Source organism: Calypte anna, chromosome Z (assembly GCF_003957555.1).
Source record: "Calypte anna isolate BGI_N300 chromosome Z, bCalAnn1_v1.p, whole genome shotgun sequence".
NCBI classification, from domain to species: domain Eukaryota; kingdom Metazoa; phylum Chordata; class Aves; order Apodiformes; family Trochilidae; genus Calypte; species Calypte anna.
The window spans coordinates 4,300,155-4,368,843 of record NC_044274.1 but is presented as its reverse complement, the minus strand read 5'-3'; the positions used below and the strand labels follow the sequence as shown (position 1 = coordinate 4,368,843).

General features: G+C 48.1%; 2 protein-coding genes across 2 annotated transcripts; one reads left to right on the top strand and one right to left on the bottom strand.

Moving 5' to 3' along the window:
* Positions 1-9,838: 9,838 nt before the first annotated feature.
* On the bottom strand, positions 9,839-11,476 carry LOC115599866 (extensin-like). The gene is made up of 2 exons (XM_030466837.1): positions 10,374-11,476; positions 9,839-10,280 (listed from the first exon to the last, which is right to left on the bottom strand). Exons 1-2 carry the CDS (start codon positions 11,474-11,476, stop codon positions 9,839-9,841), a joined length of 1,545 nt encoding a protein of 514 aa, XP_030322697.1.
* On the top strand, positions 11,408-60,405 carry RNF165 (ring finger protein 165). Its single transcript, XM_030467445.1, has 8 exons — positions 11,408-11,535; positions 48,186-48,495; positions 51,178-51,303; positions 55,867-55,990; positions 57,000-57,104; positions 57,624-57,719; positions 58,886-58,992; positions 60,193-60,405. Exons 1-8 carry the CDS (start codon positions 11,475-11,477, stop codon positions 60,308-60,310), a joined length of 1,047 nt encoding a protein of 348 aa, XP_030323305.1. The 5' UTR covers positions 11,408-11,474; the 3' UTR covers positions 60,311-60,405.
* The last annotated feature ends 8,284 nt before the right edge of the window (positions 60,406-68,689 follow it).

The following is a 68,689-nucleotide window of genomic DNA, read 5'->3' as shown; positions in this document are numbered from 1 at the left end:
TTTTCAGCCCTGGTGGGTCCTGCTGTCTGCATGAAGAGCCACAGCAAAGGTCTCCTCAATGCCACAATGGGTTGGCAGCCACCTTGGCTGGGCTTTCCTTCTTCTCTTGGCCAGCAGCACATCTACCAAAGGAAAAATCCCCCTCCTCGTCTTGCAGCAAGAGAGGAGGGCACCCTAAAAAACCCACTGTGCACTTAGATGAAGTGGTGACGTGGGTTAATGAATAGGTTTGGGCACAGCATTGGTTCTTCTGAGCATTTGGAGTTGGCTCTTGAAGGTGAGGGGCTGCATTTCCTCATCTTTCTGCCTATTGCCCTCCTGGGGAGGGATGGTGGCATCTCCACAGTCTGGAGTGGCAACAAGGATGGGACTTGCAGGAAGTGGGACATAATTGAGGGCAGCAGATGGGTGGCACCTTAATTGCTCCTCCAGCTTTTCCTCTTGCTTCTGGAGCACATCCTCAACCCTCTGGGCAGAAAGGTCACCTCTGGCATGGTGGAGAGAGGCAGCCAAAACCTTGGTGTCTGAACACATCTCTGATTTTCTCAGCAAAGGTGGGAGATGGGCCCTGCCTATGAGATGAATCCCATGGAACTAAAATCATAGGTCTGGGTATTCTGTCAAATAAATTTTTTTTCTGGGTCTTTTCTTGGCCTGTTTGTGTCGTGTTTCCAACCCCAAGCTGGAAATGAGGCTTGGCAGGCAATGATAGGAGCTCACCTTTGGTCTATGGAAGGACCACAGCTCTTCAGAGAACTGCTTTCAGCTCCAGACAGGTAAGAGCTGGAGGTCATCTGGACAGAATCTTGGTGGGCAATCACAGACTTTTAGAAACACCCTCATTTTTCAAGTTTTGCCTGACCAGGCTCCCAAACACCTTTCATTAAAAAAGTCCCTGAAACAATGAAAAATCCAATCACTGGGAGTAACCACGTGTCCACTGACCACACCTGGCCTGGGATAAAATCCAGGCATGAAAGCCAGGAGCACAAGAGGGAAGCAGTGAGTGCATGGCACAACCTTCCCCAGGTGCTCAGGGCTTTGTGAGGTTTGCTCAGACAAGCTCAGGATGTGCTAAATAACCCAATACTCAACCCATCCCCTTAACACCTGACACAATCATTTCTGGTCCCTGTTGGCTCCGGGAGAGGTGTGAAGCTGCTCAAGCATTACTTAGTCTGGAGCAAGTAAGCAGATGCCTTCCTTTGAATAATTGAAAACCCTGTGTTTCCCTGTGCTGATGAACTCACCTGCCATGGGTGTGCTGTAGATATATTCTTGATGATGAGCCTCAGACAGCCCCAGCACAAACCTTGGATGCCTCCTCTGCAATCTAAGCCCATGCCACCACTTCAGGCCCCGATAGATGATGTGTAGGGCATCTTTAGGGGACCAGGGATCTCCCTCCACTCCTGCAGGAGATGCAAACTTGGGCTCAAGTGTTGTTCTTCATTCAGTTGGGTTTCTTTTTTTTCCATCTCATTTTCATCAGTCAGGGTGGGCTTTTTTCCCCCTGCAGAGAGTTGGATAGCCCTGGGGGCAACCCAGAGCAGATCCAAGCCATTAGGAGACAGTGGTGGGAAGGTGAGGAGCAGGCTGGAGGTTTTAAAACACCCAGAGCAAGAGACAAAACACAGTGGGTAAATCCTGATGAGAAGAGGGGTAACTTCAAAGGCAGCTCACAGCATGTCTGAGACAAGACTCAGTAGAAAACTGTTTAGCTCATCTCTTCCACTGCAAACAGAGGATCAGCCCCTATCAGGTGCACAACCTGGGTGTCCTCCACACCTCCTGAGAGCATTTGAGGACTTTCTCTGTGGCTGGGGTGCTGCTAAAACCTGAGTCTCAGGACATTATGTAAACCCCATCACACTTGCAGCAGCAGGAACACTGGCTCCTTGCACAATTTGTGCAGTTTGTCCTGCTGCCTGTTAAGAGGAGGAATTAGGCCAATTTTTAAAGCATGGAGCATACTTTCCAGAAGGGTTTGAGCTCCCTGCCAGCTAGAAAAGCCCTAGAATGCTTTGTACCCCAGCGAGCAGCAGCACCACATGGTACAGCCAAGTTTTTGGAAGGGTAATGCTGAGCTCCCCTCTTCTCTGATGTGAGGCCAATGAGAGGTCTTTGCCCTGGACCAGTGTCCTGTGGAGGTTTCAGAAGGCAAACAAGAGTGTATGTACACACAAAGCAAAACTTCCTTGTAAATTAAAATTATGGGGTTGGGCTAAAGGACGTAAATCAGGATCTCCAGTACACTGTGTGCTGGAGCAACTGCTCATGAATTGGCTTGTACCAGACCTAGAGCAGTAACCAAAGCAGTATTTTAAAGCAGAATGTACCCTGGAGAAGAGAAGGCTGCAGGGAGACCTTAGAGCACCTTCCAGTGCCTGAAGGGGCTCCAGGAAAGCTGGGGAGGGACTTGGGACAAGGGCAGGGAGGGATGGGATAATTAGGAAGAGTTTCAAACTGAAAAAGGGGAGATTGAGATGAGACATGAGGAAGAAATAGTTTGTTGTGAGGGTGCTGAGCCCCTGTGCCAGGTTTCCCAGAGAAGCTGTGGCTGCCCCATCCCTGGCAGTGTCTCAGGTCAGGTTGGATGGGGCTTGGAGCAAGCTGGGCTGGTGGGAGTTGTGGCACCCAAACCTGTCTGTGATTCTAGGATTAAACAGGGGTTGATGTTACCTCCCCTACCCATAGCTCCCTTTCTCACAGCATCCCAGGGATGTCCCTGCTGGAGGGGGAACATCAAACACACCTGGTGGGGAAAGTGTCAGGATCCCACCCCATGGAGAGTGGGACTGGGATGCTGTGGAGTGAAGCAATGACTTCACTCACTGCCCCTCATCCATTGCTAAGCCAAACCTCCTCTCCTGTCTCAGGGATCCTTCTCAGGCTTTGTGTTTTTATGACATAAGAACATTTTTCTCTCTTTCTTTATCAAGTTTCTATTTTTCTCCTTGCCTGGTCCAGCTGCTCCACACTGTTTTCCAGCAGCAAGGCACAACGTGACCTTCTGGCTTATCTGGGAGTTGTTTTTCACCAGAGAGCAGAGTGAATTTTGGGTCTGTTTTCCCACACTGAGGTAGGGCATCCTGCTGCAGCGCCCAGCTTCTGTGATGGCACAGGTGCACCCGAAAACGCTCAGAAAAACTCTCTAAAATGCTTCAGAATTAGCTTTACACCTACATCCTCCCCTTCCCCTGCCCCAGGGTGGAATCCCCTGAATCTCTTGTGCTCCAGGCTCAACCCAACCCACTCCCAACCCCACAGAAAGCCTGGAGTGGGGAGATGTGGGTGGAGGTGAGGGCTCTCAGTAGGACCCCTCATGAACTCCATGAGATTTTATTGTAGTAATATATTATATATATATTATATTATTATATAATATAATATATTGTAATATTGTAATAATTGTATTGAGATTTTTATTGTAATCTGGGCATTTTAGCTCATAACTCCTGGGAGGGAGCAGGCCATGGGAAGGCACTAGATGGCACCAAAGCTGGAGGATAAAGACTCCAAGCTGACATCGTACCCTTCTCTGCGTCCCTCAGGGTAGGGGAAAGTGCCCCCTAAAACAGGGAAAGGGGATTGGGAATGTGGAAACAACAATTTTATTTTTGTCTTCCCAACCACGCTGGACTGGCTTGCTTCACCCAGACCCTGCCCAGTATCCATCCCACAGTGGGGAAATCTGCCCCAGGAACATAAAAGAAATCAAAGCATCTGGATGTAATGCCAGAATTAAATCACCCAGATGTGATTCCAATGTAATTAATCATTGACAAGTCCAAAAGGGGGTTGTTTCTCTGGATTTCCAGTCTGTGATCTGGGAATGCAGATGGGATGATCGCCCTTGCCATATTTTTGATTAGTGCAAAACCACCTTGAGATCAGGGAGTAAATCTCATAAATTAAATATTGGAGAGGATGAAAATAAGGAAATAGGGAAAAAAAAAAAAAACCAAAAAAAAGCCCCACAAAACAGCAACAACAGGACACATAAAAACAAAAAAGGAAAGGAAAGGAAAGGAAAGGAAAGGAAAGGAAAGGAAAGGAAAGGAAAGGAAAGGAAAGGAAAGGAAAGGAAAGGAAAGGAAAGGAAAGGAAAGGAAAGGAAAGGAAAGGAAAGGAAAGGAAAGGAAAGGAAAGGAAAGGAAAGGAAAGGAAAGGAAAGGAAAGGAAAGGAAAGGAAAGGAAAGGAAAGGAAAGGAAAGGAAAGGAAAGGAAAGGAAAGGAAAGGAAAGGAAAGGAAAGGAAAGGAAGAAATAAGGAAAACACAGCAAAACCTCTACTTTCCAAAAATATGGGTAGGATGGATGTGGAAAGATGAGTGAAGGATGTGAAATATCCTAAAGGCCAACCCTTGCCCAATCCATAGGGAGGTGCAGGGCTGAGGTGGAGGATGTGGGGTTAAAAGTGTAATTGGAAGGAGGCATTTAACCAGCCCCAGCATCCCACTCCAAACATGCAGCCCAGAAGCATTGTCAGCTCCTGCTTTTTAACAGCCATCACATGCCAGAAAAATGACTTTTATTTTTCAGGCTACCATACCCAAGCAGGTGGAGAAGTAAATTCCTCACAGAAAAATAATTCAGTTTTAGCAAAATGAAAAAAGAGAAATGGGAGGAGCACTGACCTCTCCCTCCCCCCCCCCCTTCCCTTCCCAGCTCAAGAAATTGTGATTCCTCCTAAAAGTGCTCTGGAGGGCACTGGGTCCCTCCAAGCAGCTGTGAGCTCCCAAAAATCCCCAGTCCTATTGGGGGGATGAAGGAAAAGCTGCTTCCTGCTTTTCTCCAGAGAAAGTCCTGGGCCACGAATCTGAAATCTGCTCTGGTAAAAACAGTGCAGAGCGTTTTCTTTCTTATTTCTCAAATGGCTGATCTTTGACTGTGAGGTATTTACCTGTTTTCTCATTTTTCTCCCCACAAAAACCAGAAAACTGAAATGCTGAGATGTTTCATTTTAAGGCTGATACGTAATGTTTTTTTTTCTCTACATTGCCTCTCTGGGTTTGGTGGTTTTTTTGGTTTTTTTTTTTTGTTTTTTGAGAAAATAATGAAAGTGGGAGAAAAAAATACTGGGGAAGAGAAAATAAAAGAGCAGGAGAAGCATAGATTAAACATCAGTGCAAATAAATCTCAAACCCTCTGATGAATCAGGAGCTTGAGTGCTTCGGTCTCTGTTGCTGTCTCTCCCAGTCACAGTGTGATGCTACAGAGTTTACTGGAGAGGTTTCTCCTCCCTTTTCACCCTTTCTTTGCCCATTCTTCATTTTGCCTTTCGTTTTCCCACATTCACTTTTCCCTCCAGGTTCAGTTCTTCAGTGCTGGCTTCCCAAGCCTTTTATCTCCCCTCATCTAAGACCTGAGACACTCAAAACCTGTTGTTAATGTGGTTTGTAAGACCCACCACCCTTCCTACCATCCTGCCCTGGAAGCACCAACAAAGATCCAGCCATGCCCACAACATCCTTGCTGTATCACCACTGACATTAAGATGTGCTTCCAAGGAAATCATTATTCAAAACGTAGCTGAAAATCAGAAAATAATCCAAGGCTCAGGCCACCATCTTGCAAAGAGCTGTGCTTCCTTCCTACCAGGTGCCAGGCATCAGATCTTTCCATGCCATTAATCCCACTGCTCCCCATCCTGCCACAAAATTCCCTCTGGAGATGGAAGATGCCAGAAGTGGTCCTTCATTCAGGGTTTATCCACTGTCTTGCCAAAGGCTGTCCAAAAAAAAAAAACCAACAAAAAAACAAACCTTAAAGTTTGAAGGATTCTGTCTCCTGGTTTTTGAACCCGTTGATCCCATTCCAACTTCCCAAAGGATTTCACAGATCTTGGCATCCACATTTCTGAGGGCTCTGAGGTGTGCAGAGGGACAGGAGCTGAGAGTTATAGCCACACCCAGACCTGCCTAAACTTCCCCCTGTGTCACAGTTTTATTTCTTGAATATCCTCTGGGTGTTCCTGGCTAAGGGGAAAAAACCTTCCCTGGGATGAGATATGATGAGTTCAACTTCAAAAGCATCTGCTCCATCAGTGCCACGCACGAAATCCAGCAGGCTGGAGAACACCACACTCATGAAGATGAATTTCATGGGGTTAATTTTGAAGGAGGGCTTGTGGCAAAATTAGGAGGGTGGCCCAAAAAGGGGGAAAGTGCTAGGACCCAACCCTGATGGAGTAGCAGTATCAGACACCAGCCAGGCAGGCTGGCAGCAAAGTCTTGTGGTTTGGGGTTTGTTTTTTTTTTGTTTTTTTTTTTTTTTTTGTTTGGGTTTTTGTTGTTTTGTTTTTTGTTTTGTTTTGGTTTTTTGGTTTTTTTTAATTGGTTGGAAACAGTAGTGCTGAGGTACTAATAGGCTGACTCTTGTTCTTACCTCTGCTGTCAGAGTGGTTCCAAAGAATGTTTATCAATATGGTGATAGGTGCTTTATATATAAAAATGTAAACATATATATATATATAAATTATATATATAAATATATATACAAAAAAAATATAAAAAAATAAAAATTATATATATATAATCCACACTTGGGTGACACCAGCAGGCACTGGCCACGCAGACAGGAGGATGCTGAGGGCTAATTTTAAACATCAACCTGTGCCCCTGGCATCTGCTTGACATGCAAAACCCCAGCCATGGATCGGGTGTCCTGGGGCTGGGGGGAGGCTCACAGGGATGGAAAGCAGCAGTGAGGGCTGAGACTAATGAAACACCCACAACAACTGCTGTGGGGGAGCTGGGAGCAGCTGTGAGGGCAACCGGAGCTGGTGGTGGGGTGGCCCCAGGCCAGCAGTGGTCCCAGGGGACCACGGGGGTGACATCAGTGCTCCTTGCAGAGTCCACGGGCATCCTGGGAGTCACAGAATGTTTAGGTTGGAAGAGACGTCCAAGATCACCCAGTCCAACCTTTGACTAACATCACAGTCAACTACTACACCATGTCTTTAGGGACCAGGTCCAAATGCCTTTTAGATGTCTCCAGGGGTGGTGACTCCACCGTCGTCCTAGGCAGGACATCCCAATGCCTGACAACCCCTCTCAGTGAAAAAATATTTCCAAATATCCATCCCAAACTTCCCCTGGTGCAGCTTCCATCCATTCCCTATGCTCCTATCACAGTTCACTATGGAGAAGAGGCTTTTTCCCTCCTCATTCCAACCTCCCTTGGGGTAGCTGATGAGAGACCACCTTTAGGGTTTCCTCTCAGGAGTCCCCCAGCCGTGCCCTGCAGCCACCAGGGTGGGGATGGGTGAAAGAGGAGGTGGAGGTCTCTCCTTCTTGGATTCACTGCTGGCTTTGGCTACCTTACATCTTCCAGGCCTTTTAGGGTTTGGAGATGTGTCCCTTTTAGGGACACGGTGTAGCACTGGGCTTAGCAGAGGTAGGTTACTGGCTGGACTGGGTGATCTGAAAGGTCTTTTCCAACCCCAAAACATCCTGTGATCCTAGGATTTGCAGGAAGTGTTTGACACAGGGAGCTCAAGCAGATCACACCTCGCTGCCAGGAACAGTTTCCCACCACTGGCAGAATTGGGTGGAAAGCAGTAATTTTTCCATGTTGTGCCACAAATGAGGGAGTGGGGGAAGCATTTTGTTATGTCATAAGCTTGGGAAAATAAAAAAAAAAACAAGGCAGGATTGCTCCTTCCTTGGAAATCTCCATGCTGGTGGGGATGGTGTTGTGGGACTTGAAAATATGGAGTGTTACAGACCAGGTCTGTCCAAGCAGGGGGACAGTAGGGGACAAGATCCAATCTTCCCACAGGAGACATCCTTTGGGGTCAGCACAAGGAGAGCAAGGCAGGGTGGAAAAATCTAAATTAGGATGCAGTGGGATGGGCACTGGGAGGCACTGGGCATCTGGGGCTTTTCCTGCTCCCAGTAGCAGAAGTGTGAAATCTGACCCCCCACTAAAAGCTGGGTTTTTTGGGGGTTTTTTGTGGGTTTTTTTGTGAATGTCACAGCGCTGAGCATGGCAGTGAGGGTGCCAGCATCAGGGAGGGAGGGAGGTCCAGGTTGCTGAGCCCTTTTTAAAATTCTGATCAGGAAGAACAAAACAAGACAAGACAAACAAAATGCCACCAAACAACCCCAAATTTGATGCAATAATCCAGGGGGACAAATCCATCCCACACACAGGCAAGGAGGCTGCCCAGAGCTTAGCCCTGCCAGATGCACGGCCATGAGGAATGAAGCTCAGCAGGGATTATGGGGGCTCCCTTGGTGGGGAAGCCAGTGGGGAAGGGACAGACAGCACAAACATCCCCCAGGCTGCCCAGGAGGAACAGGGCACCAACAGAAAAAACAATATCCAGGACCCCATACCCACCCCCACGTCATTAAAATGGTTTTAAATAACCAGGGATGAGCTTCTGATGTTTTTTGTTGTTGTTTTTGTTGTTGTTGTTTGGTTTGGCTTTTTTTTTTTTTTTTTTTTTAGATGGGAAGCCATGAAGGTTCTTAGCCTCACAAGGAGGGTGACCTAAGCCCCATGGGGTTTCCATGTGCTCTCTGTGTCCCTTTGGCCCAGACACATTTTTGCCCAGAGGGCTGGAGCAGCTCTGGAGCCAGGCTGAGAGAGTTGGGGTTGTTGAGGCTGGAGAAGAGAAGGCTGCAGGGAGACCTTAGACCACCTTCCAGTGCCTGAAGGGGCTCCAGGAAAGCTGGGGAGGGACTTGGGACAAGGGCAGGGAGGGATGGGATGAGGGAGAACAGTTTTAAACTGGAAGAGGGGGGATTGAGGTTGGAGATGAGGAAGAAATTGTTGAATTTGAGGGTGCTGAGCCCCTGTGCCAGGTTTCCCAGAGAAGCTGTGGCTGCTCCATCCCTGGCAGTGTCTCAGGTCAGGTTGGATGAGGCTTGGAGCAACCTGGGCTGCTGGAAGGTGTCCCTGACCATGGCAGGAGCTGTGTTGGAACTGGGTCCCTTCCAGCCCAAATCAGTCTGGGATTCTGTGATTTTAGGCAAGTAAAGTCCCAATGAGTCCGTTCTGTCAGTGATTGGGGGATCGATAGGATGGGCAACACTGTCCCCACTGGGGACAGGGACAGGAACAAAAGTCTCCATGTTCCTGCAGGCAGTACCACCTTCTGCTTCAGGCCTGACTTGAAGCATGTCCAGAGGTGTCACGGGTGGGAATGTCAGCACTGGAGGGATTTATGGAGCAGAGCACTGGGCTGTAACCGAGGGTGCCACGTGTGCTGTCTTAGGGGGTGTGTGTTTCGGATCACAGTTTGATAGAATGGTTTGGGTTGGAAGGGACCTCAAAGCTCATCCATTCCCAGCCCCTTTCCATGGTCAGGGACACCTCCCAGCAGCCCAGGTTGCTCCAAGCCCCATTCAACCTGACCTGAGACACTGCCAGGGATGGGGCAGCCACAGCTTCTCTGGGAAACCTGGCACAGGGGCTCAGCACCCTCAAAGGGAAGAGTTTATTCCTAATGTTTCTCATCTTAAACTCCCCTCTTCCAGTTTGAAACCCTTCCCCCTCATCCCATCCCTCTCTGCCCTTGTCCCACGTCCCTCCCCAGCTTTCCTAGAGCCCCTTCAGGCACCAGAAGGTTCTCCAAGACCCCACCCACGTAGCCTTCTTCTCCCTTCCCATGCTCTCTGCAGACCCCAGACCCTCTCCCCAGACCCCTCTCTTCCCCACACCCCTCCCTCTCCCATCCTCTTCCTTTCCCTCCTCCCTCCCTCTCTCCACACCCACGCTCTCACACGGGCGCGCCCCACGGCAGGCCCCGCCCCCTCCTCCTTGGCCCCTCCCTCACGGACCGGGGAGGGGCGTAGCAGGGGTGGGCGTGTCCCGCGTGGGCGTGCCTAGGGTATGGGCGTGGCGTGGCGACAGCATCCCCCGGGGGGTGTGGCGTGGAGTAGAGGGATGGGTGAATCCCGCGGGGTGATGGGCGTGTCCAGGGGTGGGCGTGGCGGGCATATCCCGCGTGGGGGCGTGGCGTGGGAGTTGGATAATCCCTCGGGGGGCGTGGCATGGAGTGGAGGGATTAGTGAATCCCGTTGAGTAATGGGCGTGTCAAGGGGATGGGCCTGGCGGGGGGTGAGTGTATCCCACGGGGGCGTGGCGTGGATTGAGGGGTGGGCGTGTTCCACGGCATGATAGGCGTGTCCGGGGGTGGGCGCGGCTTGGCGAGGGGTGGGTGAATCCCGCAGTGGGGCGTGGAGTGGAGTGGGAGGGTGGGCGAACCCCCCCTGATTGATGGGCGTGTCCAGGGGGTGGGCGTGGAGTGGGGGGGGCGGGCAAATCCTACAAAATGATGTCCGTGGCGTGGAGTGGGGGGAGATTCAGGAGTGATAAATAGAGAGATAAATTATTAATAAATAGATAAATTATCCCTGCGGGTTAATAGGCGTGACCAGGGAGTGGGTGTGCGTGGTGCGGCAGGAGTATCCCGCGGGGGGGGCGTGGCGTGAAGGGGTTGTGGGCGCGTCCCGCGGGGTAGTGGGCGTGTCCAAGGGGTGGTGGACGAGTCCCGCAGGGGGGGGCTGGCGTGGAGTGGGGGGGTGGGCGCATCCCGCGGGGTGATGGGCGTGTCCAGAGTGTGGGCGCGGTGTGTCAGGGGTGGGTGCATCCCGCAGGAGAGCGTGGGGTGCGAGTGGACGAGCCCCGTGGGGGGCGTGGCGTGGAATGGAGGGATGGGCGTGTTCCGCGGCATGATAGGAGTGTCCAGCGGTGGGCGTGGCGTGAGTATCCCACGGGGGGGGGCGTGACGTGGAGTTGGGGGTGGGCGCTTCCCACGGCGTGGTGGGCGAGTCCAGGGGTGGGCGAAAACTGCAGGGGGGGCGTGGCGTAGGGGATTGGGCGTGGCGTGGATGGGTGCATCCCGCGGTGGGGTGTCGGGGGGTGGGCGCGACCCGCGGGGTAGTGGGCGTGTTCAGAGGTGGGCTCGGCGTGGGTGCATCCCGCAGGGGGGGCGCGGCGTGGTCGCGGGCGAATCCTGCGGGGGGGCGTGGCGCGGTTCCGCGGCATGATAGGCGTGTCCAGGGGGGGGTGGGCGTGGCGTGGCGGGGGGTGGGCGCTTCCCGCGGGGGGTCGTGGAATGGGGGGGGAAAGGGGGGGCGCGTTCCGGGGGGTAGTGGGAGTGTCCAGGGGGGGTGGGTGGGCGCGGCGTGGCGGGGGGTGGGTGGGTGCATCCCGCGGGGGGGCGTGTCGTGTCGTGGGGGAGTCGTGTTGGTGGTGGGCGTGGTGAAGGGGGGGAGGGGGCGTGGCGTGGCGGCTGCCGTCGGCGGCGCGCGTCTTTGTGTTCCGGCGGAGCGGGCGGGCGTCAGTCGCCGCCGCGTCGGTGCGAGGGTCCGGCGGGGAGAGGAGCGGGGCCGGGGCGGGCCGGGCCGGGCCGGGCTGGGCCGGGCCGCCACCACCACAACCACCACCACCACAACCACCAGAGCTACCGCCACAGCAACCACAGCGACCACAGCCACCACAAAGGCCGCAGGCAGCATGGTCCTGGTGCACGTCGGTTACCTGGTGCTGCCCGTCTTCGGCTCCGTCCGCAACAGAGGTACCGCCATGGCTTGGGTGGGGGGTTGGGTTGGGGGTACCACCACGCCGCCGCCGCCACGGGACCGGGGAAGGGTGGGCTCGACCCTGGGTCCCCGGTAGGAAAAGGATGTGGGGGGACGGAGGGACGGGAGGGACGACGGGGACGTTTCCTTCCCCACCACCCCTCTACCCCACGGTTCGCATCCCTCAGGAGGGCTCCGCGCCCCCTTAGCCCCTCCGTCCCCTGCGGGGACCCTCGAGGGGGTGCCCCCCGGGTCCTTCTCAGACTTCACCCCCCTCTCGGGGCTGTCCCGGCGCCCGTCGCTTGCCCGGCTCCCTCCTGCACCTCCTGTCTGTGCTTCGGTAGATCCATTTTCCTTTTTCTTATTGTTTAAATTTGATTTCTATTTTTTAATTTGAACACCCCCCTCCCTCACCCACCCACCCACTTCCCCTCCCCGTGTAGCCTTTAGCCACCAGGCCATTTCAGCGTAGCTGTAGACGATAACAGCCATTTTTTGTACCTTCATCCTGTTTTAGCTGAGTACATTGCACTGTAAATTTCTGTTAAGTGGATTCATTTTGCTGTGGTCATTTGGTCTCCTGGGGGTCTTTCACGGGGTGGGGTGGGGTGGGGTGAGATGAGGGCAAACGCCTCCAAATTACGGTCAAACAGCACCCTCCCGAAATAAATAAATAAATAAATAAATAAAAACAAACCAAAAAATGGGGAGGGAAAATCCAGGGAGAAAAAGCAAATTGCCTTAATTCAAAGAGAGAAAGAAAAAAAAAAAAAAAAAAAAAAAAAGAAGAAAAAAAAAAAAAGAAAAGGGGGAAGGAGTTGGGGATTCTGATCTGTGGTTAAACAGGGGTTAAAATCCAGCTCTCGAAAGCAAAAGGGTGTAGCACCCCTGTCCCCGCCGCCGGAGGGGACACCCCCCTGCCCGCAGCTGTCCCATGCTTCACCATCACCATCCACAAGTGTCCCGTCCCCTCGGCACAACCCCCCGCTACCCCCCTTATCTCCCCCCGGCCGCAATACACACACACCCAACCCCGTAACATTTGGCTGCGAAAAGGAAGACGACTGGCAAAATGGTTTTCCATTAAACAGGGATAACATTTTTTTCTGCTGTGCTGAATTTACTTCCTTGTTCTTATTTTGTGGGTAATTTTCTGTATCGAATATCCTTTGGCTGTGTATCTTTCACCTTTTTCTTGTACTAAAACTTTAAAGCATGGTCTGTATTTTTTTACATTACCTAGTTTTCTGATGTAAATCTCTTTTATCTGTAGAGACATACCCTGCTGAAATGTAATGTGCTGTAGCCTATACATCTGCTCAGTGTACGCTGCTTTTGTTCTGTTGCCCTTCCATAGCATGGTGGGCCTTGCCTTTTTGTATTGTGTGCATGATGACATTGTTACACACGATTCCACTAATACTAATATACGATCTCTCAATAAAGAAACTAGTTTTCCTATATTAACCTAGTGTGCTTTTTCTATTGCTGTTTTCCCATTTATTGTCGTATCCTGCTGTTTTAGATTTTTTCCTTGCTTTCCCTCATCGTGAGGTTTGAGTGAGTGGATTTTTTTCCCGTAGCTCAGATACAGGGGGGGAGGGGGGAGACTTTTTAAATAAATTTTTTTTTATTATCATTGTTTTTTCCTCCCCCAATCCCATACCTCCCCTCAGCACTACTCTGTGTGTACGTACTCCCTGGACGCACAGTCCCTGTCACCCTTGTGCTGATGCAGAATTCTGTTTTACTGCAGAATAACCAAAATAAAAACCTCCAAAAAGGATAAATTCAAACCCTCCTATCAATCAATCAAAAAAAAAAAAAAAAAAAAGTACCTGGTGAAGGGTCTGCTGCTTATTTCATTCTAGTTACAACATTACACATTCCTTACCAAACTGGTACTAAAATGAGAGGGTTGACCTCTGTATGGATGTGGGGAGTAATTTCTTGATTTATTTTTATTTAAAAAAAAAAACAAACCCACAAAAAAACTTTGCTTAACAAGGGGTAAATGAAACTTGGGAAAAAAATCCCTCCGATCTCTTAGCTATATATTTAAACGTGTACATATATGCGAGTGCCCTGCCCACCATCTGCCAGTCGAGAAGTTGCCATGCCTGGGTCCCGCAGCGACTGGCACGCTATAAATATCCTCACCAGACCCCTGCAAGGCTTCGGCTCCTAAAACCGTCCCAGCTGCTAATGTTGTAACTACGTTTTCCTGCTTGAAGCCTTCAGGCCCTCCATCTTCTGAAAAAAACCAAAAAAACCCCAAAAAACAAAACCCAACACGATTTGGTCGGGGAAAAAAAAAAAAAAAAAAAGAAAAAAAGAAAAAAAAGAAAAAAAGGCAAACCGTGGGGTTGGGAGAAAAAGTCACCTGGAAGCAGGGAGGGATGGATAGAGAATTGCGGCCAGCGAGCAGGGTTTTTTTCTGTGTGTTTTTTTTTTTTTTTTTTTTTGCTGCAGCTGCAAAGCTGGTAGTAATCCCGGTCACCTCTCCTGGTTGCTACACCTAGAGCTCCTTCCCCAAGTCTGCAAAATGGTCTTGTAAAAACCTCCCGATTTTTTGGCTTGGATGCCGCCAGGAGCTGAGGGAAGTCAGGGCTTCCCAGAGCAGGAGATGAGGCTGGGCTCGGGGTTGGGGGGGGTAGCATCATCTCTCAGTTGTATTTCCACAGAGAAGGAGCAGGGGGGTGGGAGGCACAGGACGGGTTATTTGTCTTTCATGAGAGAGGAAGACAAATTCAGCAGCTCGGTGGTTACCACTGCTAAAATTTCCAGACGAGCTGCTTACAAACAAAACAAAAGCAAGTGGCTCCGGCAGCCCCCGCCCTGCCTTACCCCCGCATCCCTCGGAGAGACGCATCATTTTGCGAGGCCGTGCCTTCCCACCTCCCTGCTAGCTTTATCCTGACTTTGGTTGTTTTGGTTTCCTTTTCTTTCTTTCCTTTTTTTTTTTTTTTTTCCTTTTTAAATTTTTTTTTAAACATCTCTTTATGATTTTCTTCTCCATATTTCCTTTTCCGTGTATCTCGGTGACTGTTTGGCCATCCTGTCCCCCCCCTCCCTGTGCCAGCACAAGCGATGCCCCCCTCTCACATCCCACCCCCTACCCCCCCGCTCCCGAATGTAGTGTATGCTGTGGTGGCCCTTTGTTCTCCTCGCTCCATCCTCGCCCCGGGCCAGCGCTGAGCTCCGTGGTGCCTGACACATCTCCCCGTACGCATCCGAGGAGGAGGGAGGCTGTGCTTCTCGCTTGCATGAAGGGGAGACGTGCATGCCTGTCGGGGCTGATCGTCTTCCAAATGTGACTTTTTATTTTTTCCCCTTATTTTACTTTTTCCTTATTTTTTTTAGCTGCTTTTTTTTTTTTTTTTTTTTTTTTTTAATTCAGCCCCCTCCCACCACGCCCCTCTGCCACTCACTCCACGTGAGGCAGCGATGTTAACAAACAAACAAAACCAAATGAATTAACCCTCTTCCTCTGCCCCACCCTGAAACCCCGACACAAATAAACCCCTTTTCCCCCACACCCCCCACTGAATGCACCCCGTTCTATGGACACCTGCCAGCAGCTGCCCCTTTGTTAGGACCAGCTGGTTCACTGCAGACAGGGTAGCAACTTCCCCCCCCTCCCTCCCTTCCCCAGCCCAAGATCTTCCTCTCCAAATTAGTGCTAATACAGAGCAAAACTGGTCAGTATACTCCGAGGGTACCTTGGTAATCTAATCATAGAGAAAGCTGCTGGGTTAATGGCAGCTCGTGCAAAGCAATTTATCATCTGCATCATATTTTTGACGTGTCTTGTTAGAAGCACATTCTTACCAGGGGAAACGTTCTCCCCCCCCTCCTCCCTTCTCTGCCTCTCAGACTTATTAGTGGGTAACCACCAGGCTTTCATAGCTCATAATCCATCGAATGCATCCTCAGTTTAATGACTTCATTCCTGTGACACTCTTGAGTCTTGAAAAGCCACCTGGTGCAACGAAAACAGGTTTTACTTTGTTTATTTTGTTTTTAATTTTAGCGTTGTGGGGCTGTGAGGAAATCCAAGTCGAGTCGTGTGCTGGTGCTGCTGCTGTGGGTGGTAGAGGGCACACATAGTGTGTAGTTTCTGTAAATCCTATACAGCTCCCCAGCACCAACCTGTATTCCTGGGCTGCTTTAAATAACTTCTTCCCCTAGCAGGGAGACAGATAAACTGGCTCTGAGGTCTGTTTGTGTGAGGAGTGTGTAAAGGTCTTGCACACATCTCTGTGTCTTTAATGACACCAAGTGGGAGCTGGACCCGTCCGTGTTCTCACATGGGGTTTTTGGGGTGGTGTCACTGTTTCCATAATTTTTTTTAAGAAAAAAAAGGCAAACAAAAATAGTGGTCACGTTTTTGCTCATATTGGGACCCATCAGCAAAGCCTGATGAAAGCTGATGTGGATTTACCTTGCTGTGCCCCCTTGGAAATATATTAATTAAGAACTGGTGAGCTGCTGCCCGAGTGAGGCAGCAAAGGCAGCTGTAGAGCTGGGAAAGGTTTGGGAAGTGTTTGCCACAAAACCTGAGAGCTGCCAGGGCTGGGGCTGGGGAAGTGAGGCAGTGGGGATGTGGTGGGCATGCAGCCTGGTGTCACTCAGTGTGTCCTGGGTGAAATGTAGGGTACCAAACCAGGGGGAATGAGACCTGTAGGCACTAGGATGCTGCTATAACCACCTCTGTCCTTGCTCCTCTCCTCATGGTCTGTCTTGTGCCAAGTTCTCCTCTGTGAGCCTCCTGGAAGGACTGTCCTAGAGTAAGTCTCAGCTTCCTTTTCCTTCTTGTTGTTGTTGCTTTAAACCCTGCTTGTGGTTTGAGGAGCACCCTGCTAGCTGGAAAGGGAGGATGAAGCACTGCTGGGACAGGCATGGGAGCCCTCTCCTCCCAAACCTGTTGGAGAAACACTCTCCCCCACCCCCTTCAAAGTGCCACAGAAAGCATGTGTGACACCCAAGACTGGATTGTCCCTCTCCACCCAACAGATGGATGATGGTCACAGCTGCTGGGGTAATGCAGGGGTGGAAGGAGAGGGTAGGATGGCTCTTTTGGGGGGGTCTGAGGGGTATGACACCAGGTAGCAAGGGCATGGGCATCCCCTCCAGTTGTTGTCATGCTGGTTCAAGACCAAATAGCACTCTAGGACTGCCTCTTGTCAGAATTGGAATGTCCTTATCTCTAGCTGTGTCCAAAGAGGGAGATGTACTGCAGCCTTTCCTCACCCATCAGCTCCCACCTTAACCTGGGAAGGCTCCTGTTGGAGAGTCTACTGTTGGAGAGTGTTGAATCAATGTGCCAGAAATCCCAGGGCAGACTTTGCAGGGGGTCTTCTCCTGTATTTGTATCACCTTTGGTACCTGTGACCTGCAAGACCAGAGTTGGTTTTGCAGTTGGGAGAGATGTTATGGCACCACCAAATGTCTCGTGGCCCTTGGGCATCTCGTGATATTTTGGTGTTCCTACATAAACCTGCAGCCTTCTGGAGCTGGGGAATGGCACAAGGCTTTTGGGCTAAAGGATGGTATATTAAGTGAAGCTTAAAATTGATGCTTGCAGCAAAATCAGTGCTCAAAACTTAAAAGCTACAACATTTGGGAGGGTTTCAGCTGAGCTGGTGGCTTGAGGAGGAGAAGGATGATGTGTGGCTGTAGTAGGGTCTGGGCAGGGACTTGGAGGTGGGCACTGAGAGTGGGAAAAAATTATAATTTTCTCCTTTTTAGTGTGTCTGGGTTTTGTTTTGTTTTATTTTGTTGTTTTGTTTTGTTTTGTTTTGTCTTGTTTTTGTGGAGATTGAGTGGGTCAGTTGGCAGTGAGGTTAGGGGGTTCCCAAGTTGTGCTTGCCATAGCTGCCCATGGAAGACTCACCATGTAATACTTTAGTGGTCTTGTTTTTCTCCTAAACATTCTTAGGTTTCTCTTAGGGAGAAAATCAGGTCTTTTGGGAGCAGCTAAATTCTCCCTCTACAGTAGTAATTGTAGTAGTAGTAGTAATAGTAATAGTAATAATAATAAACCAAAACACTTTCCAGCCAGAGAAGCAGATCCTGGTCATTGTAGGGACCAGACAGAGTTTGGCAGAGCTCAGCAGAGCCAGGACACTGGGAAAGGGCACCCATGTCCACTCCATGCCTTCCAAGCCACCTGGGCTTAACCCTTCCTACTCCTTTTCTACTCATTTCTGCAGTCTCCCAGGATCTTTTTTCACCCATTTTCCTGCCTGATGTTTCTTTACATTTCCCAGCCTCATCTGTGTTGGTCTGGTTGGCATGTGATGTCCTGCATCCCTTTTGGTAAGTGTCCTTAGCCACTCTTGTTTTTCTCTTCCCTCCCTTTAAAGTCTGTAAGATGTGCCTGCAGGGCAGTTGCACTCCTGTTTTTTTAGCTTTCATGTAAAGATTTTTACTTTGGATTGAGTAGACAAGCTCAGCAGAATCAGGGGCAAAGTAGATGCTGGATGCAGTGAAGATGCAGGCTATGGGGAGAAGCCTTAAGGTGCAGGTTGCTACCTGTGGTCTGGGACCCTTCAAAGTGAGGAACGACCTATGGGGAGATGTTTGGATTGGGATTTTAGGTAGCTCAGAGAAGTACCTGGGTGTCTCCATCTCTCACATCATATCCCTGTGCTCCTGGCTGCTGGCAGCAGCTGCCTGCCTGGAGGTGACTCCTCGAAGTGTGGGTGACCCTCAGCTTAGCTGGAGTCACCATCCATTGCTGGTTTTCCCTGTGGTGATGCTGTGGAGCTGTGTTGCTCCACCACCTCCTTCCCCAAATGGTAAAAGGAGCAACCATTTCCCTGAATGAGGAGAAATCCAGGCCATGGGTTCTGAGGCCAAAGCTTCTGAGACTTTTTTTGAAGGACTCTGAGGAGGACTCTGGTGGAACTGGACGGCTCACCAGGTGTTCAGGCACCCATTGCTGGGGCTGAGTTAGGAGCTGCTCTGAAAAAGATGCTCTTATCACCTTCTCCAGACTCAAGGGTGTCACTAAAAGCCAAAAGTCCTTTGGGCATCCATCCTGCTGCAGCTGCTCCCCATGCTGGGCTCCTCCAGTGGGAATGTCCCCATAGCAGATGTAATGTGCCCTCCCAGGGGGTGCTTCATGTTGTGTCTGGCTTTTCACATTCTCATCTGACTCTTCTTTCAGTCTTGCTGTTAGCTCAAGATCTCCAAAGGGAATTTGGGTTGTTTAGAAGTTGTAGGTATGTGAGGAGAGGAGGCACCATTCATGAGAACTTGCTTGACCGACCTGTTTCCATGGTATGTTTACTTGAAAACCAGGCATCTAGAGACAAAAGGAAGCTTTATTATCTTTTTATTTATTTTTTTTTAAGAAGAGGTCCCAGTTCTTATTCAATCTGCAGCATTGGGTGGTATCTCATGTGCCTGTGCTCCTTGGGACAGTGGAGGATGAGGATGTTTGTCTGGTCCATTCTCATCATCAGCTGTTGGCAGCTGTGGCTTAAGCATCCTCCTGTGAGCCCCAAACCTCAGTGAGGAGCATCTGGAGTCAGAAATGAGCTGTGGACTCCTGGTGGACTCCCCTGGACAGGGGATCAGACACCCAGTTGGAAAGGTCTGAACTTGTTTATATCTGCAAAAATCTGAATGTTGGTGTCCTCAACTTTTAAAAGATTTGTTTGGCATTTTTCTAGGGTGAGTAAGATGAGGATCTACTCTAAGGTGGTTTGTTGTTGTTTTTAATTAAAAAAAAAAAAAAAAAAGATGTAATTGCCATTAAACTGACCAGAGTTAGAAGGTATTTTGTTTGCATGAGGGTTGGGTGGTGCAGTTTAATTTGCAAGATGACCAGAGTGTTCTCAGCCCTGGTGTGGTGTTTGCTGGCAAACTTGAGTAGGAGGTTTTGAAATCTCAGGAAGTGTCTGGAGGTAACAGGGATGATAATGCTTCAGGGGAGGTGTCTGTCAAGCCTGGCAGTTTCCACAACCTCCAGGTGGAAAAAAACCACAGCCTCTTGATTTGCCCAGCAGGAAAGGAGCTGTAAATCTCATGCAGATTATCACGCTTCTTGTTGTGATTTGCTAATTCCACGTTTCTCTTTCTTGCAGCCTGGCCTTTAATATTAATATCTTTAATTTCATTTATAAATTCACTTATCAGCTTTTATTAGTCATCTTGCTAATGATCCCGGGCAAGAAATTTGTCATTTGACGTCAAAAGGCAGATTAAGGGACCTGGAGAGCCTTGGGAAACAGCTTCATGCTGCACTAGCACTATAGTGGCTGGCATACGAGGCTTATACTATGGATAATTTGCATCTGCTGCTCAGGGGATGAGAGATTATTTTACATATTTAGCAGAAAACAGGAGTATTTCTCAATGGTGAATGGTGTTACATTTCCTGCAAGCTCTGCAGTGTTGTGAATCACTGGGGCTATAAACATCTCCTTGTCAGTGTGCCTGGTTTCACATTACCAGGGTGGTAAACCCTGGAGGGTTGAATCCTGACAGCTTCCCCCTCAGGAGGAGTTGAGGGGTTTTACTGCATTGGTGGCTGATTGAAATTAAGGTATTTCCTCTGGAGCTGCAAAGGGACCAGGAATGGGTGAAGTTTTACTTGGTCAAACTTGAGCATCTTTGGTGTCTGCTCTGCCAGGTGGGAGGTGAGAGTGTTGGTAGTGTTTGGTGATGGGCATCTAAGGTGTGAGAACAGAAAGGAAAAACAGCTTAAACATGGTGTTTGTTTAAAGAGTGGAAAAGGGCAAGTTTGGGCTGGAAACAAATGAGATGTAGCATCCCAAGGCACTGGTCTGCTCAGATCTGTCACAGTGGGGCTTTATAGATGTTAGGAGCAACCAGTGTGTTGGAAGAAACCTTATCTTGCCCAGCAATTATTTGTGATATCCCACAAATCTCCCAGGGCTGAGATAAGGAACGAGGAAGCTTTCTGCACAGAGATAGCATGACCTGGGTGGGCTTGGGGTTTTAAGGTTTTGTTTTTTTTTTTAATAGTGAATGTCTCAGTTGCAGGCAATCCTGTAGAAAAGAACCCACTCCAGCCCTGTCCACCTGCAAAGCCCATCAGCAGCCTTCACCTCCCTCCTCTGGGCAGGGCTTCCTTTGAGATCAATGGGCCCGAGGCAAGTCTCCATGAGGCTGAACAGAGAAAATTTTATTCTTTTTGTACCACCAAGCTGGCTTTGCTCAGCCCTCATTGGCACGAGTGGGCAACATCTGGATGAACCTGAGATAATGGTTGCATCCTGTGTGAGGTGCAGCTCTGGGGGAGTGAAGAGGTGGATACAAACCTGCTTTTGGGCTGCAGAGTTACTTACAACACTCAGGGTCTCAATAACCAGTGCCTGAATCTTGCTTGGGTGGGAAATGATGGTGTGGCTGAACCTGAGTGGGCAGGGAGGGGGAAGCTGAATGCTGGGGGGATGTGGGGTCCCTCAGCTTCCCATCTCCAAAAGCTGAAGGGTGAACTGCAGCCCAGGGAATGAAACACCTTCCTGAAATACTTTCCTGAAACACCTTCTTGTAATACCTTCCTGAAACACCTTCCTGAAACACCTTCACCAAAGCAGCAGCAAAACCCATCACCCATCCTTCCTCTGCTGCTCACCTCTCTGCCTGACTCCGTCCTGTGTTAAATTAATGAGCAGGGGCCAAACTCTTGCCTCTGAGGTTGGTCCTTGAGGCTATGAGATGAAAAAAAAAATGCCATTTTCTTTGCAAAGTGGAAAACTATTGGCACAGGAGTTGGGGCATGGAGTGAAGGACGTTAGGTGCCTGTGGCCATGGGAGGATGCAGGAGTGAGTGATGGGTGTTGGACCAGCAGCTCAGATGATGGGACTTCTATTGATCTGAGTTGCTGGGGACCAGAGCTAGGTGAGAAGAGAGAGATTGGGTTTTGATAACGATGAGGATTATTATTTTCCAGTTCAGTGGCTGAAAATGTATTTTCCTGGGTTTATCTTGTTGAGTTTTTCAGCAGAATGAGAGGGGAGGGGGTCAGTGGTGGGAAGGCTTTTGAATGGTTCATCTGAAGTGAAATGGACCACAAACCCAGTAATGAAATGCTATCTTATGGCAAAAAAAACCCCAAATGACACAGCATCAACTGGAGGTAGGGAATAAAAGAGATTCATCATAATCTTTTAGTTGAGTTTTTAATACAGAAATGTTTTTTTTCATCCCAGGAGAGGGATTCCATGTTTTGTACTCACTTGGAAAACATCCCATTGGTCAGCAACAGACTGCCCCAGTCCTCTGTGTTCCTGTGCTGTGAAAACACACTTTCACCTCAGTGTGTGCAGGAACTGGATTTATACAATCATCAAAAAGTGCTTTAATGCCTGAGCTGTGTCTTGGAGAAGCAAAAGCTGTGTTCCCAGTGTGGGAGGTCATTGCCTCCTTTCAAAACAAGGGAGGTCATGTCACCCTCTGCCTCTCCTTCCTTCTTACTTCTCTTGGCAGCAAGGAGGAGTCTCAAGGCTTATGAGGACCAGGGGCAGTCTCCAAAATAAAGATGAGAGCTGAGATCACAAACGGGATGTGCAGCCACTGCTGTGCTCCTCACTGGACTTATCTGCCTGAGTTACTTCAGCCTGCAGGTACAAATAACACCTTCTCTTTGGCCATGTTTGAATAAGAAAATCCATCTGGTAGATTTGATTACCAACTTGCTGGTGGAAATGCTGGGGTTTTTTGGGTTTTTTTGCCAAAGGAGACCACAGAACCACCCTGGAGATCAGGGTGTATCATCTTGGCCTGGGTTGTCTGCAAAGAGAGTCCTAAATTGCCAGTTCCAGATGGCACATGATGCCATCCAGGGTGCAGGATTATCCTGGGGAAGCCAAATAGTACCAGGAGGCATTTATGAGCTTACAGAAATAGGACATGGACCCAGGAGAAGGGAAGCAATGTAAACTACAATGTCTCTTGGACAGAAAGCTGTTCCCCTTGAAAGGAGTTGAGATGCTGTTAGGGAAACTGAAGCTTGTTATGTGTCCAGGGTGACTCTGTTCTTGTGACAAGCAATGCTGAGCCCCATTAACAAAATCAAGGGCCAGACCTCAGCAATTTACAGGAAATTCACAGCACTTTCAGGGCATGTGACACTGGCTTGAGAATTCATCCAGATGGTGTGAGACCAGCAGTGATGAACCCTTGCCCTTGTCCTAGGATTCCTTATCCACAGCCCAGCATCTCTCTTTAGACCTTTCTCTATTAGAAACTAAGGAATGAAAGGAGGTCATTTCATCCTGGACTTGCCTTGATGATGGCAGACCCAGGCTTAGACTATCTCTTCAAAGACAGATTTCTTGCTCTTCTGTAAATGCATTATGTAGCTGGTTATATGCCAGGCAAGAAGTCCTCCTTACCAGCACTGCTGTTGGTATTATCTTCACTTGATTTCTTCTTTGCCTCTCTTTTTCTCCCCATGTTTTTAAACATCTGCCACGTTTTCCCCTGTGGATGTGATAGGTCTCTCCTAGGTTCCTTACATTAACTTATTCCCCTGGAATCAAGGTTTTCCTCAGGGCTGGTGCTGGCTCCAGGGCTCACACCTACATGGGAACACTTGAGATACTCAAGCACGTTGGTCTGGTGTGTGTTGGTCAACGAGAGGGTAAGGCACTTGTGTCCATGAGAAAGTGTGTCCAGGAGACAGGGGACCTCCTTGGAAGCTCTGTGTGGATTGAAGGGATGAGGATGCTGAAGAACAAGTGTTGTCTTCTGGCCTCTTCGTTGGGAGGTGGCTGTGACTGCTGCTGTAGTCACTGGTGTTGGGAGCACAGTGATGGGGGGAAGCCCCTCTCATAACTGGAGCTTTAAAGCATGGTCACATTGGTCACTTGGGTCAGGGAAAGGAGCATCATGGTGTGGTGCCTGGTGGGCTCCATGTACACATCCCTCATCCAGCTTCCCTGCTAGAAAATATTGCTTTTTGAAGGGGTTGTTTTTGACAGATGCTTTGACAGAAAATACCTTGTGCAAAAGCTCTGCTGCTTCTCTTTCACCACGTTCAGCAGAGAGAACTGGTGCCCCTCCTCTCCCCAACCTCATTTTTTTTGGTTCATCAGCACAACTGCCAGCAGATTTTTAGCTGCACGATGGGAATGGGGAATCAGCAGGAGCTCCTTCCCAATTCCCCTGGGAAACAGGAGCATGGACACACTTTGCAGAGAGACAACTCACTAGCAACATCCCTTGGGGATGGGGGTATGAGGTGGCATCCAGGACAGTGCAAGAGCCAGAGGGCATCCAAGAGGTGGTGGAGCCCTCCTGCCAGCTAGGGATGGGCAGGAAGATGGTTCAGGGGAGGAGGGATGTACCAGGGCATCCCCCAAACCCTCTGGGAGCTGCCAGCTCTGCTGAGGATTTTGGGGAGCCCTCTTTGAAAGCAGTTTGCTGGGGGTAAGCTGAACAGAGTGAGTGGGGGGGGTGTCTGCAGAGCTGGTACCCTGCCCCCTGTGCTGAAACTGCTCTCCAGCCCATGCATAGGCCCAGCTCCTGGCTGCTTCTGTATTTATTTACTATTTTATTTTATTTTATTTTATTTATTTTATTCAGCACAAAGGGCAAGTCTGTTTCTCATGGTGCAGTGACGCACACACCTTTGCATCTCGCCAGGGAGCTGGGGCTTTGAGAAAACCAACAAATATAATGAGAGTTTGTGACTGCAAAAAATAATAATAATAATAGTAATAATAATAATAATAATAGAGTAAGAACAAACAGACAAAAGGGATAAAAGCCCAGAACACAACAGTAATGTGAAAATGAAAAGTGCTTGCCAAGGTTCAGGCACTATAAAGGCCACAGAAAAAGTGCATTTTTTTTTCCTGAGGGGGCTGCTCCCCACATCTGCTGGGCTTTGGGGTTATCTGCAGAACAACCCATAAGCTGTGAGAGTGTCCACGTGCGTACCACCTTCCATAGTGAGAAGGGTGGCTTTTACCTCCCTTGTCCTGCTCTCTCCAAAGAGCAAGGCTTAAAATTCTGGGCAAATTTGTATCTGCAGTCAAGGTTTTAGCTGGGATCCAGTGTGGCAGTGCTGGGTGATGGAGGAGGAGGGAGGACAGCATAGAGTGGGAAGCCCAGGGCAGTGGGTGATGGGCCAGAAAGTCAGGGAAAAACAGAAACACAGAGAGATCCCACACCATGGGTTGGAGATGCTCATTAGTGCAGTATGAGGAGAGGCTGAGAGAGTTGGGGTTGTTCAGGCTGGAGAAGAGAAGGCTGCAGGGAGACCTTAGAGCACCTTCCAGTGCCTGAAGGGGCTCCAGGAAAGCTGGGGAGGGACTTGGGACAAGGGCAGGGAGGGATGGGATGAGGGGGAAGGGTTTCAAGATGAAGGAAGGGAGATTGAGGTTGGAGATGAGGAAGAAATTCTTTGTTGTGAGGGTGCTGAGCCCCTGTGCCAGGTTTCCCAGAGAAGCTGTGGCTGCCCCATCCCTGGCAGTGTCTCAGGTCAGGTTGGATGGGGCTTGGAGCAACCTGGGCTGGTGGGAGGTGTCTCTGCCCATGGAAAAGGGTTGGGAATGGATGAGCTTGAAGCTCCCTTCCAACCCAAACCATTCTAAGAACTGTGGGTCTTCACTGCATACAGGTTGGGTAAGGGGTTAGGGGTGTTCATTGACTGTTTTCCACAACATGTAGAGAACAGGAGAGCTTTGCCAAGGAGCTGCTCTGGAGGGGTGGGCACTTTGGTTGAATGAGCCACCACCTGCCATGGAGAAAATGGGGCATTCAGGAGCATGGCAGCTCTGTAACACCAGGGCATCTCTGCATTTAAAATGACAAGCAGGACAGTGCTGGTAGAGCTTTACACTGCTGTCCTGCTACCTCGAGGCACCGAGAGCAGAAATCTGTGTACTCCATTAGAGCAGAAAAGTAAATGGCCCACTGGGTCCCCAGGAGGCAGTTTGCCATCCATGCAACTCTTATTCTTCCTCTCAAAGATAAAAACAATCCCACTGTAAAATGCCATAACCCAAAATTTACCCAGCTTTCCATGTGAGGGTATTCAGGGCTCAGGGACTGCCTGCAGGCATCAGTTTGGGTATAGTTGTTTGCAGATCTGCCAGATCTCAAGGTAACTTCCCAGCCAGCCAGCACCTTCTACTGGGGCTTGGTTTTTGATTTGCATGGTCAAAATGGTTCTTCTGAATGGAAGGGCAGGACTAGACACTTTGTAGTCCATCTTTCCCAAAAACATGGGAGAAATTTTAGAAAAGCAGCGTGCAGGTCTGCTGGTATTCCAGAGAAACCAGGCTTTGATTAACACCACTGAGAAGTCCAGATCCCAACTTTAATTCCTTTTCATTTGTTACTGGGTGCTCTGAGGAGACAACAGATTCTGTGGCTTGAACAGATGTTATTTTTTTTTCCTCAAAGCTGGGTTGACTCAAAAATACACCTTTATCATTGCTGCTTTTCTCTCTGCTACTTGGTATCTGCCAGATCCAACAGCCATTTCATGGGTGTTATCCATGTTGTATTATTTCGACTCAGGCAGAAGTCTTCTCCTAGATTCAGCAGTTGGTGCTGTGAAAAATCTTGTAGTCTTTTTCTGCTTTCTCTAAAGGTTCTGCTACACTGTGAGCTGCCAACACAGCCAGAAAATGCACATCTAGGGTTATTTTCATTCCAGTCTTCAAGTGAAGTCTGTGCTACTCATGGTGAAGGGCTGTATGCTGCACCACTGTCTGCACATGTGTGCATCCCCAAGCACAGCCTTGTGAGGGTGGAGGAGACTTTTTTTCCCCATGCTGGCAGTGCTCCCAGAGCTGTGATGTGCAGGCATGTACCCAGCTGTCCCAGAAGATGCTATTAAAAAAAAAAACACAACAAAAACCCAAAACAAACCCCAAAGTGTCTCCCGCTGGCTGACTGTACAGTTATTGAGTGTCTCAGGGTCTTGGTCTTCTAAGTCTGGGACATATTCAAGGATGGAGATGGCAGCAACCCATGGGTGCCTGCTCTCTGGGCAGTGGTACCTGGGGGTACAGCTGGTCCCAGGGCTGGATGGGCAGTCAGATGGTGTGGGCAGGTATGCAGATGTGTTCTCCCTTTCCATAAAATTCAGTGTTGGACACCCCTGCACTGGGGTCACCCCCTGCCCATTCTCCATGGGCAGGAATATCCACTTCCATGACCACTATGGGTCTGGTCCAAGGAAAAGCAGCAGGGCTGTATCCACCATCCAGAGCAGAAACATGTCCCCCAAAAGTGCTGGGCACACTTCTAGTTGTCCAAAGAGCACTTGTGGGTCCAGGTGGGCAGGGAACATAATATGGTGATCCCTAGCTCCATGGGTCCCTGCTTGGACCTTCTGCCCATCCCTGGAGTTGAAAAAGTGCTTTTGGTCTCCTGTCTCCATTCCTCCATCTGCACAATGCAGCAGTGCTCATCTCACAGGCCACTGGGTATAAAATCCAAGGAACAAGTTAAATGCAGATGATGCTACTCCTTTGTAGGTGAAAATCCTGGAAAAATGTAAATGTGAATGGGGATAAGTGGATTTCTTGTTTTCCCTCCTCCTTTCTGTGGTCACTGTTGAGGAACAGGAGGCACAGGTCAGGTACCTGTGCTTTCTTCAGGAAAAAGATTCAGAAATTAAGCAGAAAACTGACAGAGCTGAGATTTTTCAATGAAAAATAAACGCTCCCTTTAAATTATTTTTAATTACAAATAAAAGTTCTTTCTTAGTGTTTTAGACATATATATACAAATGATTCTTTAAAGAACGGTCTTAGAGTGATTTTGTTTAAATCCAGCAAGACATTTTCCCAAAGGTCACCCACTACAGCAGTGGGTGAGTAGTGGCTCAGGCCCCACCTCCCTTGTGAAATCTGCTTAAAAGTAATGGTCTGGGGGAAAACCTGTCTGCTGGCACTATCATCTTACAACTTCCTTATCTAGCTACTCCTATCAGTAGATTTGCTTTCCCCATGTGGCTAATAGATCTTGCCTTTTTGAGCCCAGTAGTGACTTTTTTTGCAGTGCCAGCTGATAACAGGGCTGAGGAGACTGGTGGCCCCTTCTTGATAGCTGGGGGTTTGTCAGAGTAAATCAGGTCTGGAGTCACTGAGAGGGAATTAGTGTGAAATAGCTTGATGTTAATTTTACAGCCACTTTAATAGGCATGACTATACTACGGAGCTGCTCTGCCTCTGTTTTAACTCTGATTTGTACTCCAGTGGAATTAAGGGTTTCCTTGAGGAAAGATGAATTTTACAGAGTAAAAAAACTCTTGGAAAGCTCCTAAACGCCTCAGCAATAGTGATGTGACAGCTCAAAGCCCCAAACCCAGACTCCTTACACTGTGGCAGTGCCTTAAAGTCCTGTTTCATCCTCTTACAGTCATAGAATCACAGAATAATTTGGGTGGGAAGGGTCCTTTCAGGACCATCCAGTCCAAGCCATGCAGTCAGCAGGGACACCAGAACTGGATCAGGTTTTGCAGAGCCCCATCCCACCTGGGATGGTTCCAGGGATGGGGCATCTCCCACCCCTCTGGGAAACCTGGGCCAGGGTCTCACTAGCATAAAACATTTCTTCCTTATCTTCCTCCTCCTCCCAGCCCCTCCCCCAGACCCATTTGCACTTTCAAAATGTCTCTGAAACAATGGCATGGGACATACATCTGGTTCCACCTTGTGAAGCCCCACACAACTTAAACTGTCATCTTGCTTCAGTGAAGCAATTCCTGACTTCATCCCAAGTCAGCTTCTCCGTGTTGTTGCTGCTGTGCTACGTGGAGAGCATCCTCACCCTGATACCCAAAATGAGGCTTTGATAAATACAGATTCTGCAAGAAGCTGCAGCTTGTACTGGTCCAGCACAGGCATGAGCAGGCTGCACCCTTGGGTCTGGGTTAATTCTGCTGAGGGGTAGAAAAAAAGTTTTCTGATCTTTTTTTTAGCAGTAGGTCTTCCTTTGCCCATGGGTGGCACTTAACCATACCAGTTTGTTGTCGATGCAAGGAGAGGAACTGGAGGTGTGGTGGGCCACCAGCCAGAGGGCCATGATGGAAAGTGATGGGGTGGGCACCTTCATTGCTCATTTCTCTGCTTGGCAATTCCCATCTCCACACTTGGGGAGTTATCCCTACTCATGGGGGTTATCCCTACTCATCACCCATGGGTACAGCAACAGGGAGGATCTTGTAGCACCTTTAAAACCTCTGATGCCCTCTTTGCAGTGGGATGAAAAGCCTTTAACTTTGCTCAGAAAGTGAGGGGCAGAAATCCATGGCTGAGGGTGGGGGGGCTAGAAACTGAGGGAAGGCAACCTTGCTGAGATTTGAAACTTGCTTTTGTTGTTTTATTTTGGGTTTTTTTTTGGTTTGTTTTGTTTTGTTTTGTTTTGTTTTAAGGCTTACGGGGCTTGGGGTTGATTTTTTTTTTTTTTTTCTCTTTTTTTTTTTTGTTTGTTTGGTTTTTCCTCTTCTTGTCTCTTGTCTTTCAGCTGAAGCTGGTGCAGGTTTGTCAGAGGCCAGGAAAATTGCATCCATGATTTGTAGAAGATGAATGGACTTTTAGAATCGATCCTGTGGTCCCTGGTGTCAGGAGGGCACCAATCACTTCATGATGCTGCTGCCCAGTCCCATTAGGAGGCAGGGGCAGCATTCATTACAGGGAGGCTGAGCCTCGCTGCTGCTAATGAAATTGAGCTGCCTGACCTTAATGTGTGACTAATATTTAATTTGAAGTTTCTCTGGGCACCAGCGAGGCTGTAGCGGAAACAATGCGGGCCCAGGGACGCAGAGCCTTGGCCTTGAGAAAGGAACAAAATAGATTTAATTTAGTAATCAGTAAAAATCCCTTGCCTGAAGATGTCACGCTTAGAATTTAAAAAGAAAGAAAAAAAAAAAATAAAAAAATTTGACATTTAGAGGTCCACTCCAACCCAAATCATTCTATGGTCCTGGGTCTACCTTCCACCACTTCTGGTGCCCAGGACAGCTTTGTCCTCTGCCCATCTCCTCCTCTGTAAAACAGGATTCTCACCCTGATGGGTAAGTGTCCCCCCCTAGGGCATTTAAGTACAGAAACTGATAGTTTGGGTACGCTGTGATTCACCATGGCATGAAAAGTCTGCCTGGAGGTCCTGCAAAGGAGCCAGAGTCAAACAAATTTCAGATGGTCTCACAAATGAAGCTGAAAGGTCATAACAATATCAAGCAGGAGGTCCTGTATGGCTCCACAAGCCTCTGCTAAATATCAGCCAGAGATTAGCCCACCCTCTCTGAAAGGCCAAGAGCTGTAAAGGCTCCGAGTTCCTTCTGCCTCGTGTTCAAATTCATGATGTTTAAAAATGGCACAAGTCCCCTATGAAGGACAGATGCAACTTCAGGAACAATAAATTCAAGGGAAAATGTCAGGACAGTGAGGAATGCAATTCTTGGATTTTTTTTTTTTGTTGTTGTTGTTGTTTTGTGGCTTTTTTTTTTTTTTTTTTTCTTTTTGTGGTGTGGTGGTGTTTGGTTTTTTGGTTTTTTTTTGGGGGCGGACTTATAGATCTCATGGCTACCACTAATTGATTTGGTGTTTTGCCAAGCATTGCCATCGCAGCTCATCCAGCAGCTGTGAATCAGAGCGTTGTCCATCTGCCAGCCTCCTGTCTTGGTTTCTGGGGGACAGCCTCAGTGGATGGAGAACTGTCTTGAAAGAGGAGTTTCTAGAGGTAGAGGAAAGCCTGAGACAAGTCTGGGGTCGATTAACTGCTTATTTAAGGCCCCTGACAAGGAGAGGATTGTCAGTCTTGCCAAGCTATGGTCTGCTGTGTTGTTGCATCTGCTTGGCCACTTCTGTAAGTCCATTAGATAAATCACCACATCCTGTAATTTCTTTTTAAAAATGTGGCCTTTGAAAAGCTTTATCCAACATCTAAGATGCCCGTGCAGGGGCTGTGCTGGAGACCAGTTTCAGCTGGGAAAAGCAGAGGCAAAGCATCCGTTTAAACCAAGGATTTAGACTCTTGTGGAAGTTGCTCAACAAAGCTGTGGGCTTCTCTCCAGGGCCACCAACCTTCTCCTAATAGTGTTGTGGGAATAACTGGCAAGTTCCTTGGCCTTTGTGCTGGTGTGGATGGGTGGTCTAACTGGGGTCAGTAATCCTCCCTACCCCAGTTTCTGGTGTCTGGCACCAAGTCTTTCACAGCCTCCAGACTGGAGAAGCAGCTGAACCTCACACCCATGAAAACCACTAAAATCCTGAGCGAGAAGCCCCACAGACATGAAATAAATCACTGGCATGAGAGAAATCCCACCCCACAGGTGATGAGCAGTGACAGATCCGTGACACACGTGGGTGGGTGGGTGCATCAGCTAAAAAGAAGTGCCTGGTGTGCAGAAAGACCTGGGGACACATTCTCTCCCCACCACAGCATCCCCCTTTCCTCCCTGCAGCTGACAGCTCACCTGACTCCAGTGGTTCCCACCGTTTGCATTTATGGGGCACTTAAATGGCCCTGCAAGCAACAATTTACAGGTTGTCCTGCAACAACCTGCAAAAGAAAAACCTCTGCTTTATTTTGTTGTTTCTTTCCAGGGGAGCACCCGCATCCCCAGGAGACAAATTCCCTCTGAATGCCAGTTTTGTTTCTCAGCAGCAAGGCTGCCTTTGGAAAAGCAAGATAATGATGGCAACCTGGTGCTGGGATTTGCTGGTCCAGCTGGGCTGAAGGCTGCACGACCTCACCATACCTGCTGTGCTTGCTGGTTATGCAGAATGGCAGCATGTAGGTTCCCGAGGTGGATGTAATAAAAACAACATCCCTGTGAGAGAGGGGAAATGTTTCTGTCTGAGCAGGCTGGGCAAAACCACTGTCAGGAATGGTAAAAATCACACGGGAAGGTCAGCTCAGGTCCCAGCTGGGTGGTTTGCTCCTCTGTGCGATGCATGGAAGCAGTTCTTTGAAGGAAAATGAGAAAGGGAGGTTAACTTGCCTGCCATTGCCTTGGTGATCCTCCTACGGGTGACCTAAGGCCACCTGGCTTGCCTTACCACCTTCTGAGAAACACTTGCTTTTCCCAGAAAGTCCTTGTGTTCCAAGTACACTCAAATCACAATGTGCTCATCATGAAAAAACAAGGGGCTGATGCTCCTACAGGTCTGTGTCCTTCTTATGTTCTGCATCATGATGTTGAGAGGGCTGGAGCAGCCCTGCTCTGGAGCCAGGCTGAGAGAGTTGGGGTTGTTCAGGCTGGAGAAGAGAAGGCTGCAGGGAGACCTTAGAGCACCTTCCAGTGCCTGAAGGGGCTCCAGGAAAGCTGGGGAGGGACTTGGGACAAGGGCAGGAAGGGATGGAATCAGGGGGAATGGTTTCAAACTGAAAAGATGGGAGATTTAAATTAGATATTAGAAAATTCTTTGTTGTGAGGGTGCCAGGTTTCCCAGAGAAGCTGTGGCTGCCCCATCCCTGGCAGTGTCTCAGGTCAGGTTGGATGGGGCTTGGAGCAACCTGGGCTGGTGGGTGTCCCTAACCATGGAAAAATTGGGTGATCTTTAAGGTCCCTTCCAAACTAGGCCAGTCTGGGATTATGAGGACTCTGGACCCACACTGTTTTCCCACCCATTGGTTTAGCTCTGCCTGTACTAAACTGATGGGGAACAGACTGCTAGAGGTTGTGTTTTCCTCCAAGGAGGAAAGCAGACTTTGCTGCCAGGTTCCCTCTCTCCCTCCCCTTGTCCACTTCATCTGCTTGAGCCCCTCCATCCTCCCATAGGGGAGAAGACATGAACCCAACAGTGGCTTATGGTCCTCCCTTGCCACCCAGATTGATTCATTCTGGATTTTTCAGTAGCTTCTGTCTCTTTAACAGTCACACAGATTAGTCTTTCGGCTCTGCAACAGCTTTTCTCGTTGAGGTGGCTGTATTTGTTTCTCCAGACTAGTTTAATTACCGGTGCTCTACTGCCTAAATTTAAAAGAAACCAACCCAAAACGTTCACTGATGTCAAGCACAGGGTGTGCAGACCCACTGCTGCTGTCTGCCCTCAGATAGATTGAAGCCAGCATCCAGGGATCTGCAGCAGGCACGCTTGGCACTAGCCACCCACCTGTGGACCACGCCTGGTACTTTCTCCAGATCCAGGTGTAGAACATGGGTTGTGTCTTCTGTCAATGAGTGTTGGGAAAACCTTCCTGGGGCTGGGGGTAGCTTTGGACACAGTGCTGCAATTATCAACCATCCCCTTCCCCCCCCCAAAAAAAAAAAAAAAAAAAAAATCCTGCAATGGGTTTATTGCAGCAGGAGAGTTCTTCTTAGGGTGCTTCCCCTTGGGTGCCATTGATGTGCCACGTCAGAGTAGTGTCACCTGAGTGGCTTCTTACTGTGACATCCCCTGCATGCTTTTTAATATGGAGGACCTCAAGGACAGATGGCCTGAAGTGCACCTGTATATTTGGGAATTTTTCTTCCAATTCACTGCTCCCACACTCAAGTGAGTCACCTTGACTGCAAATCCACACCACGTGTGGGTTATCCCATTCCTTCTGGAGATTATAGAGGGATGGGACCTCCTGGGACAAGGGCTCTGCAGCACAGTGTCCAGCAGGTGAATTCCTCATACATCTCTTGCAACCAATTCTTCACTGGGTCTGCTAGGATTCAGGGGGGCTGACATGTGGCACAAGTGTGTGAGGAGGCTCTGTGCATGCTGTTGGGTTGCAAGCCCAGTGTTGAGACAGAGAATTTGGTGGGAGGCTGTTTTGGGGGAAAACTTCCAACCCTATAGTGTCACTTTCAATCCTCTGTCCCAATAAATGGGGGTGTAGATTGGATGGGTGGATCCAAACCCCATGGAAAGGACATTTTCCTAAGGCAGCATCTGCAGAGTTCTCCTTGGACCACCTTGCATGATCCACAACCAGCATAAGCTCCATACCAGTGCAGCATCCCCATACCTGGCAGCCCCCACACTACCTCCTGCAAAAAAAAAAAAAAATTAATAATAATATAATCCTAGTCCTGCAGATAACAAAGCTTTTGGATAACAGCACCAGCTGGACAGTATCCCAGCATTTCCCCAGAGACCCTCTGCTGTCTAGAGCTGACACTGTGAACAAAATCACTGCTGTTTCTCTCTGCTCCATCTGAGGTGGAGTTTTGAAGGGTGGGCAAACCCTCAGGGCTGAGGGATTGGGACATTTCCTTGGCTTTTGGCCACTGGAAAGTAGCTGCCTTTGGTAGAGCAAACTCTGGGTTAGGGTTAAGTCTGAAAGTGTTAAAATCCTGAGGGGTAGCTGACAGGGAATCAGTTCTCACCCAGGGGCTGATTAGGTAGTGTGATAACTGCATGAAGCCTGGAGGCGTGGGGTGTCACAGGAGCACAATTAAAAGAGCAATCCTCCCCCAGAACGTTATGGACATTTATTAAAGGGCTTTGGGAAAAAATTGCTGTGTTTTAGCTCTTCAGGCTTAACAAAGATTGAGTAATGTGGCATTGTGAGTCACCTCAGAAATCCTGGGCTGTGAGGCTGGGCAAAGGACATTGATGCCATTAAGCAGCAGTTATTAAAAAGGCAAAATAATTGAGAAACTGCATTGTGGATTGTATGCATATGGGGAAAAAAAGAGAGAAAAAAAAAGCTGCCATTACTTTGTATAAGCTACTTTTCAGAAATTGTCTGTAGGTAGGGGAGAAAAAAAAAAATCCCAAGTTTTTTTTTCCCCATTTCACACATTTAAGCCAGGGGAAAAAAAAAAAAAAAAAAAAAAAAAAAGCCTTATGAGATTTAAGCTATTTATTACCAAATAAAACTGCATCTGGGCCATGGGCTTCTGTGCCAAGTTTTGGCCTCACAAGAGCACAAGCGTTGAGAGTTACGAGCCCCTCGAAAGTGAGGTTGATGATGGAAACATTGGCTTAGTCTTAACTCTCTCAGGGATGCCAGATGCTTGTGGAGCTATTTCAGAAGCCAGCTGCAGGGAAGTGAGATGCTGCCTGTGATACAGAACCATACCTGCAGCATCCTTCCTCGTTGCTCCTGGGCTGCTGGCAGCCCTGTGGGGTGTTCTTAATGGAGTTAGCAGGGACCTGATTTCCTATTAAAGTGAGCCCCTTGCAATCAGATTCCTTTTGACTGCAGCAGGAGGGGAAAGGACCCAGAAGTGTGTGGATTTCCGTGTCAGAAAGGACAGCTGTTGTCACCTTCTCCATCCCACATCCTGAAATTAATTCTTGTCCAAGTGGGGGGATGTCCCAGGCATCCAGCCTGGGCTTTATCAGCCCTGGTGTGCTGAGGAGTGGATTTGGGCTGTGGGTGTCTGGTGCCTGGGTGTTTCAGACTGTGCTAGTTGCAGGCTGGTCTCAGACAGGCTCATTATCAGGTTGATGAGCCCCATCAAGTGGGGCAAAACGCTGTTTTTTTAGGCTGTGTTGACCACTGTTTCATCTCTGATCTGTCTGATGCGGAGGCACAGCTCCCCTGCAGAACATGCATGACACCCTAGGGCTCCTCTCCAAGCTCCTTCCTGGCTTTGGCATCAATTTAAGGGGTTTATTGCTCCCAAGTGACCCCACCCCCTGCTTTTTATATAGCAAACACTTGTGCCTTCAGATGCTGCTGGGGCTCTGGGAGCTCATGGTGTGCTGATTGCCAAAATTTCCTCTCTCTCAGATGGCCTGCCACTTGCAAACAGGACCTGTACGGGCTTTTGTAGGCGGATGAATTTACATTTAGCCCTATAAAATACATATTTCTTGCTGTCTGGGTAGAGTTTTCCCTTTTATGTTATTGCAGCAGGGCTTAGCAGCACTAACTCATGCCAAGACCTCATGCAGAACTGTAAAGTAAGGAGCTATTTCCACATGGAGAAACTGATGTTTTACTTGTGTTTTAGACACAGGTCACTCTCTCCTTGAGTGACACACACCTACAAAGTCTGGGATATTAAGTTTAATAGGCATCAGTCTTCCAGGAGCTTTGATTTTTTTTTTTAGCTACAGATTTCTTATTGATGGAGCATAAAAGGGGAAGCTGGCAAGATGCAGCAAGTCAGGTCCTGCAACATTTGGGGTTTTCCCAGAGCTGAACTCAAGTCAGCTCAGCCTAAGGAGCCACTGAGCTGCCAGAGAATGTCTTTTTGATGTCCCCACATGTGCCAGGTCCCTGTTGGCACCCACTGCATCTCACGTGGCTTCTTCTGCCCTGGTCCTTAGGATGGACCACAGCCCCAGATGCTGCTGCAGTGCTGCAAATAGGATTCCTGAATGGCACCTGCAACCCCAAGTCCTTGAGGTTAGACAAAATGAGAGGTCTGGTGGGGATCATGACCTTGCAGGAGCTCCATGGGTGCAAGCCTTTGTGCAGAGGGATGCTGCCAGATCAGGTGGGCACATGGGCTCAGGATAGGACCTTACAGTGTTGTGCCCCACCATTTGTATCACTTACCTGTCTTCTGTACGCTACCACTTGAAAGAAGTGCCAGTTGCTGGACACCTCCTGCCTTGTGGGGTCAGGAGGTGCAATTTTTGTGTGTTTTTTGAATGCTTTCCCCCCCAAAAATGGAGAGGGACCATAGTTATCATGGGTCGTTGGTACTTCATGTGTTGCAGTGTTGCTTTCCTGGCTCCTCAAGGGTCTTGTGTAGCTTGGAAAATCCTTTGCACAGCATCTGGGGTGTCTCTACACTGCTTAGGATGAAATCCAGAAGGTGACCTGCACACATGGGATCAACCCATCCCTTTGCAAGCAGATGCCCACCCTGTGTTTTGACTCTCACAGCTCTGAACATCTTCAGCATTCATAGTGGCACTAATGACACATCCAGCACTTGCCACCTCCCCTTCTTCTCTCCCTGACTTCTTGCTGCTCTGTCCATGGGTTCAGACAACTGGGTAGCATCTTTCTGCAGATATTAGAAGAAAAAAAACAAAACAAAACTCAGGGTGGTGCTCCACTGTTAAAAAGTTCTGGCTTTTGGGCTGATTTGGGCTTTTGGGCCAGAGAGCCACTAATGAAGGATGGCTGGATAGTTTACTGTTGGTCTTGATCTTAAAGGCCTTTTCCAACCTAAATGATTCTATGATTGCAAAAGACATTCCCTACCTAACCTGATATACTGTCCTCAGGAATGGTGAAACACTCCACTTGTTTCCCAAAACTCACCCCCCAGATCACTGCCAATCACTCTGGAACAATTGCTGGATGGGATCTCCTGCCTCTGGGCTTGAGCTGCAGATGAACAAAATCAAGCAGGAAAACCCAGATGGTGATTACAGCCCCTTTCGAAATAGGGTGGGGGATAAATCAATGCATGCACATCGGAGATGGATGGGAGTTATGCAAGTAGCCCCCCAAAAAAAAGAGGTGAAGAAGGGTTAAGGTTGCTGTTGTGGCAGCATTTGAGTGGAGGGGTTCAGCCTGGGCTGTCACTGAATTAAAAGGCCCTGTGGGTGACACAGCAAAACACTGGATATCCTTGAAACACCTACCTGGGGTATTCCCCTATGATTTTGGCTTTTTGCCTCTTTCTGGATGTCCTACGTAACATATGAGGCTGCACCTTGGATCCTGGGGTCAGTTCTGGGCCCCTGAGGACAAGAAGGACACTGAGGGGTTGGAGTGTGTTCAGAGAAGGGCAAGGAAGCTGGGGAAGGGTCTGGAGCAGAAGTCTGCCCAGGGGCAGCTGAGGGAGCTGGGGGTGTTGATCCTGGAGCAAAGGAGGCTGAGGGGAGACCTTCTGGCTCTCTGCAAGCCCCTGAGAGGAGGTTGGAGCCAGGGGGGGTCGGGCTCTGCTCCCAAGGAAGAAGGGATGGGAGAAGAGGAATTGAGCTGGAGGTTTAGATTGGAGCTTGGGAAGAATTTCTCCCTGGCAAGGGTTGTCAGGGCCTGGCCCAGGCTGCCCAGGGCAGGGCTGGAGTCCCCATCATTCCTGGAGGGATTTCCAAGCCCTGGAGATGTGGTGCTGAGGGCCATGGGGCAGTGGTGGCCTTGGCAGTGATGGGTTAATTATTGGAGCTGATGATATTAAAGATTTTTCCCAACTGAAATGATCCCACAATTCCATTACTGGTAGGAAGGAGCTGCTGCAAGCCCCTTCACCCTTCCCCCCTGGGTGGTGACCATGAGCAGTCAGGGGTGTTTGAACACTTCCAAGTGTCTGGGGAGGGCTTTGGACACTGAGGATGAGAGGAAACATTGGAAACTCAAGTGCTGAATATCCCTTTCCAAACAAAGGGCTGCAGCCAAGCACTGACCACCAAAGCCCCAGGTTCCTGCCTGCAGAGCTCAGCAGCTTCCCACATTCCAAAGAGCAGGAACAGGGAGTCTCTCCCAGTGCCCCTTCCATTGCTCTCTGCAGGCATGGGCAAGTAACAGACCCCTACCATGTCAGGATTTTTTAATAATTTCAGTAATAATACTACTACTAACAACAACAACATCAACAACAAAAATAATAATAACAACCACAATATAAAAATAATAAATTAAAATTAAGAATTGATTTCCCTTAGTAATTTTCTCATTTCTAGGATGGGGACTAAATCACCCTACTCCTCATGTTTAACCACAAAAATATGAGCTCACTTGCCTCCTTTGAACAAAAGGCTCCTGGCCTGCTCCAACTCCCTTTTCAACTTTTTTTTTTCTTTTATTATTTTTTTTTAAGTTGGCCTAACATTCCAAACCCAGAAGAAACTTGAAGCCCAAGCTCCTCCTGGTAAAAAAAAAATTAATCTGATTTTGTTTACTTTTACCCACTGTACAGCTTGTGAAATGGGCTTTAGGTCACACATAGGATCTGGCTGGGATGATGGTGGTGGGGGAGAAGCAAATGACTGAGCAAACCAGGGTGCCTGGGGCCAAAACCCCAGCAGGAGAGTAGTAGAGTAGAGTAGTAGAGTAAACTCTCCATCCTTTCCAACATCTTCAGGTCAAACAGAGATGAAGGAAATGCCAACATTTCCAAAGCTGGGTTTCCTCCAGTGGCCTTTGCTGACAAATGCACAGAGCTGTGCCCAAAACTGTGAGAAATGGGATGGTTTGGGGAGGAAGAGCTGGATTGTGTGGGCAACATCACACACTAGGCTGATGGAGCCACCCATCCATCCAGGCACAAGAGAGCCTGGGGGGAAAGGAAAGAACCTGGTACCACTGAATCTCAGGAAAAATTTTTTTTTCAGCACAGTTTGGGTTGTGGTGTCGTTTTGTTTGGTTGGTTTTTGGTTTGGCTTTATTTTTTTTAATTTGGTGTGACAATCCAAAACCCATAAATATACCCTCGAATGCTGCATGTGAGAATAAAGCTATAATTAAAACAGTGCAAAGTTCAAAAGCAAAAAAGATGTATTTAAGTGTACAAACCCTCCCAAAGTGTTTCTCCTTCCTCCTCAGAAAACATTTCTGAATTCAACAAGTTCCTGTGAAACATCATCTTCATTAATTTTTTTTTTTTTTTTTTTTTTTTTAAATGAAAAAGCTAGTAGGAAGGGGTGGCAGAAAAGAAAAAGCCCCCAGCCAGCACTGTATGCACAGCTGCCTCTCTCCTCTGATGGGTCCTGGCTGCCCAGCCCTCTCCCATCACCAGCTCTCTCTCTTCTCCATCCCCAACAATCAGCATCCCTGATGGAATTATGCCAGTAAATGCTGCTTATTGCCAGATTTGAGTGGGGTTGGTTTTTCTGAGGGGGTTGAATGCTGTCAGACTTTTTATTCAGGTACATCAGGGCTGCATGTGGTTTTTTTTTTTCCCCATCCCATGTTGTGCAGGAGAGGAGATGCTCTGCTTAGTGCTGGGGACCACTGGTCTGTATATGAGCCAGGGTTTTGGCCACACTCGGTCATGCCATGGAGCAGTTAATGACAGGCTTCATTAGAGGGAAAGGATGTTGAGTGGGGATCGTGCAATCATGCAGGGTCAATTTGCAGTTTTGAGACAGAATCCCAAAATGGTTTGGGTGGGGAAGGACCTTAAAGATCATCTAGTTCTGACGCCCCTGCATGGGGAGGGGACACCTGCCAACAGCCCAGATTGGGAGATCTCCATTTATCTGTTTTTTTGGGGTGACAAACTGAGCTGTGTTTTGTTGTTCCTTCTCAGAGGCTCTTAGAGGTGGGGTGAAGTAAGAGCTGTTGGGTGGCAATTGATGATGAGAGACCCCATCTCAGCCTTGCTTCCCTAAAACCCTTTGCAGCCTTTCTCCATCACCTATACAAGAACAGCCAGACAGAGAGGGACCTTGGAGTATGGATTGCCAGGAAGCTGAAGAGGAGCCAGCAGTGTGCCCAGGTGGCCAAGAAGGCCAATGGCATCCTGGGCTGGCTCAGGAACAGCGTGGCCAGCAGGTCCAGGGAAGGGATTCTGCCCCTGTGCTCAGCCCTGGGGAGGCCACAGCTTGAGTCCTGTGTCCAGTTCTGGGCCCCTCAGCCCCTCAGGAAGGAGATTGAGGTGCTGGAGCAGGTCCAAAGGAGGGCAATTGGGCTGGTGAAGGGACTCGAGCACAGACCCTATGAAGAGAGGCTGAGGGAGCTGGGGGTGTTGAGGCTGGAGAAGAGGAGGCTCAGGGGAGACCTCATCACTCTCTACAACTCCCTGAAAGGAGGTTGGAGCCAGGGGGGGGTTGGGCTCTTTTCCCAGGCAACTCTCAGCAAGACAAGAGGGCACAAAGGGTCTCAAGTTGTGCCAGGGGAGGTTTAGGTTGGAGATGAGAAAGAATTTCTTTCTGGAGAGGGTGATCAGACCTTGGAATGGGCTGCCCAGGGAAGTAGTGGATTCTCCGTGTCTGGATCTAGTTCCAAAGAGCCTGGATGTGGCACTGAGTGCCATGGGCTGGGAACCACGGGGGGAGTGGATCAAGGGTTGGACTTGATCTCTGAGGTCCCTTCCAACCCAGTCGATTCTGTGATTCTAGGATTTCCACCACAAACCCAGCCATGCTTCACCAGCCAACACAGGCCAGCCCTTTGCCCACTGCAAGGGCTCCATCCTGACTTGGTCCCTGGTCAAGCAAGTGAAAAATGCTCTTTATCCATTGCTAATGTGTGTGAGGGGCTGCTCCTTACCTGGCCAGGGGCTGATGCTGGGGTCTGCATGGCACTGGAGGTGTGGGATGGCAGGCTGCACCCTGGGCTGGATTTTAGCTGGCTGCCTATTATTTTTGGCACGATTCTTTCCATTTGCTAGATGAAATGAGAAAGCTGTTGGCAGAGGTGCTGAAAGTGAGACAGATTCCATTCCGTCTGATAATTTTTTTGATTTTTATTTTTTTTTCCCCAAAATTCTTTCCTCCTTCTCTTCCACCCTCCCCACCCCAAACTCCTCCTCACCATGCAGTTTGCTATCCTACAACTAGAGTCAGGCAGCATGGTTATTTCCCTCCGTGCAAAGATGATGCATTTTTTTATGCAGCTGAATATGCTGTGGGGTTGTTCTGGTTATGTTTTTGTGTTTTTTTCTTTTCTTTCTTTTTTTCTTTTTTTCTCTTTTTCTTTTTCTTCTTTTCTTTTTTCTTTTTTTTTCTTTTCCTTTTCCTTTCTTTTTTTCTTTTTCTTTTCCTTTCTTTTTTTTTCTTTTCCTTTTCCTTTCTTTTTTTCTTTTTCTTTTCCTTTCTTTTTTTCTTTTCCTTTTCCTTTCCTTTCTTTTCTTTTCCTTTTTTCTTTTCCTTTTCCTTTTTATTTTTCTTTTTCTTTTCCTTTCTTTTTTTTTCTTTTCCTCTTCTTTTTTTTTTTTTTTGTTTCTTTATTTTTGTTTGTTTGTTTGCTTTTTGTTTAGTTTGTTTTTAATTTTCCAGGTGCATTGTCACATCCCGTCTCCCCTCCTCCCCCTCCCCCCCCCCCCGCCCTCTCCTCCCCATTTCCTATCATCAAATCAATTTTACTGATTTAAATAAGGGCATATTCACAAATAATTTGCAAGTAGTTAACACGTGGCTGGCAGCACCAGGCAATTAATAGCTTGTCTGTAAAGGCGGTCCACGCAAAGCTGGAGCCGCTCCCGCACTTTTCAGCCTTTCCTGGCTGCATCACACCCTGGGGATGGATGCTACCTTCCCGCCACTCTCCCATCTCCAAAGGGAATTTTAATGCACGCCCAGGGAAACAAGCTGCAGGCTGTTAAAAAACCCGGTGAGCTCTCTGCGGTGCTGGGAGAGGGACCGCGGCTGGCTCTGGTTCGGGGGCTTTATCTGTCAGGAGAGGAGGAGGGGTTGTGGTGGCTTTAATCAGGGCGAAACGCCCCAGACGTGGCGACACCAGCCCCCCCCCCAAGTCGCGACACCAGCCCCCCAGTCGCGACAGGCGGATCTACCAGGGTTGCGAAATCCGTCGGTGAGCGAAGCCAGGGCTCCCTCCGGAGATTCCCTCTCCCTCTCCACCGCGATGGGGTGGTGGTGTATGGATATCCCCAGCTCCCATTCCCACGGGACTGTGAATGCCTCCGCAATCCCTCCAGGGTCCCTTTCCCCCGGGGGAAAAACCCGCGAGCATCGCAGGCAGTTTTAATAGCCTGAGGCAGATTTTGTTTTCTTGTCGAAAGCTCCCGCAGTCCCTGGGCTGCAGCTGTCAGCTTGAGATACCTTGCCCATTAACAGGACCCCAGCCTCCTCGATCCTATTCCCCTCCACTCATAAATAGTTCTGCTTTCTGGATTTTTTTTTTAAATTTTCTTCCCATAAACGCCCCAGCATCCCCCTCTGACCTGGGGGGCATTGCAGCTCTGAGATGGGTCAGTGTTCAATGAGCACACATAGATCCCTTGAAGCCTTTCTGGGTGAAATAAGGGTGGACAGATAATTTACATGTGTGTGTGCAGAGTGAGATTCTGATGCTGCTGAAGGAGGACTCTGGTGACAGAAACGCTCAGCATCAGACTGATAAATTTCTGTGACTCAGCGTCACATAGCAGTCTGAAAAAAAAATATATATGAACTTGTCATTTCTGGGGTTCACCTGGGGGTGCAAAGGAGTTGGGAGCATTTCTTTTCATGAGAAAGAAAAAAAAAAAAAAAAGAGAGAGAGAGAGAGGAAAAAAAAAGAAAATAAAAAGCTGTGGAAATGAGAAAGCAGCACCCAGGAGGATGCAATGAGTTTTCCTGTGAGTTTCTTCTGGGTTCAGAGCCAGAGTGAGTGAAGGGTGGGAAAGTAAAAGATGTGCCTGTGAGCATCTGAACAGGTTCAACCATCCACATAGCTGCATACAAGTCTGTTGGCTTTCTAAAAACTAATCTATACCTCCTTGGTTAGAGACCGCAGCCTGTAATGGCATCTTCCAGCTAAGTGCTTCTGATGTTGGCTAAGTAGCTGCTAAGCAAGCTTCCCTGAAGGCTTCTTGGCTGAGGAGCATCTTGAGGGTGCAGTGGGGGAGATGAGGCCATGGCTGAGATGTGTGAGAATTCACACACATGTGTGGGGAATTCAGCAGAACCAGCTCCGGGCTGGGTTCTCAGCATCATGGTGTGAAACCCCAGTGTCCATTGTGGTAGCAGAAATGAGCCAGGCTGGCTGGGGCAGCTGCTGCTCTGCACCTGTGTCCTGGAAATGGGACAATTCCCCTGGATCCCTTGTGCTGACCTTGGCCTTTGGAAGTCTTGGAAGAAGCCCAAGGGGAGTGGATGTAGTGGCTACCAGAGCATCACACGAGGCTTGGTGGTATTGCTGGTGGCCAGCCAGATGAACAAGGTGGATGGGGCATCCATGACCACATGGTTCTACACCACTGTACCATGCCAAAGCCTCTTGTAGGTCAGTCCTGGCCCCAGATGTGTCAGAGGGACACGTACCTCCTCTTTCCCACCCTACAGGTAGCTTGCCCAAGACCTGTTTCACATCTCTGCCATCTTTGCATCCATGTGTTGGGCTTAAGACTTCTGCAGGGCATTTTTTTTAGAGCTGGAATAGCCAGGCTCAGCCATTAGCTGCTTTTCTGGCATAGATGAGAACAGGAGGGGTGTAAGGCAACAAAGGCTGTCCAGGATGGGACCTTCTGGTAGTTGACCAGGTTGAGAAAGACAGAAGACCTTACAAATGTGTATGGTCAATGAGGAGCAAATATGGAGAGGGAGAGGAAAGGCAAAGATGGAGGTGAAATACTGCCCTGCTCTGCTGAGAAATACCTCTGTTTAGACTCTCTCACGAAGGCAGATCTCAATGACATCTGCCCTCAGCCCTCAGTTAATGGGAGACTGCACAACCCTGAAGGAAGCTGTCTGCTTTGCTGACACAGATGTGATGCATTGCTCATCTCAGAGCTGCTGATCTGATGTTGCTCTGAGCTGCCATCATCTGCCACAGCAGCAGCATCCTAAAGGAAAGGATGAAGCAACAGGACAAAGGGAAGAATGATTTATGGCCAGTGGGCAACCTAAGAGTGAGACCAGAGAAATCTGTCCTCCACAGCTCCAGAAATGAACATCTGGAGCTACTCATGCTGCTGGGAGAAGCATGTCAGTGAGCCTCACACATCTGAGCAGACCATCTCCTCCTGACCAACAGGATGGACATGGGGACACGTGCTTCCAGGCTAGCCTTGGGTTCAAAGACTCTCAGGGTTTATGAGGGATACTGGGTTCCCCCTCCCTCTTCAGCTGGGGTTGGTTGGCAAGCATTTGCAGCAGAGACCACTGAAGCTGATAAACCTGTTAGGTGCCTTTAGGGTTAGTCATAAAAAAACACCCAAGATTTGGCTGACCCCTCTTCCTGCAAACCTGAGGAAGAAGAATAATCCTGCTGCAGGATGAGGACAAAAGCTCTGGAGCCCATAAGAGTAGGGAAAGGGTCTTTGCATATCCTCTACCAACAGTGCTTTCCTATAGCCATCACTGGAGTAGGCAGCAGGGAACGTGGCTCATGGAGGATGGAGTTAGCAGCTCTGGAGCTTGATATGCACAGTTTCCAACCTCATAGCCTTTGCTGCAGAAATGTCCTCTTAAGCTTAACTAATGAAAATGTCAGCCCTGCCATTGCTCTGGGGAGTGAAAACAAAAGCTGGACTGGGGTATTTGGACTGGCTTTTAGTCATGGATTTTTCTCCACTGTGGCAGACGTTCGTTACTTTTGAAGCCAAAGAAAAAAAACCCCCAAACCCAACAAGAAATTAAATGCATGAATTAAATTTTCTTGAAGCACTTTATGGGCAATGCTTGTTGGTTCCAGCTTAAGTGCGATCTAGAACGAAACTGCGGCCCAGGAAAGAGATGGGTGATGTGCCAGCAGAATAATAATCAATAGACACTGCTAAAGTGAGGTTTTTCCATTAAACTGGAAAGAGCTGAGTGCTTTCAAGCCAGGTTCAGGTGCTGGTCATGGCAATTACCTGGAGTAAGGCTGCCTGGATGGTGTCAGCAGGGTCATACTGGATATACCTTGTGTGTGCAAGATCAACATGGTTGGGAAGCAACCTCCACCAAGGCCCCTTGTAGCTTCATACAATGGACAGAATAGGACAAAACTTGCAAATAGATAACTCAGAAATTAAATGTTCTCTTGTGCAGAGTCATTTGTTTACCACAGCTTTCCAGGGTCCACAAGTACCACACTTGGCAAGGGTTGGCTCTGTGGCCCAAGCTGGTTGGGTTGTGACAGCTGTATCATTTGATGAGTGCTAATAAGGATAGATTTGCTTAAATATTCCCCAAAGTCTTTGCTTTGCTGTCATAATCCTCGTCAGCAATTGGATTAGTTGTAGGGAATGAACAATTACAACACAAGACAGTGAATTATGTGAAGACAAATTGATGGGGTTTGTTTAATCATATGGTCTTGGTCATATCTTGATAGTATTTTCTGTGGAGGGAAATGCCACGTTACAGCAGTAGGTACCTGGAAAAAAATTAGCAGAAAATGCTTGTTTTAATTGACTAGTGCCTAAAAAATAAGGTAAATTAACTCTCTATGCCAAAACGAGATGGGTTTGACTTTTACTTTAGGTTACATTGGCTCTGTGTGAGCTTTGCATGCTTTCCTGTCCAGATAACAGAAATATCCAGGTGTGCCCTTTCTGGTCTACAGCATAAGTCCAAGTTCCTCATAGGGAGTGTTTTCATGTGGGAGGAAACACTCCACTCAAAATCAGTGTCAAGATGATCTGCCCGCCCTCTGCTCTGTAGTTCATCATGGCTCTGGCATCAAAAGGTCTGCAAAAACAGTCTGAGACCTCCCAAGACTTAGCAAAAGGCTGGAAATCCCTGGCTAAGCTTTCACCAGGAACCTAGAGACAAGAAAGATGCAGAAGATGAGAAACAGCCTTTTTCTGCCTTACTTACGTGCTACAAAATTTGCCCCAGTAAATGTGGTGGGATATCACTAAGCTTCATTTTCTTGTGTCTTCCTAAGCCAGTTTTGTCTGAAATACACCTAAACTGCTGCCTGGTAGCTGTACTGGGGTGTGCAGAGGCATTAGCACTTTTACCTACCCTAGCACCTTGTCTTCAGGTGCCATGAAGACCTGGAGGTGTAAAATGTCTCACCTTGTTCTTGCTGTGGCTGTTTTCCTTTGGAAGGATCCATGGCCATTAGAGGCTGAACAATTCACCATGCAGGTGCCCAACAAGCACAGCAGATAGAAGCATCTCCCCATAATTCATGACCCCCATGGTTTCACCCTCATGATGAAAGAAGGGGGTGGCAGTGTCTCAGGTCAGGTTGGATGGGGCTTGGAGCAACCTGGGCTGGTTGGAGGTGTCCCTGTCCATGGAAAGGGGTTGGGAATGGGTGATCTTAAAGGTTCCTTCCAACCCAGCTAGCACTGTGGTGTTGCTCAGTGTGAGATGTGGGCAAGGGCAGCACAGGGCAGCACTTTTCATCACCCAACCTGTTGGAGATGTGTTGGAGCCAAGCTAAAAGCAGCAAATATCACCTACAGTACTGAGGGATGGGGTGCAAGGATGGGTCATGGGCCTGGGTTTGCAGCTTCATCACTGGCCAACAGTAGGTCTGATCACACCTTCTCCAGTTTTAATTAACAGGGTAGCCAAACCTTGCTGTTAGGTGGCAGCAGAAGGAGAAATTGTCACCTTAAGCTCCACTGCTCTTGGCACACGTGTTTGTCACCCACTGCTTCTCTCAGAAGGGTGCTGCTGGGGATTAAGAGATTTAAGAGATTTAAGAGATGCTGTGCGTGATTATTCAAAGTTTTACAAACCATTAGTTTCTGTAAGGTCCCCCCCTGTTGTTTCTTTTGCTGGCATCTGACTTTCTTTGTGCACCTCCTGGTTTCATATGAACAGGGACAGAATGTGCTCAGGTCAGCCTGAGATGCTGCAATGGGTTGTCCCTGCCTGCCAGCAGAAGGGAGATGTGAACTTAAGGAGTCTGGATGAAGAAGGCATCAGGGGAACATCTGGCCTGTCTTTTGTTGCTATTGTTTCTGGTTTAAAAAAAAAAACAAACAAACAACAAAAAAACCCCCAAAAATGGAGTCTTAAGGAAGTTTAGGTGCCCAAAAATCTGGGTAAAAGGGTGGGTGTCCTATCCTGGGGCTGATTCTCAGCAAAGAGGCATCTGACATCTCATCCTTCATATTGAAGCTGCCTCTTTCCCTATTTAAGAGCCAATTTTTTTGTTGTGATGCTGGTAAATGTTCCAGGAATGCAGGAATTAATGCTCCAGATTGGGCCAAGGGCCCATCCAAGCAAGGATCTTGAGGGAGGTGCAAGCCAGTGCCAGATGTTTTGCCAAAAGCCTCCTCTAAGGATATCTTTCACACCTCATTTCTTCCTCATTCCTATCAGTTTCATGCCTGGTCTCAGAGCAGTCCATGTTGTTTCCCTGCCTGCAGCTCACCAGGATGGGTTGTTGGAGGGTCTCAAACCTGACTCTTAGGGGTGGGAAGAGTCTCATTCACATCCTGAAGACATCAAGAGACAGTTTCTTGGGGCAAGGCATTTTTCCTTGGCTATGAGATGTTTTTAGGCAGGCAAAGCAATACCTTGAGTTGCATGGAAACTCAGCAAGCTTTGAAAACTTTGTTGAGCTCATAAACTCTTAAAAATGTACTCTAGAAAACAGATTTTTCTCTCTTATTCCTGTTCTAAAATGTTGAAGCTTTTTCATAGAATCACAGAATGGTTTGGCTGGGAAGGGACCTTTCAAGACCATCCAGTCCAACCCCCCTGCAGAGATCAGGGACACCTGCAACTGGATCAGGTTGCTCAGAGTCCAATCCAACCTGACCTGGAATGGTTCCAGGGATGGGGCATCTCCCACCTCCCTGGGCAACCTGGGGCAGGGTCTCAGCACCCTCATCATAGAACATTTCTTCATTATACCTTGTCTGAATCTCCCCTCTTGGTTTAAAGCCATCACTGCTAGTCCTGATTGTTACGGGCCCTGCTAAATTTTTTTGTGGCTTCACTCTTTCAGGCAGGCAAACAAAACTAAACTGAAGCAGTTTTCATCAGCACACACTTCATTCGGGGGCCAAAAAATCCACTTTGAACCCAAACGCAAGTTTTGTTTCCAATGTTTTTTTGGCGAGGGAAAAACTATTAGTCAAAATCAACATTTTTCCATGGGATCAGTGTTAACCAGCCCCGGTTCTTTTTTTAACCCTTGAGGCAGAGGACAGAAATGTAACAAACCACCAGACTGGGGTGCTCTGTCCACCACTGCCTCCCGTGACGGTCACGCTTTTCTTTTCCAGGTGCTCCTCTTCAAAGGTCTCAGCATCCCCATGATGGTCATGCTCTTCTCTTCCAGGTGCTCCTTTTCAAAGGTCTCAGCATCCCCATGCTACCTCCTGCCGGCATTTCCTGGGCCCCCAGCCTCAGCTCTCCACTGATTTCACCCTGCCTCATGGGGTGCAGCCCCAGCCCGGGCTGACCCCCCACATGGCCCCTGCTCACCACCAGCACAGTGGTCCCCTGCACCAGCCCCTGGCACCCGTGCCAGCCCTGCCCTTCCAGGACGTGGCTGGACCCTCCTTCCTACCTCAGGCCCTTCACCAGCAATACCTCCTCCAGCAGCAGCTCCTTGAGGCACAGCACCGCCGGATCATGCCCCATCCCAGGTAAGGGGTCCTTCTTCCTGAAGGATGCTGCATCAGCCTTGCTTCAGGAAAGGGGTTGTTGCTGCAAAGCCCCAGTTGTGTCTGGTGACCAAGTTGGGTTTTCTCCACAAGTTCATCCCTGTAGCCTTGAAATGCATTGGTGAGAAATTGTAGAATTGCCATAGAATGGTTTGGGATGGAAGGGATCCTTGAGATCACCAAGTTCCCACCCCCTGCCATGGATTTATAACTTCCCACAGGATCACAGAATGGTTTGAGTGGGAAGGGACATTTCAAGGCCATCCAGTCCAAACTCTGAGCAGGGACCAGTGACATCTGCCACTGGATCAGGTTGCTCAAAGCCCCATCCAACCTCACCTGGAATGTTTCCAGGTATGGGGCATCTCCCACCTCTCTGGGCAACCTTTTCCATGGGCAGGGACACTTCTCATCAGCCCAAGTTGCTCCAAGCCCCATCCAACCTGGCCTTCAACACTGCCAGGGATGGGAAGCTGTTGAAGGGAAGCTTTGAGGCTGGTTGCACCTGCAAGGAGTTCCTTTCATGCAAAGATCCAGACTGTGCTCATCCAGTCTGCCTTGAGGTCACCTATTCCTGTTATTTGTAGGAGAATCGTGGTGTCAAAACCTCGGTGTAGTGGTGAACTTGTCCTGCCTGGCAGAGACTGACAGACTGAGTGCACAAGCTACCATCACAGCTGCTGTTTGGAAACCATGTAGGAGATGGCATCCTCTTGTCTCGTTAGGTTTTGCACATGAAGAGTTTGCTCCTCTGGCTCTAGGAAGGATTCACAGATCTATGAGGGAATGGGTCCACTGACATACAGCTCATTCACTCCCAGAAGCCATCCCCAGGCTGGGCTGACGACTGCAGAAAGAATTGCTGTAACTCAGCAGAGGTGGAAATGGATGCCTGACCTTGTTCTTATTGTGTTTCTGGAGAGAGGGGTCTAGATACCATGTAGGAGAGGAGTGCTTTTTTTTTGGAAACATACTGAAGTTATTTGTGGGTTGTATCCATGGATCAAGTCCTTGCAATAAAGCTTCATTTGGAAAGAATGCTACAGACAGAAGACACTTCCTCTCCATACCCTTTCTGTTTGAAAACTCTGTGTTCTTCTTATCCTTGTTTTGTTTTGCATAAGATGGATTTTGGGTGGATTTAATGACTAGTTAATAATCAGGTAACAAATATGTGTGAGGCTGAGGCACTGATGATACAAGAGGTTATCTCTTACTCACAATCTGAATTCAAATAAAAAGCACCCACCACGATTCCACACAGAAGCTGCCTTGGTAAATGCTGTCAGGGTTCAATTTGCAAGTGGGTTGTGGCTTGGAAAAGGGCAGGAACCCCTTGCCTCATCCCACAGATTGTTCCTGAAAGCAGAGGTTTATCAGAGGAGAGTGTCAGAAACCTTACAGGCACAGGGCATGAGGTCCCAGTAATGGGATTCTGGATCATGCCTTTAAAAGTAAAGCCTCTGAGCAGTGGCTGCATGAAAAATTATTTATCTAGCAGTTTCCCGCTTGTTTTAAGTGGTTTTTTTTTTTCCTGTAGATTTACTGCTGGTTTTCTGTAGATTTATGATTTACTTCTGGTTTTCTGTAGATTTATGCTTGGACTCTGCAGCAGGCAAGGGTTGTGGGTCTGTTTGTAGCACAGACCCTGCTTCCATCCTGTGGCTCCCCAAATGTGGACAGTGATCATGCAGCACATGCTTTTCCCCTAAGTATCTCCAATGGGCAGCAATCACAAGAAGAGACTCAGATCCTCAGAAAAACCTTGCTATATTTTCTACCACTTTCATTTTCCTGCCTGAAAAGGCAGCTGAGCCAGGGGAGCAGGAGCTGAATCCCAGCCTGGTCTGTCCATCATCCAGAGAAATGTTGGCAAAGGCCAGCAAGAGTAAATTCTGCTTTCAGTCACTCCTGAGTAATCCTGTTATGAATGAGGTTCTCCCGGAGTTTATGGACTGCATGGGAAGATGAGACAACCTGCAGCTCCTTTATGATGATGGATAATGGCTGAACCAGGGACACGGTTTGTCTTGTGTGTTGACAGTGGAGAAAAAGAAAATAGTGCAAATGGCACAAAGCTTCTAAGGAAGAAGTTAATTTCCTTTTCTTTTTTCCCCCCTCTATTCCCTCGAAATAGCATCCCTTGTAATCTGAGTGTACCTTGATGCTTCAGGGGGTGATATCAGAGGTCTGAGCTCTCTTTGTGGTGACTATGAGTAAATGAGGTAGCTCTGGGTTCCTCTTCCCATAGAATCACAGAATGGTTTGAATAGAAAATGACCTTCCAAGTCCATCCAGTCCAACCCCCCAGCAGTCAGCAGGGCCATTGCAACTGGATCAGGTCACTCAGAGTCCTGTCCAACCTGTCCTGGAATATTTTCAGGGATGGGGCACCTCCCACCTCTCTGGGATACCTGTTCCATTTTTCCACCACCTTCATGGTGAAGAACTTTCCCCTAGCACCCAGTCTAAATCTACTCTTCTCCAATTGAAAACCATTGCCCCCCATCTTCCTTGACACCCGCTTGGACTTCTTCCTCATGAGAATGTATTCACAGGCCCAACCTTGTGGTTTTTTTTTTTTTTCCCTGGTTTATTAACACAGGGTTGGAACAGGAGTGGAAGGTACCAGTGGCCCCTTTCTTACTGGTTTTCTCCTTGCAGGAGGGCTCAAGAGCGCATGTCAGTTCAGCCCCACCGCCTGCATCCGAGCTTTGACTTCAGCCACCAACTGCAAACTCCACAACCCATGGGGCCCCAGCCCAGGTATTTAGCTGAAGGCACGGACTGGTAAGTCTTCCAGATTTTAGTCATATGTTGAATGAAATGTTTAGAAAGTCCCGAGGAGGCTGCGAGGGTTGGGCAACTCCATCGCAGGTCAGTGGTTTCATGGAAGCCGATGGATCAGCTCAGCAGATACAATGTGGGGAGTGTGCAGTGGGAAGTTGTCTCTGGGAGAGCCCTAAGGGTGTCCTAAAGTCTCTTTGGAATCAAAGAATCAGAGAATCATTTTGGTTGGAAAAGACATTTCAGATCAGCCAGTCCAAACCTTAACCCAGCACTGCCAAGGTCACCACTGCCCCATGGCCCTCAGCACCACATCTCCAAGGCTTTGAAATCCCTCCAGAGATGATGGGGACTCCAGCCCTGCCCTGGGCAGCCTGGGCCAGGCCCTGACAACCCTTTCAGTATGGAAATTTTTCCTAATATTCAATATATTTCCGAATATCCAATCTATCCTAATCCAATCCAAAGCAACATCGAGGCATCAATGTTGTCCATAACTCCCCATCTGTGGAAGGAAAGTGCAGTCAAATGCTAATCCTGCTGCAGGGCACAGACAGGGTATTTTTCCTGTAGACTAAGATCTCTGCCTAAACTAGATCTTCTCCACGCTATCAGCAACTCAAAAAACCCAATAGTCACAACTTTTTCTGTGGTCTAAAATAGGGTGCACATACTGTCCTTGCCCCCAAGGGTGGTGTGAATGGGTTTAATAGCTGTTAATCACTCTCACAGTGTAGTCCTTTATTCATACACTGGAAAAGCTGAGCAGGTTTTGAGCTCTTGCACAGTAAATGAGGTACTGGGCCCTACTTGGAGGAACAAGAAAATAGAAACATACTTTCGAGTTTCTGTTTGTTGGCTGAGAGAAGTCCATTCTGTGCAGTTAAGGGAAAAAATAGCCCATGAACATGCAATTAGGGACAATCCTCATGCATGTGCACACGGGGACCAAAATAAAATGTCACAGGAAATCTTAATTGTGGCATTTTCTAACATCTGAGCTCTTCACTCTTCAAAGGGAGAGTCCTTTTAACACAGGGGGGGGGTGTTCACCCCCTCTGTGATAATAATATGCATCCTAAAATATGGACGGATCCTTCTGCCATTTTCCTCTCAGGTGTTCCCATTACCGGCACCACTGTGGTCTGAATTTGGCCAGCAAGACATTGTTCAGATGAGTTCCCATAAGCTGTTCAAGCACCATCTGCATAGAGCCTTTCTTTCTGCCTCTCTTTCAGCTCAGACTGTTTAATTATAATCATTAGAAGGATCTGATAAAGCATTGCTTTGTGTTCCCCTGCTCTCTCCTTCTTTTCTCCCCCTGCATTTCTCCATCTCCCTGCGAAAACTGAGGAGCAGGGGGTGACAGAAATCATACACTGTGTGTATATATTTGGGTGACTCATTTCCCCTTGGGGCACATGTATAGTTTTGCTCAGTGACAGATATAAAACTTTCCTCTAATGTGTTACCACCACATGTGCAGCAGCAGCAGCAGCAGCGCTTGCTCGGAGCTGGTAGGCGTCACGGGAAATGGGGAAGGAAGGAAGATCTGGAGATGCTCTCATCACTTTCAGGCAGCCCAACCATGTTTAAAATCACCTGTCAATAAACTCCCACTTGGTTCTTAAACTCATCTTCTACTTTGGCATTTAGTGGTGACCATCCAGCCTGCTAACTGCATCCTGATCTTTCACTTTTTGGTTGTTGGCAACCCATGTACCATCATAGCTTTGAACCTCAAGAGTTCTGTACAGTTGTCCAGGTAGCACAGACTAGAGGTGATAGTTGGTTTTGATTTTCTTCACCTACCATGCTCTGCTTATTGACCCTCAAACCCTGGGAAAGCACCATTCCATGCAGTTTTTTGCTTTAGGCTTTTCTGTAGACCCAAGGAATCACTTCAGGAGCCTCCAGAGCTGATTTTAAGGATCCAGATGCACCCGTGCACTAGCAGTTCAGCACTGCTCTTGCTGCAGTGACATGTGCAAGATAATAATGGCTCTTCACCTCCCAGAGATCTCTTCAGTCCATGATCTCAAAGCACACTGTGGATTATCATGTCTGTTTCATAGACACGGAGTATGGGGAAGCAGAGAGAAGGTGGTCAAGGTCACACATCAGGCCAGAGACAGGGCTGGGTATGGACCCAAAGCCTCTTAATTTCCAGTCAAATCTTCCATCCTCCTGGGAACAGTCTGCAGCAACTGGATAAATACCCAGAACTGTCACACGAGCTGGAAAATCCCCAGTCCTGCAGATCCTCACCCTTGTTCTGTTCCTGCCCATCAGTTACCTGCTGTGTTTATCCTCTGCCAGATTTTATTTGTCTAGAGGACACAGACAGCACAGGGCCAGCAAAGACAGTTCCTTTTTTTGCTCCAGCTTGCTGCTAGGGGGTTTATCAGCAGGGACGCACTGCTGCCTGGACACAGCCTGTGCTGGATGAAGGATTTCTGCAGTCACTGTCCCCTCGCATTCTCGCAGGTCCTGACCTGCTGTGGGGTAAAGGCATTTCCATGGCTGCTGGAGAGCATCTCTGGGTTGCTTTTAACAAGGCCCTGGAGCTCACTTCCCCTGTCCTCTGTGCAGGGGAAGAGATGTTCAAGGCAGACAGCAAACCACCTTTGTGCTCTCATTAGCTTAGATTTGGCAAGTGTGAAGATGATGGTTCTTAGAGAGCAGGCCTGTGTAATCATAGAACCATTCAGCTTGAACAATGATCACCAGCTCCAACCATCAGCCCAACACCATCATGCCAACTAATTCCTGTCCTGAAGTGCTACATCCACATTTATTTTGAAATCCCTCCAGGAATGATGGGGACTCCAGCCCAACCCTTGCCAGGGAGAAATTCTTCCCAAGCTCCAATCTAAACCTCCAGCTCAATTCCTCTTCTCCCATCCCTTCTTCCTTGGGAGCAGAGCCCGACCCCCCCCTGGCTCCAACCTCTCTCAGGGGGTTGCAGAGAGCCAGAAGGTCTCCCCTCAGCCTCCTTTGCTCCAGGATCAACACCCCCAGCTCCCTCAGCTGCTCCTGGGCAGACTTCTGCTCCAGACCCTTCCCCAGCTCCCTTGCCCTTCTCTGGACACACTCCAACCCCTCAATGTCCTTCCTGTTGTGAGTTTGTTTGTTTGTTAGTAAATCCTTAGGGAAATTCAGGACAAGCCATTTGTTTGATGATACAGTAAATGATGCTTAAAGTAGTTCTTTCGTGGAGAGGCTCTTCAGCTGTAGAGATGAGGGACTGGCCAATAGGACTCTACCTGGGGGTGCTGCATTGGGTCTCCTCCTGTCCCCTTCACACGGCCCAGGGGAGGGGTTTATGGTAAATTGTCTTCTATCTGAAATTTGGTGGGCTTTTTTCTTTTGTTTTTTTTTGTAGGTTTTTTTGTTTTGTTTTGTTTTTTGGTTTTTTGTTTGGTTTTTTTTTCTGTTTTGGGGTTTTTTGCTTGGTGTTGTTTCGGGGGTTTTTTTGTGGTTTGTCTCTGTGTGCTGGACTGGGCAGAGCTGTGGTGTTTGCAAAGTCCTGGGACTGAGCTGTCTTACTTTTCTGGAGAGAAAATCCATGCCCAAACTCACCCCAGCTCTGCTTGCCCAGGCCAGGCTGCATGAAGAGGAGTGGGATCATCAGGGATGTCCTACTTTGTCAGTGTTGCTCCTTTGGTTGTGTCACAACATTTCCTACAACAGTCTCATCCAGAAATTCATTAAAATGATATTTTCTGCACAAACAGCAATTCTGGGCTGTTCATGGCTCACTCTGAAGCCACGTCCAGGTGAGGTGCATTCTCCTCTTTCTTGATCCTCCTGTAACCCTGGGCTGAGAGACCTCCAAGGTGAGGACAGGAACATCAAAAAACCCCAGGATAGTGCCTGGTTGTCTCCTAGTAACTACCCAGAGCTGCTCATCGATGTGTCCCTTGAGTAATTACCTAATTAATACTCAAGGCAAAATGTAATTGTCTGTCCAAGAGCACTGAGACAGGCTGCCCAGAGATGTGGTGGAGTTTCCATCTCTGGAGGCATTCAAAACTCACCCAGATGCCATCCTGTGCAACCTGCTCTTGATGAACCTGCTCTGGATGGTGGTGGGGGCTGCTGGTAGGGGAAAGGACCAGATCGTCTCCAGAGGTCTTTCCAACTCCTAACATTCTGTGATTATGTGGTTTTGTAATTGTTGGCAGTGATGGTAGCACGGGAAGAACCTGGGCGGGTTGGGTTGAGTTGCTGAGCCTGGGGACTGTTAGGAGCCACCAAAATGCTCTGAAATTAATTTAATCAGGCAGCTAATTGTGCAGGTCTTGTGCAGCTCTTGACCTTATCTAGCTCAAATGCTGACTGGCATAAAACCAACCCTGACACCCTCATGGTGGGTGAGTGCCCAAACTGGAGGGCACCCCTTTCCATGAAGCAGCATCACCCACAGCACCCCAGAGCCCATCAGTGGAAGTTGCCCCATCAGCACCACCTGACTGTTGGTGATCCCCCACACCATTTCATTGCTGTAGGGCCATGCCATGAGACCAGGCCACCCAAACCATATCTCCATCCTCCCGCCCACAGGGACCTCAGTGTTGATGCAGGACTGACCCATGCCCAGTTCCAGGTCCGTCCTGTCCCTCAGCCTTATCAGCATTACCTAGCTCGGGTGCACCATTTCCCCAGAAACACATCCTCAACACAGATGGTAAGTGAAATGCTTTTACTGAGAAATGTTTTATGCATTGTCTGCCAGAAGGCAGTCAAAATAAAGGCTGCTATCTTTCTATCACCTGTCTTCTGTGAATCCCACTTATCTCCGGCCGTGGGAGGGAGTGTCTGAAAAGGATAATGTTGCCTCATTGCACTCTGGATTAGAGAAAGGAAAGAAAAGCTCAGCTGCTCTGGAAGGATTTGGTCCATCGTGTGCCTCACCACGCTCGCAAGCTGGTCTGCAAAACCTAGGCAGGATGTGAGAGACTCAGCTGTTGTTGCTGACAGTATTATTAACAGTGGTGTAAGTGGCTCTCAGGACTCTCTGTGAGCAGAATAGTTGGCAGTAGGTTACTCCCTCACACTGGGCTAAGTCCTGAGGCCCATCCTTCATCTCCTCCTTGCTCTCCACATCAGGCTTGGTGCCACCTGCAAAGGTTTTGCATGACCTCTTGCACAGGTGGATGCAGCTTGACAAGAAGATGAGCTGATGGGGGTCATCTCCTGGCTCTTCTCCTAGCAGAGTGCTGTGCTTAGAGCTGAGCCATCCTGAGCACTCCTAATCCTTAAAGCATCCTTGGAAATCCCACCAGGGTGTTCTTTCCTCCTGCCCATAGCTGGACCCTGGCACCAGTGTACTACAGTGAGGCTTAAAGAAAAATGGAAGCTTGGATGAAGGGAAATCCATCTACTTAAAAATAAAGAAAATGCATCTTTTTGAGCTAATCCACGTTGAGAGTTTGGAACCACGATGTTTTAGATGCCACACGAATTATTGTAACAGTATATTCAGGAAAAAAAAGCGCCTGTTATTAGTTATAATTTACAGATCTATTTAACAAAATGTTGGGGGTTTTTTTAGTTATTAAAAAACTTCCAGTGGGGAAGGTGCCAGTCTGCTCTTTCATTTTTAATTTTTAAAACACTAGATTTAAATCAGGGTGCACAAGGGATTTCTACGTGGAGGTACAGGTGTCTTTACTTCTCTCCCTCACTTCTTGCAGGTTGTTCATGAGATCAGAAATTATCCTTATCCTCAGCTTCAGCTACTTGCCCTCCAGGGACTGAACACAAGCAGACACACATCCGCTGTGCGGGAGAGCTATGAAGTAGGTGTCCTAGGGACTGGAGTTGTTAGTGAATTTTTTCAGTGCTAGGAATTTGTGCGAGTTCTGTCTTCAGCTTGGCTCATGTCATAGCATCTGCACTGTGTCTCACAATGGTTTTAGTAATGATTGGGAGAGCAGGATGTTGAGTGGGTTTGGTAAAAGATGGTTTATTCCAAAGGTTTGGCACAGGTTGGTTCTGGCTGACTTCTTGTCTGTAAATGAAGTGTGTTCCAGTTCTGCAGAGTTTTGTTTCCCAGCCATCCAGTTGAGCTCTACACTAATTTCTGAGATACTGGATGTCCAGCTCTCTGCTCTCAGCCTTGAACATTTAGATACTGGTCCAAGAGTCAGGGCTCAGCTCCATCATTAAGGCACGAATGGTTTGGGTTTGATGACGGGCATTTCCATCACAGGAAATGAGGGAGGGAGGCTTGGTCTCCAGTGGGAGAGGTAGGGTGGTGGGACCCCATGTCCCAGGAGCAATGCTGATGGTGCTTTGCTGCTGTCCCTGTGCCACAGGAGCTGCTGCAGCTGGAGGACAGGCTGGGCAGTGTCAGTCGGGGTGCCGTCCAGAATACCATTGAGAGGTTCACCTTCCCTCACAAGTACAAGAAGGTGAGTGCCCTGAAACCACAGCATGGCTTTCAGCCTCTCTCAGCTGGCCAGGGGTTGTGGGCATGGAGTGGAGAGCAGGAAGGACTTTGGTGGGTCACAGTCCTCAGGGTTGGCAATCCATCAGCACCATCAATGCTCCCCAGAAGGTGGGAAGAATGTAAAACCCAGAACTGGTCCTTGAATATCTTGTGGAGCTCCCGAGATGAAGAGGTGGTGTAGCTCAGATGGTTGTTTCTCACTTCTAGGCTAGGAAGCTGCGGGCCAAATTTTCAAAAGGGTCTCAACCTTCTCCCACCCAGCGGGTGCGATTTCCCCCCTGTCCGCACCTGGTAAGAAAGTGCACACACCAAGGGGGCTTTGTGCATGCAAACCCACCCCACTCTGCATGCAAGCAACACCTGCCCCAGGGCCCAGCTGTGAGGGTGCTGGCTCCATGGTGTGTGGGAGCTTGTCTTCCCCTTCTTTTGCAGCAGGCATCTCCTCCATTGGAGCTGATCTCTCCTGCCCACAAGGAAATGCCTGTCATAGTTTTGGGTTGTGCTCAGTAGAAAATGGGAGAAGTGCTTGTTGGTGTAGTAGTTTGAGGTGTTGGTCACTCCCATCTGGGCACTGTCAAGCAGGAACATTGCATTGCCCAGGTTGGGAGTCAGCTCCTGCTGTGCTCACCTCTGGTCGCCTCTTCAGTGGGTTCAGAAAGATGATAATAACAGGAATGGATGGGGAGGAGAAGGATAAAAAATGGGGAGAGCTGAGCACAGCATGAGGCTAGGCTGGTGGCCAAGCTGGCATGGGGCACTTCCTGCCAGTGGTGGCCCTACAATGCTTTGTTGACTCCAGGAGAAGCCTCCAGTCAAGGAGACCATGGGGGCATCTCCACTGCAGGACAAAGGAGGTGGCAGTGGTCTGTGTTAGGACAGCAGAGGACAGGCTGCTCCTTGGGACACTCACCTGGCAGCCTCACTGCCACCAGGCCACCAGGGAGGAGACATGCAGACCAGCAGCATGTTGGTGGCATCTCCTCCTGGCTAGCTGTTTTGGCTGAGATGACTTCCTCAACCTGGCTGGCAGATGACACCATTATGATTTGCTTTCCTGGAACTACTCCATCTTGGAAGAGTGTTAGAAAGCCAAGTCCCAACCAAATTATGTCTTTAATCTTGCTGCAGAGAAGACCACAGGAGGGCAAAGCTGAGCAAGAGGATGGAGAGGAGTCAGACACCGACGAGAAATGCACAATCTGTCTGTCCATGCTTGAAGATGGGGAAGATGTCAGGTATGATCCTTCTGTCTGCTCCTCTGCCCCTCAATGCCATCTGAATTGTCATTATTTGGGTTAATTCTGCCAATGTGCTGGTGGGGTTGTCCCTGTTCTTGTCCTAACAAACTCACCTGGGCTGTGGCAGCATCTGGGAAACCAAACACCATTTAGATGGACACAGAAATGGGCTGCAGGTAGGAAGAGCTCTTCAGCAGTAGGAGGGCCCAGTTGTTATAGTATCTCCTGGGTCTGGATCACCTGCTTCAAGGCTGTGACAATGGGCAAATGTCATGGTTCCAGGTCTCAACCATCTGGAGCTCAGGGACATCAACATCTGAGCGTGACAGATGACTAAAGGCTGATAAAAGGAAGTGTGGCTGTGAAGTTCAGGGGAGTTTGGATTGTAGCCAGGACAAAGATGGTTTATTGTAGAGTAAGTGAGATTGCTGAGTCCTTATGGTCACAGGGAGCCATCCTGAGCCAGCCCCAAAGCCCCAGTTATCCCCCACAGATGTTCCCAGGATCTTGGATGGGTCAAATTTCTACTTGTGACCAAGGATGGGGGACAAACAATTTTGAGGGGCTGAGCTACCATGGCTGAAGGAGCTGCAGGTGGGCAGTGTGGCTGCTGTACCTGGCTCTGCTCCTCACCCTTTAATTGCCTTAAACCACCAAGAAAATCTCCCATCATCATGCAGTGGGTCCTTGTAGTTCAGAGTCCTTCCAACTCAGCTCCCTCCTCTGTGGTGCAGAGTCCCTGTGTACCTGTGAGGGTGCATGAGGAGATGACAAAGGTGAAAAGGTGAAAAAGTGAAAAGGTGAAAAATACACTGTAAGCCACGTCCCCTGGGACACAGCAGACACCCACACAGGAGTGCAGGGGACCCACCTGACTGCTAACAAGTCACAGCGGGGAAGGACCAAGAGGTCTTGGAGTTATATATAACCTTATACTCCTGAAAGGTCAAAACACAGCAAGGAGGGTAATTCATGACTGGGACAGCTCAGTTCAGGAGGGTTTTCTAAAAAGGAAGGACAAGGAGGACACCATCTCCAACCTGCCATAGCTGGAGGAGGCTGTGGGATCTCGGCAGCACTGGTGTCACTGTGTTGGTGCTTCTCCATGTTCAGAGCATCCCCAGATGTTGCTTTCTGTCTCTACACAGTCTCCTGGATGTCCTCCTCCCTAACGGGGTGATACTTCTCTCTCTGCAGGCGGTTGCCATGTATGCATCTCTTCCACCAAGTGTGTGTGGACCAGTGGCTGGCCACCAGCAAGAAGTGCCCGATCTGCAGGGTGGACATTGAAACACAGCTCAGCTCAGACAGCTGAAAAGGCTGGCTGGACACACCGTTTTCCTTACCAGGTCTTACGGCCATAAACCCTTGCAGTGAAATCTTTTTTTGCCTTCTGAGCCATTTGATTGAGAGAAAAAGCCTGGAGGCTCTTTAGCCAGGAGGAGGAGGAGGAGGGGGCAGTACAATATCTAGGGGTAGGAGATATTGCACATACGCAGGATACAGGACCAGTGAGAGGGGAGCTGGCATTCCTGGAGCTCAGAGGCTCCATGTTGCAGAAGTTTTAGTGTTGAACATGAAGGGACTAGTTGTGATAGTCTGGCCTGTCAATCCTGTACTTCATGGGGATTGTATATATATACCTCTCAACTACGTAGAAACATTTTAGGGGTCCTTTAGCTATTTCTATGGATGGCAGCTGGAGCATGTTAGCTTAAGAAATGTTGTGTTTGATACCCTGCTCATCTTGTGGTGGACATGTTGCTGTTACCTAATTTGCACCAAATATTTTTCCATAGATTCCTTATTTTGGTGCCTGATTAATACATTGCAGAGGGGGGATAAAACGGGGGCCAAGCTTCCTCACCCTGGGTGGTGGAAGAGGCGAAAAAGCAAAATCCTGTTTACAGTCACAAGGGTTGTGCTCTTTGCCTCAGCCATGTTTGCTTCCTTTCCTTGCATATACAGTGTGTTGCAAATTTAGAGAAGTTTAAAATAAAATAAAAATTTAAATTTCAAAACAGAATTGGCAATTAAATTTTTTTGATGAAGCTATAGGGAGAAGCTTTGTTCCTGCTTATCTGCTGGTGCTGGACACTCTCTGTAGGGGTGCAGTATGGGGGTAGATGCTGTTTCTTTGCTTTCTGCATCTTAACAAAGCAGTTTGGCACATCAAAATCCAAGGAAGGGCTGTCCTCAAGATTGTCATTGATTGTCTATGATGCTTTGTCCTGTGAGCAGAAAGGCTTTCTGGCTTCAGCAGCAACTGCTACCAGTGGTCCAAAATGATGGTTACTGGAGTCAGAGCCTGTAGTTCTGCTCTGGGGTAAAATAATCATAGAATCATGGAATCATTAAGGTTGGAAAAGACCACTAAGACCATCAAGTCCAACTGTCAACCAACACCACCATGCCAGCTAAACCATGGTTTTGATGCTCAAAATAGAACTGGGAGGAGATCCCTGAAGAAGTGAGCTGTTGTCATCCAAGCTCTCCCTGAATGAAAGACCTCAGAACACCAACCATAAGACCAAGCTGAAAACACTCCAAGAAACTGGCATTCACAATCAAACCCCCCCTTTTTTTTCTTTTCTTTTCTGTTTTTTTTTTTTTTTAATTTAATACTTTCTTTTTTTTTAATATTATGAGAGAAAAAAGAAATATCTGGGCGAGCAAGGGAAATTAGCTGGGAACATTGTACATTGAAAACGCTGATGTAGCAGGGGTGATTTCTGGCTCCCCTGGGCATCCATTTTGCTGAAGCCAAGTGATCCTCTACAAGTAGAAACAATCATAAATTACTGTCTAAGAGATCAAGGGATTCCCAGGAGATGTAATTGAAAAACACCAACCTCAGAGACATCCTAAAGTTCTTTTCTTTTCTTTTTTTTCCATCTGGAGAGGGAAGGGAAAGAGATGGGTGCAAGGATGCAGGAGCCCCTCTCTCGTTGTACCCATGCAGGTAGGAGTCAGTGGAAGGGGACACATGGTGGCATGCAAGAAAGATACAAAAATTAGATTTTAAATTCAATTGAAGTTTTCACACTGCAGGGGGGTTGCACTGGATGGCCTTGAAAGATCCCTTCCCACCCAAACCATTCTGTGATTCTGTGGTATTCTGTGATTCTGTGATTCTATGATCCTGTGATTCTGTGATTCTGTGATTCTATGATATATCTGCCACCCACCTCAAAGTGATGGTTTCCTGGGGGATATGGTGGTCCCAGCCCTGATGTCCACATGCCAAGGGATGCTCCATCAGTACCGGTGGAGCTTGCTCCAGCAGCAGCAGATTGAAGCAGCATTAAAAATAATATAAATATTACTAATAATATGGACAAGCAAAGCAAGGCTTTGCTAGAAAAATACACTGTAAGCCAGCCTGATCTGTTCAGGCGTGAGCTGGGGAAAAAGCAGGGGGAGGAAGGGGGAGACTGGGACCTTGGCTGGGTGGGGAGGGATGAAGGAACGCTTCTGAACTGCGTGTTTTCTTAAAGCCTATGCGAAAGTATTACTATTTGCCTAATGAACAAGCACAGTTTTTAAAAAAAAAAAAAAAAAAATTGAAAAAAACAAACAAACAAACGAACTAAAAAAATAAAACCAAAAAAAAACCAAACAACAACCAACCAACAAAAAAACCACACAAACCACAAACCGCGAACAGAACTACTCCTTTGGTGAAGAAAAGCACCAAAAAAACACCCGTGGTCTCGTGTGAGTGACTGATACCCCCAGGTGCCTGAGAATTTACAGCATCTGGAGCAACATCGGTGTGTCAGGCTCCTTTGAGTTTAAATAATTTGTACCAGTAGGTTGTGATAATAGAGTGAGCTTAACAAGAAAACGAAACAAACAACGAGAAGATCTCTAGTAACAAAACATTGATAGTTTACAGGGTTTTGTGACTTTCAATGCCTTATATTTAACAATCATAATTTATGACTAACTTGTAGATATTGTGGGTTCTTATTTAATTATTTTTATAGTTGGTTTGTTCTTTTCCTTTGCATTTTTAATTATAATTTATTTATTTAGAAATTAATACTAATTTTTTTTATTACTCCTATTACCTCATTTTTGCATTGTTTCTGGGAATGGAATGCTTTGCATGCATCGGTACTTTAAAAAAAAAAGAAACTACACATGGGGTGTGGGGGGTAATGCTTATCTTGTCAAAAAAAAAAAAAAAAAAAAGAGAAAAAAATCAGGGTGTGTGATTAAAAACTGTATTACTGTGGTGCTGTTACCTTGGATACATTCCATAAAAATGCAAACCTTTGATTCTGTATGCTGTGACTTAGTGGAAAACTGCAATATAGTGACTGTGTTTAGCACATATATATGAATATTATTTGCACTCATAATCAAACTCTGGTGATCCTTTCACTTTCATCCTCCTGCATTGAAGGACACTGCTGAGTGGCCCTCTGAAAAACCAAAATGTTTTGGCCAATTCCTGCCACATGCCTCCCCCTCTCCCTAATGCTGCTGGTGATGCTGCCCTGCTTGCTGCACGTGATACCCCACAATAACACCCCTCGGGCCCACCCCACTGCCAAGCTGTGCTTGGGGCAGTGCAAGACTCTCCTAAAAGCTGAGGAAACAAGCCCAGGTGTTGTGATCCTGCCCAGATTTTGGTTCCTACCAGAGTTCCATCTGGTTCTTTTCACCCTCTCTGCACGCACCCATCTGGGTACTGTAGGGAGGGCGAGGGAGTCCAACTGGTTGAGCCTGAGCTTGGAGGCAACAAAGCCAAGGGATTCAGTGCAGCTGGTAAGGGTGGATCTTCTGGTCTAGCTGAGAGGGATTGGGGTGGACATAGGAGCAGTTTAGGGTCCCTCTGCACCTCCTGGCCGTGAGCATTTGCTGTAACGCGCTTGCAAAACACTCATGGAGCAGAACCCCCCCTCGTCTTGAAAACCTTCCAGTTGGTTGCTTCTTCCCTGCCAAAGGAGGAACCAAGACTTGGAAGATTCTGAGGCCACTGCGGAGCTGGGACCTGCACCAGAGTCCTCCTGTCCTCAAGAAGGGGTCCATCCCCAACCTGACATCTCCCTCCTGCATGGAGCAAGTAGCCAAGCATCTCCATGGCTCACCATTCTTGCTAACACACTGCCCATTCCCAAGAATCCCCTGAATATCAAGTGCTCAAGCCTTGCAAGAGGTTTAGAGCACCCTTGATAACATTTTTAAGCTTTAAGCCATAACCACTCTTGGTTGGCACAGGTGCTTGGCTGCCTATGGACAGAACTGGGGCTCTATGCTGTTCCTACCCCTCAAAAAAAGTTTTTTTAGATGCAACTCCCTTTTTTGGGGGGTTAGAAATACACCAAATAACTGTACCTTAGAGCTCTTCTTTCTGCCCCTTCAAAGTGCTGCTCTGCTTTATTGACCTACCCTGTGTTTTGGGTTTTTTTTTTTTTGTCCTTGATGCTCCTCCCCTGTAGCCTGATGTTTTGAGCCTGATGTGGGGATAGGGGGGCATTCTCTCCTTGCCCCCCAAGACATTTTAAAAGGGATAAATAAAACAAAGAGAAAGTGAATGAAAAAAATCCTCTCCTTTAATGATGGGGGCTGGTGAAAAGATCACCCACATTTTTGTACTCCTACTGCTGTTCTGTTGTGCTGTGCAACATTTTGCTACATAGACTATTTTATAGAAGAAAGCTAGAAAAATATTTATTATTAATATTAAAGCAATAGTGCATTGAAGAAATGAAAAGACATTAGAAATTGTGTAAATGCTTAGATTCACTTTTGGTGGATTTTTTGTACTTTATTTATAACTAATAAAACAAACTGCATTGCTAACTATAAACCTGTGCTGCACAGAAGTCACCTGGCGGGGCGATGGCTTGGTCTTTATTTACTGCTTGTTTCTTGTTTCTTTGGGTCAAAGTCACATCTTCTTTCACTGCTCATGCCATTGGACTTTGAGGGGCAAAGGAGATGCTGCTGGGATATAAAACACTCTGGTGGTTGTAAAACACCCAGCTGGTTTGCAAAGGCTGCTGGTGCCCGTGATCCATGGCAGAGACCAGGTCAGGCTCTCTACACCAGGCATACCACACCTCTGGCACAAGTTTTGTGGCTGGATACCAAAGTCACTTTCTAGAACCAGGTGGGAAGTTGCCTGTTAAAGAGAGATTTCTCCTCTAAACACATCCCATGGTGCCTGCAGGATACCTTTTAGCCAGTTTTGCGGAGATACCAACAGGTCTTCCATCCTCCTGGTGGAGAAGCATCTCTCTTCCCGTGGTCTCCTGTATAACAAGTAAGTAAGGAAAAACTCACTGGAAGTTAAAAAAAAAACCCAAATCCACACAACCTCCAAATTAATTATATTTGAGGGTTTCTCCAATTCTTTTGTTATCTGTTGGAGAATTTAATGGGCATACTCCCACCTCTGCACAGCTCATTTCATAGGTCCTCTTGCACTTCTGTTTTTTCCCCTCAATGAATGGTGCTGATCTCTGCTTCTGCCCACTCTTGACTCAGCTGTTACACCTCATGCATTTAATGCAGAAAGGCTGAGACCTGGATTTGGCTGTGTGGTTAAGCTAAATATACCCTGGAGACAGACAGCTGACGACTACAGAGATTTGGTTCCCATTGCCAAAGGGAATTACTGGCTCCCCCAGCTTCCAGCATGGGCTGCATAAGGGATGCACCAAATTTAGTCAGTACAAAACTCCCCGTCATAGCAAGCTTTCACAGATTCAGAAAACAAGTTAAAAATGACCTGATGGTCCACCTGGGGAAAATCACAACTGTTTGCTAAGATCTTGATGGAGATAAATATTTTAGCAGGGCCTGTAGTGATAGGACAAGTGGTGATGGTTTTTAACTGGGAAAAAATTTATACTAGATGCTAAGCAGAAATGTTGTACACTGAGGGTGGTGAGACCCTGGCCCAGGTTGTCCAGAGAGGTGGGAGATGCCCCATCCCTGGAACCATTCCAGGTCAGGTTGGATGGGGCTCTGAGCAACCTGATCCTGTTGTCTTGTCCCTGCAGATGTCACTGCAGGGGGACTGGAGTAGGTGGACTTTAAAGGCTTTTTCCAGTCCAAACCAGTCTATGATTATATGATCCCATCTTGCTGATGTCTTTCACAAGGATAATAGCACTTGGGAAGGCTGCTTGAGACACCAACCCATTCTGCTTCAAAGCTGCTGCAGCAACTTGGTTTATGCCACCTTAGGATGCAATGAGGTGCAACAGGCAAGACCCAGCATCTTTTTTTTCACTGTGTGCATCTGCTCTCACAGACACTGCAGCGTGTTGGGAAGTTTGGCCCTTACTTGTGTTTTGTGGCATCAAAATCCTCAGATGGCCTACAGGCTGCAGCTCAGAGCTGTAGAAACCCATTAGTAAACCTTTTTTTGTTGTGTACCTTTGGGTTTTGTTTTTTGTTTTGGTTTTTGTTTGTTTGTTTTTGTGTTTTTATGTTTGTGTTGTTTTTTTTTTTTGTAGGTTTTTTTTTTTTTTTACGGACCCTTTTTTCTATGTTTCTGCACATATCCATGGGGCACAGGAGATCTACATGACCCAGCCCTCAGTTTTCCTATCTTCGTGCACGTAGGCATGTGATGCTGCCCAAAACATTTCACAGCAATTTCACGGAGATTTTCAAATAATACTCTGTGTCCTGCAGCAAGACACAACCAGTCTCTTTTAGCATCTAACACTGCAAAGGACTCCTTGGCTATACTTGTTTACACTGGCAGCACCCAGTAGATTTTTGTGCTTCATTGGGCTCCCAAAATGATGGGGACCACAGGGGTGATGGGGTAGCTTGGTTTTGCAGACTCTTGCTGAGTGCCACCATCCTTGTTCTTTGCCCTACATGAATGGGTTTTTTTGGGTGAAAGTATGTGCATTAAACCCCCACCAATTAGGAAATAAAGAAGAAAATAAAATAAATAGGTAGAGGATAGCAGGGGGAGCAGGAGATTTGTGTCTGCCCAACATACAGCACTGGAATGGTACAGTGCTAGGACAGTTTTGGCTTTTCTCCTCCCCAGCTCTCCACTTGGCCAAGAACACTTTGGTTTTATCACTTAATGGAAATTCAGCCTGTGAAAGACTGCTCTCTTGCCACATTAGTTTTGTAGCCCTAGTTGTAGCAACCAAATGACTCCCTGGAGCCAGGGTGGGGCTGAGTTTTGCATAAACAAGGGGCATTTTTGAATTCTTCAGAAGGAAAAAAGGCAGCATTTTTTTCATGTTTTGCCAAGGTTCCCTTCCAAGGGAGGCAGTGAGGTTGCTGACCACCATGTCAGCAAATAAATTCCCCCTCATCTCTTTTCAGGGCAGCATTGCCTGGAGGCCAGCACAGCTTTTGTGTGGAACATCTTAATCCAGGGATGGCAGCTGCTTGTGATGTTGCCATCAGGGATCCCTGGATGCTCAGGGATCTCCAATCCCATCTGCCACCTACACAGTGATTTGGTGACCCTGAAGATATTCGTATGTGTTTCAGCAGGACCTCGGCCCATGGGTCAGGCTACTGGATACAAGTGATTACTCCCAGATTCTGTATGCAAGATGAGGGTTTTCTCTTTCCTTCTTGCCCCAAAAGGAGGATGATGAAGCATCAGGAGCTGCCTCACTGCTCCCAAAGGCTGGAGGCCTGGATCAGGACAGGTTTAAAGGCATGACAGTGAATTTGCTCAGGGCCTGGCAGGTGTTAAGCTGCTGCTGCTGCTGCTGCCAAACCAGCATCTCTGGGAGCCAACTGGAAACCTGTGACTACAGATTTTTTAATGGAAAGGCCCTCCTGTTTCACCACTGTGCACATTTGTCTGAAAATGAGACAAATCTATTGACAGGGTGGGTTTTTTTTTTCATAGCCTTGGTAGACTGGGATGGCAAGGAAAGGCAGAGAGATCAAAAGCCTGACCCTTTCTTGGCTTCAAAACCCTCAATGGGGAACTCCTGCTCTCCAAGGATGCTGCACAAGCACAGCAAAAGCAAATGCTCCAGCCTTTGCTTGTTGAACCCTTTGGCTGTTCAAGGAGCATCCCAGTCCCATCCCAGGGATACAGCATAGTTGGTGACCTCAGCACCCACCTTCACCCCTCTTGAGGTCTGTTCTGCTCCTCCTGTGAGCTCCCAGCATGGTCCCTGCTCAGATTTTGGTAGCACCATCCTGCAGTGAGGAGGGAGAATAGAGCCAGTAAAAGATGCTATTATTATTCCCATCAGAGAGCAGTTGATCATCAATGAGGCTGATTACTGGGCTCATTTAAGCAGCTTGCCCTGCTCCAAAACCATCAGTTACCATAAAGGCTTATAAAAGGAATTAGTCTGAGTGTTTATTTGTGAGCTGGCATGCACAGCCCTGCGCAAGCTCAACTCTTTTTGGTGGTGCCTGCTGCAGAAAATGAAGATGCTGAATAATACCTCATGGTCTGGAGTTACAATGGAGCAAGCCAATCTGCAGGAGGGGCAAGAAGGAAAAAAAAAAAAAAAAGGTGACTTTCCTAGCCCTGAAATTTGCAGGAAAGGGCTTCTAAACACAGCCCTTTCACATATGAAAGTCTACTACTAAAAGGCAAAAATCCCTGTATAATTTAGAACTATTTCTGCAGCAAACTAGTAACTCTTTTAATTGGGTCTTTGGCTTGGTGGGTTTTATTTTTTTGGTTATTTTGATGTTTGGAATTGGAGATATCTGAAGTGAGAGT

Coding starts and splice junctions, on each gene's coding strand:
- RNF165 (XM_030467445.1), top strand. CDS start 11,475: ATGGTCCTGGTGCACGTCGGTTACCTGGTGCTGCCCGTCTTCGGCTCC. Junction 11,536..48,185: donor CGGCTCCGTCCGCAACAGAG/GTACCGCCATGG, acceptor CTTCTCTTCCAG/GTGCTCCTTTTCAAAGGTCT. Junction 48,496..51,177: donor CGGATCATGCCCCATCCCAG/GTAAGGGGTCCT, acceptor TTCTCCTTGCAG/GAGGGCTCAAGAGCGCATGT.
- LOC115599866 (XM_030466837.1), bottom strand. CDS start 11,476: ATGCTGCCTGCGGCCTTTGTGGTGGCTGTGGTCGCTGTGGTTGCTGTG. Junction 10,281..10,373: donor CTGGTCACGCCTATTAACCC/GCAGGGATAATT, acceptor ATCATTTTGTAG/GATTTGCCCGCCCCCCCCAC.